General features: G+C 44.0%; 4 protein-coding genes across 4 annotated transcripts; 1 reads left to right on the top strand and 3 right to left on the bottom strand.

The window, feature by feature from the left end:
• Positions 1–1,204: 1,204 nt before the first annotated feature.
• Positions 1,205–11,835, bottom strand: CTSZ (cathepsin Z). The gene is made up of 6 exons (XM_073683046.1): positions 11,624–11,835; positions 8,823–8,986; positions 7,433–7,612; positions 6,127–6,277; positions 2,563–2,728; positions 1,205–1,739 (listed from the first exon to the last, which is right to left on the bottom strand). The coding sequence occupies exons 1-6, from the start codon at positions 11,758–11,760 to the stop codon at positions 1,626–1,628; spliced, it is 912 nt and encodes a 303-aa protein (XP_073539147.1). The 5' UTR covers positions 11,761–11,835; the 3' UTR covers positions 1,205–1,625.
• Positions 11,836–18,226: 6,391 nt separating this feature from the next.
• Positions 18,227–27,866, top strand: TUBB1 (tubulin beta 1 class VI). Its single transcript, XM_073683043.1, has 5 exons — positions 18,227–18,318; positions 18,732–18,902; positions 21,263–21,371; positions 21,458–21,568; positions 24,473–27,866. The coding sequence occupies exons 2-5, from the start codon at positions 18,846–18,848 to the stop codon at positions 25,567–25,569; spliced, it is 1,374 nt and encodes a 457-aa protein (XP_073539144.1). The 5' UTR covers positions 18,227–18,318; positions 18,732–18,845; the 3' UTR covers positions 25,570–27,866.
• A 1,714-nt stretch (positions 27,867–29,580) lies between these two features.
• ATP5F1E (ATP synthase F1 subunit epsilon) lies at positions 29,581–33,234 on the bottom strand. The gene is made up of 3 exons (XM_073681051.1): positions 33,072–33,234; positions 30,019–30,147; positions 29,581–29,715 (listed from the first exon to the last, which is right to left on the bottom strand). Exons 1-2 carry the CDS (start codon positions 33,101–33,103, stop codon positions 30,024–30,026), a joined length of 156 nt encoding a protein of 51 aa, XP_073537152.1. The 5' UTR covers positions 33,104–33,234; the 3' UTR covers positions 29,581–29,715; positions 30,019–30,023.
• A 14,358-nt stretch (positions 33,235–47,592) lies between these two features.
• PRELID3B (PRELI domain containing 3B) lies at positions 47,593–57,163 on the bottom strand. The gene is made up of 6 exons (XM_073683042.1): positions 57,013–57,163; positions 50,288–50,456; positions 49,963–50,052; positions 49,747–49,817; positions 49,504–49,606; positions 47,593–48,608 (listed from the first exon to the last, which is right to left on the bottom strand). Exons 1-6 carry the CDS (start codon positions 57,147–57,149, stop codon positions 48,489–48,491), a joined length of 690 nt encoding a protein of 229 aa, XP_073539143.1. The 5' UTR covers positions 57,150–57,163; the 3' UTR covers positions 47,593–48,488.
• Between the last annotated feature and the right edge of the window lie 3,927 nt (positions 57,164–61,090).

Below are 61,090 nucleotides of genomic sequence, written 5' to 3'. Positions count from 1 at the left end.
ATACTGCAAGAAACTAGATCCCATACACTCCATCAGGATAGAGAAAATAGATCCCGTACACTCCATCAGGATATGGAAAAATTATACCGCAAGAAACTAGATCCCATACACTCCATCAGGATAGAGAAAATAGATCCCGTACACTCCATCAGGATATGGAAAAATTATACCGCAAGAAACTAGATCCCATACACTCCATCAGGATAGAGAAAATAGATCCCGTACACTCCATCAGGATATGGAAAAATTATACCGCAAGAAACTAGATCCCATACACTCCATCAGGATGGACAAAATAGATCCCATACACTCCATCAGGATATGGAAAAATTATACCGCAAGAAACTAGATCCCATACACTCCATCAGGATATAGAAAATAGATCCCATACACTCCATCAGGATAGAGAAAATAGATCCCGTACACTCCGTCAGGATATGGAAAAATTATACCGCAAGAAACTAGATCCCATACACTCCATCAGGATATAGAAAAATGATACAGAGGGAAAATAGATCCCGTACACTCCATCAGGATATGGAAAAATTATACCGCAAGAAACTAGATCCCATATACTCCATCAGGATGGACAAAATAGATCCCATACACTCCATCAGGATATGAAAAATTATACCGCAAGAAACTAGATCCCATACACTCCATCAGGATATAGAAAATAGATCCCGTACACTCCATCAGGATAAAATAACTCTCTGCACCCTGACGTATGTCTTTCTTACACTTATTGCCCTGTGAAGAAGCGCAAGCGAAACATAACGCAGAGCCTATTGGTTTGATACCTCATATTTATTGGTATTTTGACTTGTCACTCTGTTTGTAGTGTGCTGGTTTTACTCTCTATACTTTGGCTAAAAGCACAATCATTTAATTTCTTCGTCATATGTACTGTGTCCCATACAACCCGACCGTCACCTCTTTGTTTTCCATGAAATTTTCCTCTTTTTGTGTGTTTATTGTGTGTAACGGCTGTAATCCAATGTGTTCTTATGGGCAACAATTGTCTCAATATATGAAGATGCTTCTACCTGTTGCATAACAGTCATGATGTCGCAAGCGACTCCCAGGGGCTTAGGAAATGAAGACCGTCCTGGTCTGACGGAGACCAGAGGCAAATCTTTGCTCAGCTGTACGCTAATGTGTTGCTGTGGGTGGCCGTTCTGTGAATATATAGACATTCTTCCACTTTTTGCATAATAACAGATTTTAATTGTGTTCCTGAATCATTACGGTGTCTTACACAGACCATGTTCTCGGTGTGTATGGTATAGACACACAAATCCGTGTCATATTCAGGGACTGGTGCTCCTGCATTATTGTCCTTGCTGGCCGGTGGTCAGTGTGTTGCACATGATGGAAATACAGCGATGTACAGGTAATAATCACAATCTATACAACAGATTTGATTGTTAGCAGAGTCATAGGTAATAAAAGAAGACGTCTTGTGGGCATCGTGCTCCAGTCACTGTCAAAGCAACGACCCCTTACTAGCGGTGCTGATCTGGTTGTGTGATGTACTGTGGTTCTCTGGGACTCTGCAGGGACTGTCACGGCGGTAAATGCAAATTGCAGCAGCTTCTGCTGTCTTGTGTCCATCTTAGTAGTCATCATGGTAGTATTACATCTCCGTAGGCACAGTCCTGCTCAATGGCAAGGTTGTAGTCCGCTCCCTGGCCTCCTTTGTATGTGCTGGTCACGATTCGCAGCCAGCCTTTCTCTCCCTGCGTACCGATCAATAAGTAGTTTTATCATTCATGTACAACACTTTGTGATTATTATTGCTAAAACCCCTATGAATTTATATGTGAACCATGATTATTTTATGTAAATTGGCCTTAAGGGGTGTTGTATAACTGTATATATATTTTTTCCCTTTGTGCACAGCGCTACTCTTGTCCACAGGCTGAGTTTGGTATTGCAGCTCGACCCCTTTACGTGACTGCAATATTATAGACTGCCCAGTGCCAGGAGTAGCCTTGTGCCAAGTACTAAAAATTGTATAATATGGGATTATAGAATAACTAAGGCTCATATGTTTTATACATAATGCCAGCCCATGTACTATGGAAATACATATTACTGTGGGGCGGAAGCAGGTCACAGCAGCAGATGTACCCTGGACGGATAGTGGTACGCGAGTCATGTTGTCAAGGATGTCACCCAGTGGGGTCTTTGAATTGGGACATTGGGAGCAGAAATAATCAAAGATCGGAGTGTGGGTCCTAATTTTAGAGGGGAACACCACAGACCTCTATCCACCAAACTCCTCGGCTCAGTCCAGACATTGGAGGAGATTTTCCACTACAAATTTGTTTACATGCAGATTTTACTCTAAAAATTGCAAAAGGTTAAAAATGTGTGACACTCTGATTTCTGCGCTGCGTTCTCCTATCCTGTGGATGTAGTTTTCCATATCCCCCACGTGTATTGTAAGAGAATTTCTGGTGCTAGAATTCACAGCAATTCTAGAACAGCCTCCTGGTGCAGGCAGAATCCTGGTGCCCCCGGCGGTATATTACATGCTGCACCAGATACAATACTCACCCATGGCTCGCCCCAGGAGTTACGAACCACCCAGTACTCCACTCCATTTTCATCTACGCCCCATCCAGCCACTGACACTATGTGGTTCACCATCGGGTTTGGCTGGTACTCTGCGTACAGCCCTCCAGTATAGGCATCAAGCTTTTCTGTAGCCATTATCCCACAGCTGAAAAAAAGACAGGGGTTAAATTTGTGTGTTTAATAACCACATGTACAAACCACTCGTTTACCAGCAACTAAAGAAACGCTCTAGGTAAAACGGTTATGTCTAGTGTAGCCGAGGGGCGGAGCATGACACTCGTGTCTAGTGTAGCCGAGGGGCGGAGCATGACACTCGTGTCTAGTGTAGCCGAGGGGCGGAGCATGACACTCGTGTCTAGTGTAGCCGAGGGGCGGAGCATGACACTCGTGTCTAGTGTAGCCGAGGGGCGGAGCATGACACTCGTGTCTAGTGTAGCCGAGGGGCGGAGCATGACACTCGTGTCTAGTGTAGCCGAGGGGCGGAGCATGACACTCGTGTCTAGTGCAGGCTAGAGGGGCGGAGCATGACACTCGTGTCTAGTGCAGGCTAGAGGGGCGGAGCATGACACTCGTGTCTAGTGTAGCCGAGGGGCGGAGCATGACACTCGTGTCTAGTGCAGGCTAGAGGGGCGGAGCATGACACTCGTGTCTAGTGCAGGCTAGAGGGGCGGAGCATGACACTCGTGTCTAGTGCAGGCTAGAGGGGCGGAGCATGACACTCGTGTCTAGTGCAGGCTAGAGGGGCGGAGCATGACACTCGTGTCTAGTGCAGGCTAGAGGGGCGGAGCATGACACTCGTGTCTAGTGCAGGCTAGAGGGGCGGAGCATGACACTCGTGTCTAGTGTAGCTAGAGGGGCGGAGCATGACAATCGTGTCTAGTGTAGCTAGAGGGGCGGAGCATGACAATCGTGTCTAGTGTAGCTAGAGGGGCGGAGCATGACACTCGTGTCTAGTGTAGCCGAGGGGCGGAGCATGACACTCGTGTCTAGTGTAGCCGAGGGGCGGAGCATGACACTCGTGTCTAGTGCAGGCTAGAGGGGCGGAGCATGACACTCGTGTCTAGTGCAGGCTAGAGGGGCGGAGCATGACACTCGTGTCTAGTGTAGCCGAGGGGCGGAGCATGACACTCGTGTCTAGTGCAGGCTAGAGGGGCGGAGCATGACACTCGTGTCTAGTGCAGGCTAGAGGGGCGGAGCATGACACTCGTGTCTAGTGCAGGCTAGAGGGGCGGAGCATGACACTCGTGTCTAGTGCAGGCTAGAGGGGCGGAGCATGACACTCGTGTCTAGTGTAGCTAGAGGGGCGGAGCATGACAATCGTGTCTAGTGTAGCTAGAGGGGCGGAGCATGACACTCGTGTCTAGTGTAGCCGAGGGGCGGAGCATGACACTCGTGTCTAGTGTAGCCGAGGGGCGGAGCATGACACTCGTGTCTAGTGTAGCCGAGGGGCGGAGCATGACACTCGTGTCTAGTGCTGGCTAGAGGGGCGGAGCATGATACTCGTGTCTAGTGCAGGCTAGAGGGGCGGAGCATGACACTTGAAGGGAACCTGTCAGCAGGATTTTGCTAAGTAAACTACAGGCATTGACAGATTGGGGCTGCTGCACTGATTAATATGATACCTGAGGTGAAGAAATCCATCTTGTGTAATCAGTGTTTGCAGTGATGAGTTAATGACATGCTCGTGCTCCAGGGCGGGACTGTAGGCAGGGTCTTATCCTGGTGCTCTAGGCCAGATCAGCAAATAAAGACCCGCCCACAGGCCCACCCTGAAGTACAAGTATATTCCTCATCATAGAGGTGCCTAGAGTACTATGGGAGTGGATTGTAGTGAATATTTATGGTCTTTAATAGCGGGCACACAGACCGCAGAGCGGCAGCAGGAGCCGCGCTGCGGGTACAGTGTGCGTGTTATTAAGGTGAGTGAATGGTCATTGCTCCCCACGCACACAGTCCCGGTGTGGGGAGCAGTGACCATTCCGGCAGACTATCTCACGAGGGGGGCCATACATACCAGGAAGAGGGATGAGGGGTGCCATACATACCAGGAAGAGGTATGAGGGATGCCATGCATACCGAGATGCGGATGAGGGCCATGTATAACAGGATAAGGGGGCCGTATATACCAGGATCGGGGATATTAACAGAATTGGGGGACATTACCCCTATAACAGTGTCAGCAGCAGACCCCCCTCACCATTAACAGGGCATCATGACAACATTTTTTGCTTAACTTTTTTTTTCTATTTTCCTCCTCTAAAACCTAGGTGCGTCTTATAGTCCAAAAAAAAACGGGGCGGAGCACGACGCTTATGTCTAGTGTAGTTGAGGGGTGGAGCACGACGCTTATGTCTAGTGTAGTTGAGGGGCTGAGCACGACGCTTATGTCTGTGTAGTTGAGGGGTGGAGCACGACGCTTATGTCTAGTGTAGTTGAGGGGCGGAGCACGACGCTTATGTCTAGTGTAGTTGAGGGGCGGAGCACGACGCTTATGTCTAGTGTAGTTGAGGCGCTGAGCACGACGCTTATGTCTAGTGTAGTTGAGGGGCGGAGCACGACGCTTATGTCTAGTGTAGTAGAGGGGCGGAGCACGACGCTTATGTCTAGTGTAGTTGAGGGGCGGAGCACGACGCTTATGTTTAGTGTAGTTGAGGGGCGGAGCACGACGCTTATATCTAGTGTAGTTGAGGGGCGGAGCACGACGCTTATGTCTAGTGTAGTTGAGGGGCGGAGCACGACGCTTATGTCTAGTGTAGTTGAGGGGCGGAGCACGACGTTTATGTCTAATGTAGTTGAGGGGCGGAGCACGACGCTTATGTCTAATGTAGTTGAGGGGCGGAGCACGACGCTTATATCTAGTGTAGTTGAGGGGCGGAGCACGACGCTTATGTCTGTGTAGTTGAGGGGCGGAGTACGACGCTTATGTCTAGTGTAGTTGAGGGGCGGAGCACGACGCTTATGTCTAGTGTAGTTGAGGGGCGGAGCACGACGCTTATGTCTAGTGCAGGATGGAGGAGATTGATCATGATTCAGGGATTTTTTCTTTGTTCCTGCTCACTGACATGACAGCAATGGGAATTGTACTCAATATTGTCTAATTTTTAGTGCAAACTTGGCCTAGACAGTTTTAAAGGAGTTATCCGGAGACGTCCGGCGCTGCATGGGAACCATTCTTGGTTAAGCACACCTCCTGAGCTGCCTGCAGGACCTGTGATATTGTGCCTATGTCCTGTTCATTACAATAAGACCTGTCCACAAACCTGCAGATCCTGCGCACATCTCAGCAAGTGTGCAGGTCATAACGTCATCGGTACCACGCACTTCAGATACAGAAGTAAGCAGCTCTGGACGTCTCCAGAAAACCTTTTTAAAAAGCACAATATTTATCATGGTGGTTCATGCTGTGTGATATAGCTGGTGCAGCTTTAGACTTGTCTAGTGTAAGCGCTCCTTCACATGTGATGACCTACGTCGTTACATGATCACCAATCAGGTACATGTTTGTCGATGTTGTGCACACCCACAAATTCTCTCCTACATTACCTGATGGGTCCATTCTTGTAGATCTCGGCCATCATCTTTTCCCTCCCGCTGACCGCGCCGTAGTCAGCGACTTTCCACAGAGTATAATTGGAGAGGTTGAAGCATTTGCCGAACGTGGTGCAGGTGCCGCACTGGTTAAACTTGTTGCACTCTGAGAGTAAGAAATGACATGGTATGAATGATTTCTGTCCCCCAGACGACTGTCACTGAGGGCTTCCTACACATTTTGTATTATTTTGCTTTCTGTATCATTTATATTCTCTATGTTTAGCAATAACCGAGCAGAGTGTTCATGAGAAGCTTTATGTTGTCAGTTGTCTTACAGCCAGAGACAGATCTGTAAATATGGAAGGATGTCTAATCTCTGGGTCACATAGAATTTGGTAGATCTTTTAAATCTAGTGTGGAAAAAATAGTGTACTGTCTATATGTAATAATCTTTTTAGGGGCACTGTGGTTGGGGGGTTTAGGGGCGCTTACTGGCACTGCAGTCACCACTATTTTCCGTATCTGCTATGCTGGCAATTTCAGGGACGTCCGGACTACTATTGGTATTGGGGCAGTTTACAATCATTGGCAACATCATAGGGGAATTAAAGAGGTTATCCAAGACTTTATCACTGATAGTCACTGATGTTTTATCATTGAGGTGTCTGACTTCTGGGAGCCGAGGGATCAGCACAATGAAGGTGCTACTTCTCCTAATTTACTTGTATGTTAATTGATAAGGAAGGTGTTGTAAGGTGGCCTCACGCCCCTTCCTCAAAAAAGAGAGAAGTGCATGCAACTGTAAATTAATTTGATGTAGGTAACTCTTGATAATTCTCCAGAACTAAGGCTCAATTTAGACGTCTGTGTACTTACCGCGATTGATAGACTGGCTTCGGGTCTATTGACTAGTGATGGGTAGTCCAGCTCTTTTTGGTCATCTGGATCACTTGGCTCCGCTCACCAAAAAGAGCCATTTATTTTGGATCCTAAATGGACCCCTATTAAATATGTATTCACCATAGGTGAACAAACATTTCAGATGAAATTAACACAGTCGAAACCCGGCTTCCGAAGTTAGTTGCTCTCACTGGGCTGCTTGCTTCCATCGTTCCCAGCAAGGAGCTGGCTCTTTGGCTCGGATGGACCCATCACTACTCCTGACACAAACGCAACAGCCATATATATGCCTCAAGCTGTCAAGTTTGGTTCAGGAGACCAGCGGAAAAGCCTCACATCGCGGTACATGCCCGGGCCGTGTTCCATGAATGTCTGAAGGTCACATGACATTGTCACCCTGCTGATGAGGTTCTCCTACCCTGGTCCTTCGCCTGGTAGTTGTTGCAGGTTTCGTCTGGGATTCCATGTTTGCTGGCATAGTCCCACACTCCTCCATGATCGCCACCCTCACAGGATCCTGATTCTCCGCAGTCTATCACATTCTGCACAGACAGGTAAGCTGATGGCCACGCTCCTTTCCTCTTAATATTAATTCGATCTGAAAGGGAGCCAATATAATTTTCAATTCTAGGGTGTTGAAAATCCTGTAATTTTTCCTTACAGTAAATAAATGTGCTCATATCCACCGTTTCGTGTGGTAGTGACTGTGTAATCTTGTACTTACAGGCTGTCTAATTACTTATCGGTCCTTAAAGAGATATTCCCATCTCCAAGATCCTATCCCAATATGTAGTAGGTATAATAATAATATTAGCAAATGCCTCCAATTAGAAATGTAGTATAGTTCTTCAGATTCGCTATGTCGCTTACCTCATGCTTTCCTGTAGCTTAGGAATCCATCGTTATGACCACTAACATCTAACTATGAATGGTCGTAACCATAGATACCTAAGCTACTGCAATGCCCTGCACATGAGGCAACATAACGAAACAGAAGAACTATACTACATTTCTAATTGGAGGTATTTGCTAATATTATTATTATTGCACCTACTACATAGTGGAATAGGATCTTGGAGATGGGAATACCCCTTTAAGGTGCCTTTCAGACGTCAGTGTTTTGAGTACGTGTGGTGACAGTTTCCACACGTACTGGAGACAGACACACGTAGACCCATTCAGATGAATGGGTCTGTGCACATGTCAGTGTGTGTCCATGGGAAAAACACGCTGACATGTCCATTTTTTTCTTGCAGCACGGGCCGCAAAACATCCCGCACAGGTGCACACAGACACTGATATCTCCGGTACTGTTTTTTCCAGCACTGGAAATATCCGGACGTCTGAAACGTGCCTTAATGATAACAGCACTGACTTCCTGGACGAGTTTAGGTTTATTTTCTCTGAGCGAACAAAGCTGAAGTGTGAAGCATGGGGGACAAAGCAGCAGTTTGGAGCGATAAACTCTTTGTAACAAAGGAATGGAACATACCTAAGACCACTGCCACATTGGTCCTAAGGTTTCCAGTGCAGAGCAGCTACAAGAAACTGGATTGATCCTTCTTTTTTTCTTCCTTTTGGGTCACACTCACACTTTCAGTATTTGGTCAGTATTTTACCTCAGTATTTGTAAGCCAAAACCAGGAGTGGGTGATAAATACAGAAGTGGTGACGTGTTTCTATTATACTTTTCCTCTGATTGTTCCACTCCTGGTTTCGGCTTACCAATACTGATGTAAAATACTGACCAAATACTGAATGTGTGAACGTGGCCTTAGGAGCACTGGTCACAGGTTACATGAACCCACCTGCCATAGCGCTGGTACTCCCATGTGCCCAGCACGATCCACAGTACTGTGGGATGTGCTGGTTTCGTGTGGAGCTGACATAGTTGGTGCCGTTCACGTTACGCCAGTCCCAGACCTTTGGTAGACTTTGCACTGAGATGTATTCATGTGGACGTGGGTAGGTCCTGTAGTAGAGGAAGACAGTTCTGATTAGTCCTAGACGTGATTATTTACCTGCTCTGCACTATGTTATATGTGGGATCACACTATAAGAATATATGACCATATAAAAGCGCAAAGCCACAGGAAACGTAAACAGATCTCAGAGGGAATCCGTATGATGTTCTGCAGCAGCTGAGGTGCCTATTATGAGCAGCTGTGGCAAAGAAAGCACAAAAATTACGTCAGTTAATCACTGGTGCAAGAACAAGGACCTGCTACAAAGCGATGTGTGACAGATGAGGAGGAGATGAGCAGCTCTATATGGTGCCGCCCGTATGTAAGAACATCTGCGTCTGACAGAATCATCCAATTATCACAATTATTCCCATAAAGGGTTGTCCTCTTGGCTAATCTTCAGGAGGCACATTTGATGAATTTGACTGGGTGGGTGGTCACACCCCAGCTCCTCCCTAGCTCTGCCTATCTTGGCAGAGATGATCCAAAGAGCCATTAAGGTGCCAAAAGTCGCATTTTTAACTAACTCCTTGACAATTTTTAATAAAAGGTCAATTCCAAAGCCCCTTGTTATTGTAGGCAATTTGCAATTTTAGCCATTTATGAAGAAGAGGGAATCTTCTTTAAAGGGAATGTGTAAATGTCCTCCATCTCTATCAGGAAGTAGCAACACAGATTTGCTGGGGGAATTTTTGGCATCCAAGTGGCTGGAGCGTCAAGTATATTTAAGAACCTTTGAGAAGAACAAGTGCCATTAAGACACTGCCCACTGACTACTCAAGGAGACGCCCTGATTTATTTCACAATCCCTCCCGTGATTTGTGGCTGGAGAACCTTCCATTAATTTATGTAGACGTCCGCACTTCTCATACAGCGAGGTCTACAGATCCCACCGGTTTCAATGGCGTCTGCTGACAACTAAAGCTTCTATGATTAATGAAAACCGATCCTTTGTTTCCCTGGGGGATAAGCAGCTACCATACACCTCTGTGCAGCTTATCTCCATACAGTAACAAAAAAACTTGTTTGGGCCATAGGGTGTAACTATTGGGAAGATGGCTGTTGGCCAGATAACTATTTAACCAGGAGTTATAGAAAAGTATGTCTACTTCCTTGCTAAAACAACGCCACACTTGTCAACAGGCTGTGTGTGGTATTGCAGCTTAGCTTCGATGTAACTGAACTGCAAGACTTTAAAAAATCAAATTCACTGATCGATTCTGTTTCTGGGAAAAGAAACAATTTTGTAAAAATTTTGGACAAACCCTTTATCTTCCCGTAGAAGAAGCAACGATTTCCTTAGTGTAAACATATAAAATAGTTTTTTTTTCTTTTGTGTTTTTTTGGGACATCAGCAATGTTTGTGCTGAACTTTACCTGGGTACTATGGATCCTTCTTCCTAGGGATCTGAAGGCCAGAGATCTCTACTGATCAGATGCACTATCAATGGCTATGGTGGGACCCCCTTCAAAGGGACCCTGTCACCAGTACTAGGCATGGACCTAAGGTCACAATAGGATTCACTACCAATCAGAGAGCTGGAAAAATCTCATCCCTGCCCACTGTGAACCCGTCTGTAACACGAAACTTGTCACATGACTCGCTGACCGCAACGATTAATTAGTGGGGGCCATTTATTGGACATTTTTGTGCCCCTTCCTACATCATATACGTGACCGGTGTTCTAGAATCACACCGGAGATGTAGATTCTTGGTATTTCATACCAGTAGAAGTGTCTGTATATTTGTTAGGTGCCCTTTAAATATCACTCATCTTTCCGTGGTGGGTTTTGGTTGCAGCCGCCGTTCACCTTTACAGCACGTAACGGGTCATTACATTCATTTACTAGAAAAGTGCACTCACATTGGTAACGCGGTGTCACCACAATTCCATTATACGCCTCTGCAGGACTGAGCATTAAAGGGCCACACATCCTAAAATCAGCATTATAAATGTCTCTGAGCTGGAGGGAAGACATAAAGGACTGATTGTAGGGCAGAGGATCGTTCTCACCTTCCTTATTTATCACACCGAACACTACACAGTCAGTGGCTGATAACAGAGAACAGATGGCATCTACTGCAGTGTTCCTCCAAATTATCAAAATTCTGTATTTCCTTTAGCCTAATGTGTTTCGCCCATCTAAGGCGAAAAGAATCTAAATCTAAAAAAAAATAGAAAAAAACTTTGTAAACTTTTTGGGCACATTTGTATGATAATAGAGGGCGGTAATTAATTTTGTTTCTGCCCAAGGTATAATGTAATAAAATGGTTTGCTGGGAGTTGTAGGTCTAGACCAGCTCTGATTTTATTTAGTGTAGAACTCCAATAGCAGGTAGGATAAGCTGAGACTTGTAGTTCTACCACACACATGTATCTAAGAGGTATTTTGCAGGAAAAACTGGGGCTTGTAGTGCTACCACAGCGGTATCTGAGAAATCTTGTACAGATAAGCTGGGACTTGTAGTTCTACCACAGCTGGAACTGAGAAGTTCTTTACAGGGTAATCTGGGACTTGTAGTTCTACCACAGCTGTAACTCAGACGTATTGTACAGATAAGCTGGGACTTGTAGTTCTACCACAGCTGTATCTGAGAAGTCTTTTCTCTTACCCTCATCTACTGACCTTGCTGCGGTACCTACCTCACTCCAAAGTTGCCTCTGGATCCTGGTCTATAGCAGTGCTGACCCTCCTGAAAGTAGAGCCCCCCATGAACCCAGGAGATGAGGGCAAAGAGCAGGATATGTCTGTACATGGTGAAGGACAGGCGATCTCTCATGTGATGGACAGGAAGAGACTGTATGAAAACACAGGAGACACTTCCCCTATTGCTGAATCACAAGCTATTTTTTTTCTGAAACCTTAAAGGGATAGGTCATTCTGTGTAACTGGGGGAGGGGACAGGGCGGTGACAGCAGAGATTTACCGGCACATTGCACAAAAAAGAATTCCTCTTTTCTGCACTGGTCACATCAGGCTGTGGGGGGCTGGATGGGGGGTCTGAAATGATAGTTTTCTCTCTTTCTGGAGAAGCGTAAATCTGCGTTTTATTTACGTCAGTCACATCATAACTGGAAATCCCCACAGTCGGTCATACAAGAGCGAGTCTGCCCTAGAAATGCAGAAGTTATATAACCGGCTGGTGGATGACAGCTTATAATAATGCAGAAAATGGCTGACCAGGACATGGTTCACACGTGGCTGCTGATAGGGGTGCGCTTCTTACCGTCCCATTAGGAACAAGTGATCCCCTGCATCAGTGATGTGTACGGGAGCTGAGGGGCCACATTGGTTATTATGGGGTCTGTTTTATAGATTGTATGGACTTTTTTTTTTCCAATCAGAACTTTTTCTTCCGTTCCAAAAAGAAAGATCCGAGACTGTCACCATAAGGGCTCGCACCATATTTTCAGTCCAAATACGATCTGACAAAACATCGGATCACACTTGGACCATTATTATTCTATGGGACCGTACACATGCCCGATTTTTTACTTGGACTGAGTTTGTCCGAGGAAAATCTCGCTGCATGTCCGATTTGCATCCAATATTCAGATTGTAATCAGCCGTGCATGTCTAGGAGTCCGTGGAAATCATCAGACTGCACTCGGATGACAGCTGAGTGCAGTCTGATTTCCACAGACTTAACAGGATGGAGAACTTTTTTTTCCCATGTTCTCCACGTCCGAGAAAATCGGATCATACTCTGATCATAGTGTGATTAGCCTGATCGGATCCATTTTGTGGATGAGAGAAAATATGCTTGTGTGACCCTAGCATTATAATCACTGGGGCCTAACTGCTTCCATTGCATCACTGATGTAGCGGAGAACTGATTCCACTTGTTCTTAAAACAGAACAGACAAACTGAATGTCCTAACAGACGTACATGTAGGGCTTTGTTCACACGCTCATCTCGGTAGTCGCATGGTGTGGCTGCACGTTCTTGAAATGTCTGAGAAAACCTGAGTTCTCAGGGTGCACTATCAATAAATTATGTTTCTATTTTTTTATTCTTCTGGGCTGAAATGAAGAGAAATGTTATTTTGAGTTGCAGGGATGCATGTGGCTGCAGGGTAGAAGAGTCTTTTCCTCATATATTGGCGCAAGCAGACACAGTAGGGAGAAGGGCATTTCAGTACTAACAGACTAAAAAGAGAGGATAGAAGAGGGAAGTGAATAGCGCCAGGACTCTTTAAATCGTTGCCTGATACAGTAGGAACAGCAGCTCTGGAGCACAAACATCTTTCCTATTGTGCAGACGTAAGAGAATTAGTGCCATTTTCACTTCAAAGGGGTTTTGATATGATGTCACCTTATTTGTCCAGGATTAGAAAAACATTGCACCTTCTAAAAATAGTGCCACCCCTATTGACAAGCTGCGTGTGGTATTGCAAATCAGCCCGGTTAACTTCAATAGAGCTAAACTGCCATTCCACACACAACCTGTAGACAGGTGTGGCGCTGTTACAAATAGAAAGCCAGCCTTAACATACCACCTTCTCTTTGTATGACTAGAGTGTGATCACTGTGTGCAGGTCAGGAGCCACCTAGTGGCTAGAACATAATGAAGTTATGAAACAGGGTTCTCACTTTCTCTATATTTTCTTTCTATTGCATATTCTGCCCTCCTTTACTTTCAGCACTCTCCGTCAGTTACTCCTATTGTCGGCACAAACTACTGCAGCGTTACATGGTCCCTGAGGCTATATATACAGGTGTTTCTCACTAAATTAGAATATCATCAAAAAGTTAATTTATTTCAGTTCTTCAATACAAAAAGTGAAACTCATATATTATATAGAGTCATTACAAACAGAGTGATCTATTTCAAGTGTTTATTTCTGTTAATGTTGATGATTATGGCTTACAGTCAATGAAAACACAAAAGTCATTATCTCAGTAAATTTGAATAATTAACAAAAAACACCTGCAAAGGCTTCCGAAGCATTTAAAAAGACCCCTTAGTCTGTTTCAGTAGGCTCCACAATCATGGGGAAGACTGCTGACTTGACAGATGTCCAGAAGGCAGTCATTGACACACTCCACAAGGTCCCAGAGTTCCAATTTTCATTTGGAAATCAAGGTCCCAGAGTCTGGAGGAAGAGTGGAGAGGCCACAATCCAAGCTGCTTGAGGTCTAGTGTGAAGTTTCCACAATCAGTGATGGTTTGGGGAGCCATGTCATCTGCTGGTGTAGGTCCACTGTGTTTTATCAAGACCAAAGTCAGCGCAGCCGTCTACCAGGAAATTTTAGAGCACTTCATGCTTCCCTCTGCCGACAAGATTTTTGGAGATGGAAATTTCATTCTCCAGCAGGACTTGGCACCTGTCCACACTGCCAAAAGTACCAATACCTGGTTTACAAACAACAGCATCACTGTGCTTGATTGGCCAGCAAACTCGCCTGACCTTAACCCCATAGAGAATCTATGGGGTATTGTCAAGAGGAAGATGAGAGACACCAGAGCCAACAATGCAGACGAGCTGAAGGCTGCTATCAAAGCAACCTGGGCTTCCATAACACCTCAGCAGTGCCACACGCTGATCGCCTCCATGCCACGCCGCATTGATGCAGTAATTGATGCAAAAGGAGCCCCGGCCAAGTATTCATTCATTCTGAAATGGAAACAATGGACGGATTGAAACAAAATTTTGCATGGCTTTAGGCCAGACCCTGAATTTCATGATACAGAAATTGTTTTGCTGTTTTCAAATCAATTCTAGGGGCTGCAATCTTCTAAACACCCCAAATTGGAAAGCGGTTAGAACAATTCCAAAGAAGGCGACTTTTCTCTGAAACTGTCGAATGGATTGGTTTGAAAATCTCATCAGTGATGGTCGATTGCCTATCATTTGTGATCCTGTCAAGTTCAACCGCCTACGATAAAAACTACCCCTCCGGTACACCCCTAAACTCAAACCCTCCCCAAAGACTTGAGAATGGGGCGATAATGATAACCTTGGTTTAATCAGTATGCTTTCAAAGGTGCCCAAAAATGTCTGGAAGCTGGTCAAGAAATCGGAATGTTTATCCCCATTTTCAGGGATTTTGCATGTGTACCCCTTAGAATTTACCCCCTAAAACCTCATGTTATGCAAAGAGGCAAACATTATGTTCATCTCACATCTACTGATCAGTCTAACCAATCTGCATCATCAGATGACCGTCAAAATCCACCAAGCGGTAAAAACGCCATTACCACCCCCCACACACACATAAAAGTGGGGGTTGGAGCATTTTGGACACAGTCAGCATGGATTGTGGGGTGTAATGCTGTAAGGCTTGCCCCACATTTTTGTGGCACTACTGGCACCCCAGCCCTCATTTGGGGGGGTGGGGGGACACACAAAAAGGACCCCAAATTTCAACCCCATGAAATGAATTTTCTTAATGGAGAGAAAATTTCAAAACTTGGGTCAAAAGGTGGTGTACGCCTCCTCTCCATCCTCCCAAAACCCCATTACTGTACAGAAGAAGAAACCACCCCTTTTCAACTCTATTTCACGTCTGCACTTGTGTTTCTGCTGAACTTGTGATTTTAACCATTGTTTCAGGTGTCTGTTGGGTTTTTGTTTTTCCCTACAGATATGCCTTACAGATACACCTTAAAAAGAGTTGTTAGCCCTTACACGGGGGTGGGGGTGGGTTGAAAACCCCTTAGAAGCAATACCTGTTTGTTTGGCCAATATGGCAAGACTAGCGTTCTGTCAGGCTGTCCTCGTGCATTCACATGAGCATTTGAATTTTAAAAAACAAACAACAAACAAAGGAAAAACATGGGGGGGGGGGGGGGGCTGAATGATCTGGCCTGTAAACTCCGAAGAGCGATAACAAAATGTTCAGTAAATAGTTTATTCACACTAAGGGGTTTTCAGCCCTCTCCCCTCCAGCACTGCACTAGGTATAACGTTCCATGGAGCCTATGAGGTTCTTCTTTTTTTACTTTTGCGGAGTTCAATGTGACGCACTCTGCTTTAGAAGTCTAAATAATCTGGAGTATGTGATCAGACCTGAAACTAACCCTTTAATTTTGCTTTTGGTTCTTAATACCAGATTAACCAAAAAATATAAAGGGTTTTCCATTTTCAGTGGACCCAAAATGCTCTAAAATAACAAACAGAGCAGATACTCTCCTTCCCCAGGTCCAGTGCCGCCTCCCCGATGCTGCTCAGGTCTTTTTGCCTCCACGCAACATCAATGTAGCCAATCACTGAGCTTGGCAGTTGTGCACAGGTAGACCCAAGCAGCATTGGACCCAGAGGAGAGGGGAAGAGCACAGGAGGCTGAATACCTACTCTACTTTAGTTATTTTAGAGCGTTTAGGATCCACTTTCCTGAAGGCGGAAAAACACTTTAAATATGGGAGCCATTTTTTTTCTTCCTCTACCAAGAGCAAATCATGTTGCTACCAAAAAATTACAGTTTGAAATATGGACCATACTTGTCACTGTATAATGACCTGACTGGGTGGCATTTTGTGGTCACTAATGGTGGTTTTTCATTTGCTTTTTTTTTCCTGTAGCCATGTGTTTAAATTCCCACATGACGGACAGCGAGCACGACCAGATTGATCAGGATACACAGACCTTCATGAGAGCGTGTTCTGGCGCTATACATCAACTCCGATCAGAAGGTGAAATCAGGTCTATAGATTGAAGATAATTTCTTAGTTGCCATTTAATCCCTTAGATGCTGAAGTTAGTGGTGACCGCTGCGGCTAAACTGTTAGACATAGGGAGGGTTTTTATCCCTTGGTGGCTTTTGACAGGTCATTTGATGATGCAAATTGGTTAGACTGATCAGTAGATGTGAGGAGATGAACATAATGTTTGCCTCTTTGCATAACATGACGTTTAGGGGGTAAATTCTAAGGGGTACACATGCAAATGCCCTGAAAATGGGGATAAACATTCAGATTTCTTGACCAGCTTCCAGACATTTTTGGGCGCCTTTGAAAGCTTACTGATTAAACCAAGGTTATCATTATCGCCCCATTTTCAATCCTTTGGGGAGGGTTTGCGTTTAGGGGTGCACCGGAGGGGTAGTTTTTATAATCGACCATCACTGACGAGATTTTCAAACCAATCCATTTGACAATTTCAGAGAAAAGTCGCCTTCTTTGGAATTGTTCTAGCCGCTTTCCAATTTGGGATGTTTAGAGGGTTGCAGCCCCTAGAATTGATTTGAAAACAGCAAAACAATTTCCATATCATGAAATTCAGGGTCTGGCCTACAGGCATGAAAAATTTCGTTTCAATCCGACCATTGTTTCCGTTTCAAAATAAATTTGGAAATCTCAATGCTAACATGGATGGCTGATAACACTGAGGAGCACCTTCTCCCCAATTACGAGTACAGAACTTCTCTTGAGCTGCACCTATCCTCTGGAATTCTCTACCTTCCCTAGTACTCAGCCCAAACTTTCATCTGTTTGATCCCTCAGCATTCCCATATTTATGTCTACCGTGATAGCAATGGCCGTGCCTGGAAGATTAATCATTAATGACTGGTCATAGTATACTTGCTGAGACAATGCTATGAATAGTACAAAAGTCATCTTCGTTTCTGCTGACAGAACATGATGGACAGGCTGAGCGGTACAAGCTGTGATGGGAACTCATCATAATACAGCCCTTAAAGGGGTTATCCCACGCCACTCGCTCACTACCTCCCTCCCTCATGGGAGGTGAATGGTGGCAATGACGTTACAGCCCCACACACCTGCTGAGACGTGTGGGCAGTCATCAGATACTGGGCAAGTGTCCAATTCATTACATACCTACTGATCATCTTGATAGGAGTGTGGGGTCATCAGCACCCGGTCTCCTCCTATGTGGGAGTGAGCGGCACATGATATCCCCTTTTAAATGTTTAAGATTAGAAAAATATGGCAGCTTTCCATTGGCCGTGCTGCTGAGCTTCAGCTTTATTGAAATGATGGCAGAGTTGCAATACCACATATGACCTGTATACAGTGGTGGCACTGTTTAAGGAACAAAGAAGTGATTGTGACATAAAACTACATTTAATAATGAAGGCGTTCTTGCTATAGTTCAGGCACTGACGCTGCTGCTAAAGACCCACGTCCAGATGTTTGGACGCCTAGTTCTTTCCAATAATCCACAGATTTGGACATTTTACCATTAGATACCATTCCTTGTGTGGCCACTGTACTCAGGCAGTATAGAGGGTGGCGGGTGGTGTCATATTCTCAGTAACTGGTGTGTGTGGAGGGAGATAACGCTGAGCTGATGACGTGGTTTGGCTTGTGGACATCTCTTCTCCTGGGGTGACTCCATTTCGAAAACTCTGCAAAGTAACCCTCTGCTCCTTGGTAAGACCCTTCTTACATATTCTGCTCCTCCGGTTCTTGGTAAGACTTGCTTCTGGGAAAAAGGCAGATGACTGCCATTATAGCGTTTATGGTGCTGGTCACCCATCTTTCCAAGACTCCTGAAAAGAAGATCTGCCCTACTCTAGTGATCAGACAGTGGAGGATGACTCTACATGTATGGATAGATTTACCATTCAGGACTCTGGGAAAGCTGAGCAGTGCCCAAGTGGGAGTCCTAATGGTGGCCAAACCAGCTGCTGCTTGTCCTGGAATTAAGAAGTATTTAACAATTATATCTATAATTTTTTTTTAATTGTTACAATTTTCTTCACCTTTTTATACTTAGTAGGTGATTCTTACGGTGAATAACATAACCCACCCATACCCGTTATATGCTCCCTCCACTTGTGCAGAGATAATAATGCTGCCGGTGACGTCAGCGCCAGTATATAATCTCCTATGAAGTTTTGCCGCGTCACAGTCTTTGAACCACAGAACCGACCAGAACGTTCCTCCCGGAGTCCAGGATGCGTGAAATCGTCCATCTGCAGATCGGTCAGTGCGGGAATCAAATAGGAGCAAAGGTGCGTGACGTCCTATGCACAACACAAGTGATGGGGATAGAAGGATGATATCATTATTACAGTGATAGATGTTTTACTGGGGACTGCTTTCTCATTTTGGATTATATGTAGAGGATACGGATGTAGCAGAAATAAACTTCTTATAGGACTATGTCAGCGAGTAAACGCTTTCAGTTAGGATAATCTTGTAGGTTTAAGAACAGTCCTATATAAAACCACAAGAACAGATCATGATGTCAAACTCTACTCTGCTACATTTGGATCTGGATCTCTACTAAGTTGGCTTTCGGCTCAGCCTATTCTGTAACTGCACAGGAAAGTTTAGTCCAGTGTATGGAGTCTAAGGCTATGTTCAGACATGTTAGGTTTTTTTTCCACAACAAATCTGCGCCAAAACTGATCTCTGGCAGGAAATCAGCTGCATCAAAAACGCGTTGTTTGATGCGTTTTTTCAACATTTTTTTCACTGTCCTTCTGTCTCTATTTATGCATGTACACAAAGTTCTGTGAAAAAAAAGAACCCCATTCTATTTTGCCATCAAAAACGCTGATGCAAATTTTGATGCGTTTTTGATTCGTTTTTTTCATTGCCCATTACTTCTTTAAGAATATTAGTCTTCACTAAGAAGAGAGATCCATTTATTCACAGCTGTATCGGAGCTTTTGCTCCCCCGACAGTATAGGGGGAAAACAGCACCTTTAGTCATTAAGGTCGGACATTGACTTATTGGGTAGAGATTCAGTTTTCTTCCTTCTGTAGGAGACCTAATCAGTATACTTTTTATTTTTAGTATTGGGGCCTATTGGTTTTCCATTGGAGAGTATATTTTTGAAAAATTCTCCCAATGAAGGTTGCCATGACTGCTGGGCCTGTTAGACGCCTGTATTTAAAATCAGACCAGTCTTGTCTTCAAATTGCACAAGTGATAGATTTTCGGTCTCCGTTACCTTCTGTATGTATCTGTTACTTCTCACAAGTTTAGAGGAAGGTTTAGGTTTCATTTAGCTGTGATTGTTGTATATCGGCACGACGGTCAACTGCACAAGGATGACAACAAACATGGAAAATGAAGTGTCTAGTGCAAAAGCCAAGACGTGGAGATGTCCAAGAGCTTCTCAGTATTCTGCATCTGTGTGAATAGTTCTCAATCTTCTCTTTGTGCATCAATTCCTCTTGCAAATTTTTCAGTTCACAGTTTGCAGTCATTGAATGGAAACCGAGTTGTGGTCACGCGATGATCACACCGGATCTGGGCTCTTTACACTACATCGTATGAGAGCTCTAATGTAATAAAACAAGGGACAGTAAGCAAAGATCTTGAAAATCAGGACCTGTGATATACAGAATAAGCTTTATTTGCTAAAATCGACACATGATCTTAATTGTAACTACAGACATGAGATTTATCTTAGCAGATCCTGACTATTTCATTGGGACCTGCTGACAATTTGTGTGTATTCAGACTAACTGGTCCCTCTGCTTTCTGGAGAAACAACAATATGTATATTATTATACATATATCAGGTTTTAATCTTGGGGATGAGTGGCACCACATTTTTGTGGCAAACACTTATTTTCAATGAAGTAAAGTGCTAATTTGGCCAAGGTCAAAATTTTTTTTATTTTTTTTTTTGGGATAAGAAAATGTCACCACCAACCCTAGTAAGGGGTCATCCTCAGAATACTACGAGGCAGTCGTGTAGCTGTAGTTGGTAGGTCCATGTTTCATAGGAATAGCAGCACTATATGTCGGAGGCGTGGAGAGACAGTGTACAATGTATGGGAGCTTGAAGATTTTCTGTACATCAGTAAAGTGCAAGCGAGGGAATGAGGGGGCCTGGCAGGGCTGGTAGCAGAGGGTGTGCCCCAGGCTTCAGCTGTGGGGGACTGATAAGGGGACATGGGCAGGTCTGCTGAATGGAGATGAAGATAGCAGTCTTCCACTACTGCAATGTTCTTCTTTCCTGAGCTGTCAGAAAACCGCAGCTTCTTCCTTCTGGATGGGGAGAAGTTAGAATGTGGTCTCCTTCTAAAAATACTGAGCTGCACAGAACCCAACTGTTCCAAGCATCCTTCTTAAAGGGGCTGCCCTGTAGTAGGAAGACAAGGTTTGGGCTATCATCCTAAAACAGTGTCACTCCCGCCCCATAGACAGAGGAGAAGGCTACAGATGAACCTTGCAGTCCACTTGCTTATTTGCACGGCATTGGCTCATATCAGCCATTACTTTATTAGGAGTTTTACAGTACGGATATAACTATCTACATTGTACAGAAGGGTTTCTGGATGTTCATGAAGTGTGGTGTGCTCGCTATTACACCGAGCCGAGAGCCTTGGTGACCTCTGTGTTTCTCTGTAGTTCTGGGAAGTGATTAGTGATGAACACGGTGTCGATAATGGAGGCAGTTACAAAGGCGACTCCGACCTGCAGCTGGAGAGGATCAATGTCTACTTCAACGAGGCGCATTGTAAGTATCTCTTCATGAATTACTCAGCTTCTCTCTCATTGCCAGGGATTATTTCAAATATTGTGTTCTCTGCCCTCCTTCCGCAGCCCATAAGTACGTTCCTAGAGCCGTGCTTGTGGATCTGGAGCCTGGCACCATGGACAGTCTACGCTCCAGCACTATTGGACCTCTGTTCCGTCCTGACAGTTTCATCCACGGTAATGAAAATATACACACAACATCTTTTTGTAGGTTTCATACTTTTAAGGTTGAAAGAAGACGCAAGTTCATAGAGTTAAACCTACACCCTAAGGTCACAGCCCCACTATCAGTATTTTGTCAGTATTCGGTTAGTATTTTTTCTCAGGAGTGGGAGCCAAAACCAGGAGTGGGTGATAAATGCAGAATTGGTGACTTGTTCCTATTATACCTTTTGGCTGTGTGCCCACTATGTGTTTTTCAAGTGTTTTGGCCGGGAATTTCCACAGTGAAAATGCTTTAAAAAAACGCTTGGTAATACGTGCCCCATGGTCCCCAATGGTAATCCGCATGTGCTGTGCACATGCTGCGGAAATTTCCACTGCGGATTATCATTGCGGAAAAGCAATGTCCTTAATTTTGTGGACACGCAGCGTAATTGCCGCCATTGACTTGCATTGAATCGCTTAATATCCGTATGACTACACGTGCATATGCGGATATTAAGCGATTCAATGTGCGGATGGTACCCCGGTCTGGAGAAGAGACCATACCTGGGTACCATAGTACCTGTTAAAAAAAAGAATTTAAAATAAAAAATATACATTATACTCACCTTCCGATGTCCCCCGGTCTCCTCTATGGTGCGTCCTGGCTCCCCGGTTGCTCGTGATGGTGTAAAAGGACCTTCCATGACGTCATTTAGTCGCTGACGCGGTCGCGTGACCTGTCACATGACTAAATGACATCATGGAAGGTCCTTTTACACCACCACGAGCCACCAGGGAGACCGAGGGAGGTGAGTATAATGTTTTTTTATTTTTTACCATTTTATTATTTTTTTTAATTATTAACTTGGTCACACTATATAAATTCATGCCGGTTGCATGGATTTATATAGTGTGACCAAGTTGTCAAGCACTTTCCAAGTGATGCTAAAATCACTCGGAAAAGCTCTTGACAACCCGCATGAGCAAAACGCGTGACAAACGCTTGTCCCTGGCTGAGAAAACGCATGTACAATCCGCATGCGTTTTTTCTGCCAGGGAGATGCAGAAATGCTCAGGAAAAATCCGGAGCATTTCTGCATCATGGGCACATAGCCTTTCTGTGATTGTTCCTCACCTGCTTTTGGCTCCCACTTCTGAGAAAAAAAATACTGACCAAATACTGATAGTGGAACTGTGGCCTAACATGTCGATCCAGAAGGCAAAAAACCCAGTGAGGCAGATGCGAATTGCCCTATATTACCCATATCCCTATTGCCCTATATTACCCATATCCTTCCCGATTCCACATATGGCGATCAGACTAGTTTCTCTGGATCAACATCCCATCAAAGAATATAGTACCCATAACCTATAATATTATATTTATCAAGAAGGATATCCCAGTCCTACTTGAATATGTGAATAGTGGAAATAGATAAGAATATAAGACTATAGACCGGATTCATTTACCTAGGATCCACAGGTGCAGGTCCAAGCTGAATGTTGTGTCATCTTATTGATTTCTTGCAAACGTCGTAGAATTAGTTACAGGATTTATTATTGTTTTAGTGAGAAAAACAAACCTCTAAGTTAATACAGACCCAAGACCAGGCAAAAAAATAGGCAAATATATACTCACTGCTCCCGACACTTCTTCACTTCCAAGTACCACCACAAGGCCCCGACAGTAGTCCTGCCCCTGATGTCAGACTCACGATCCAAAGATGCATTTGAGAAGATACTGTCCTCCTGCAATGCATCTATGATGGCAGGTCTGCAGAGAGTGGACATCTGGCATCCCTGTCCTGGATACAGATCACAGTCCGCCAGGTTAGGACTGCTGCTGTAGACGTTTATACAATGTGATTTGTAGACTTTTTTTAGCCAGGAGTGCACACCTTACAGCCTGTAACACCATTCTGTGGACACGGCCTGCTTGTCTGTGTCACGATAGACAAGGCTGCATCTGGCCAGCTCAGAAGACGACTAGGATGCTCTCTTAGAAATCACTGTGTCATGCATCGCCCACGGTATAACACAATGCAGATTTCCAAAGTCCTCCATTACATAGATCTCCCAACCTGATACATTTACACGATACCCACAGGATCTGCATCGATTGGGGTCTGCTAGACCAATGCGATGCACTCTAGAGAGATGACATAAAAATGTGACATTATCTCCTCTCTCTCCATTGTCATTATTGGGAGTGTGTGTCCATAAGGCCGGTTACACAGACCAAGCTTTCACTGTGCGATAACAGACCACGAAGTCCAGACTAGTTGCGGGCCTCCTGACCTGAATCCAGCTTCCTCGTAAGTAGATAGGAGGTTGAGAAGTTTGTGTTCGGACACTATGGTCTAGACCAGTGTTTCCCAAACTCCAGTCCTCACAACCCCCCAACAGATCATGTTTTCAGGATTACCTTAGTATTGAACAGGTGAGAAACCTGTGGCAATTGTTGATGACTTGATACTTCCATCACCTGTGCAATACTAGGGAAATCCTGAAAAGATGAGTTGGGGGCTGTTAGGACTGGAGTTTGGGAATGATTGGTCTAGAGTAGGCAATTTTTCTTAAACTCCAGTCCTCTCGGCCCTCAACAGATGATGTTTTCAGGATTTCTTGAGTATTGCACAGTTCTGATGTCTTTAATAATAATTCCATCACCTGTGCAATACTGAGGAAATCCTGAAAACCTGAATTGTTGGGGGCCGAGTTGAAGTTTGGGAAACACTGGTCTAGACAATGGTAATGGTGGTCCTGGAGCTCTTATTCTATAGATTGTTACAAAATCTGTAAGGAGGGATTCCACTCATATTGCTTAGGAAATGTGTCTTTCAAGCAGACTCTGTAAGGTCAGTGGACTTCTGTAGTTTTGGACATCATCATGGACTGGAATAAGTTGACAAACATCTTTGTTTTATGTAACAGGTAACTCTGGAGCTGGCAACAACTGGGCAAAAGGCCACTATACCGAGGGAGCCGAGCTGATTGAATCTGTGATGGATATAGCGAGAAAAGAGAGCGAAGGCTGTGATTGTCTTCAAGGATTTCAGCTGGTGCACTCTCTCGGAGGAGGAACCGGATCTGGAATGGGCACGCTTCTTATTAACAAGGTTCGTGAAGAATACCCAGACAGGATTATGAACACCTTCAGCATTATGCCCTCCCCCAAGGTGTCAGACACAGTGGTGGAGCCTTACAATGCCATCTTGTCCATCCACCAACTGATTGAGAACACAGATGAGACCTTCTGCATTGACAACGAAGCCTTGTACGATATCTGCTTCCGCACACTGAAGATGTCCAACCCAACATATGGTGACCTTAACCATCTGGTTTCCATGACAATGAGTGGAGTGACTACTTCTCTGCGATTCCCTGGTCAGCTTAATGCTGATCTCAGAAAGTTAGCAGTCAACATGGTGCCTTTCCCTCGTCTTCATTTCTTCATGACTGGTTTTGCTCCTCTAACATCCCGCAGAAGCCAACAATATAAAGCTCTGACAGTGCCTGAGCTAACCCAACAGATGTTTGACTCCAGGACCATGATGACAGCCTGTGACCCACACCATGGCCGCTACCTAACAGTGGCTGGAATCTTCCGTGGTCTAATGTCCACCAAAGAAGTGGATGAACAGATGCTGGCTGTGCAATCCAAGAACAGTGCCTACTTCGTGGAGTGGATTCCCAACAACGTCAAGGTTGCAGTGTGCGACATCCCACCCCGTGGTCTCAAGTTGGCTTCAACCTTTATTGGCAACAACACAGCCATCCAGGAAATCTTCAGACGGATTGCTGAACAGTTCTCAGCCATGTACCGAAGGAAAGCCTTCCTCCACTGGTACACGGGAGAGGGCATGGATGAGATGGAGTTTACCGAGGCTGAGTGTAACACCCATGACTTGATTGCAGAATACCAGCAGTACCAGGAGGCCACAGCTGAGATGGAGGACTATTTTGAAGAAGAGGTTGAAGAAACAGAAGTAGTGCAAATAAAAAAGACTATAGAAAAGGTTTACATGTAGAAGACCTTTAAGATTTGGCGATGAGCTCTCAGTACCACTTGTACTGCAATAACTTGGGTCTCATTCAGATGGCCATAATGCAGCTCCAAGTCCAGGCCTAACCACAGGACTATTGAATGATTAAAGGTATTACAGATCCCCAATGATGTTTTTAGTATAGAACATATAATCTGCTAACATTTGATTGAGGCCTACATCTAAAGCCTCATTCTGACAGCCATTTTTTTTTTTTTTTTTTTTTTCTTCGTATGTGAAAAAGACCAATTTTTCATCTGTGTGCAGGAACAGGGTTTTGTTGTTTTTTTTGGATATAACAAAAATTGATATGTGAACAGTCCCATAGACTATAATCTGTGAAAATCATGGATGTTTGAATGACACCTGGAGGCTTTGTGGAAATTGGACTTTACAAGTTCTGGAACATAATATATTGCTCACTCTGTACATTATTTTCTGTATATAAAGATCTAGGACAGACATTTTGTAGGCAAAATGTGATTATTCTGATTTTCAGAGGTGCTTTAAGAAATGTTTTGCTATTGTCAAATATTACATGTGTAACAAGCCCAGGCTTTCTAAAGCTCCATTCATCTCCTTATAGGAAATCTATCACCAGGTTTTTGCTATGTAAGCTGAGAGCAGCATGATGTAGGGACAAAGACCTTGATTCCAGCGATGTGTCACTTACTGGGCTGCTTTCCGTAATTTTGATACAATCCGTTTTTGCTGTTGTAGAGCTATCAGTTCTCTAAATGCTGAGCTCTGTATAACCCCGCCCACACCACTGATTGGCAGCTTTCTGTGTATACTGTGCATAGGCAGAAAAATGACAATTAGTGGAGACTGGGGTGCTACACAGAGCAGGAGGACTACATGGCACAAGACCACTTGTTCTCTAGTGATAATCTCTTGGTGATAAAACACTGATTTTATTGAACCAACAACAAGCAGACCAGTAAGTGACACAGTGCTGGAAACAGGGTCTCTGCGCCTACATTGCTCTCCGGTAACATAGCAAATATCTGCTGCCAGATAAGTGTGTCTGGCTTTGATAAGGAGGAGGAGAGGGGGGAATAAGTGGGGTGCACATGGTGCTATTTCTTCTGTCAAAGCTGCAAAAAGTGCCACTGCTGTTATAAATGATCCCCTTATACTAGTGATACTTCTATTGTGCATATGTTAGGAGGCCAACATTTCTTTCCATCTCCAACCCGAAAGCAACATTTTGACGCTCATGTGTAGCTTGGTAAGGCCTCCACAATGTACTGTGTTATTTACTGCTGATTTTCAGACTTATTCTCTTAAAAAGCAGCCTGAGGTCGCTTTCACACGTCCTGATATTTTCGGTACTGAAAAAACTAGTACCAGAGTTGTCCGTGTGTACTTGTGTGGCAACAGTGTTCCACATCAGAATCACACATGCTGGCACCTGGGAATCAGCAGTAAAGTTAGCACTGTTCCAAAGCACCAGGTGCTGAAGGCAAGTCTCATCATTGTCCCCTGCTTGCGCAGAGATCAGCGTCAGCAAGGGACAATGTTGAGAGTTGTATTCTGCCCCAGCTGTCTCCAACAAGTGTAAAATTTAAGAATAAAATACACATTATACTCATCTGTCCGAAGTTGAAAAATCCATAATGTCCCAGGCCAAAATCTATCTGACAGTCATTTCTTCATCAGCTTGATCAGTGGCTTGAGGCGACTGCATACGCTGAGGAGAATTACTCATTGCAGCAAGTGGGCCCCTGAACTGTCACTCACTGAGCTCAGCGAGTCATTTTCCCCTGCACCCCAGCATGTGCAGTCGCCTCACATTTAACGCTGATAAAGAAATGTCAGTCAAATGGATTACGGAATGGGACACGGAGTTATTTTAACTTTGGACAGAAGAACGTGTTTATTTTATTCTTAGTTTTACACTTGTTGGAGACAGAGGGGGCAGAATACAACTCTCAACATTGTCCCCTGCTGGTGCTGATTGCAGCACAAGCAGGGTACAATGATGAGAGCTGCCTCCAGCACCCGGCTCTTGGGAACAGCGCTAACTGTACCACTGATTCCCAGGCACCGATATGTGTGATACTGATGACACACACGTCATATGTGTGTCAGTGTGCAGGGCGTTTTGTGGCCCGTGCAACAACTGACACACGGTCCATGGAAACAGATTGACATGTGCACAGTGTGTAAGTGTCTCCGGTACGTGTGAGAACTGTCACCACACTTACTGGAGACACTGACGTGTGAATAAGGCCTAAATGTAAGTTTCCTTTATGGCTTTGCTTGTATTAGTCTTCTTGGTGCACAATAAAGAAACAAAATCATGTCATGAGTAAAGTTTCCTTACATTCCTATACAAAAGGTCCCATGGTGTAGATGAAAATTGCAAAGACGGGAGCAGCTCTTGTTCTCCTGAACGTGGCTAGCAGGTAAGGTAAGACGTGTACAGCCTGTGTCTCGCACAATTGGGCAACCATCTGATGCCTCGGACTTGGTTAGACGTGTAACCAGATTACATACTGATTATGACTTTCCTCTATGATCTAGTTTCCATACATCACATGATACACAGCACTTTCCTCTGCTGTGTCATTACAAGAAGTATAGACACGTGGGTTTATCATAAGACAGAATCACCCGCATCCTCTCTGCTATACTTCCCTTTTTTGGATTACAGATGAGACAACTGTACATCAGGTGGTAAAAAAAAAAATAAAATAAAAAAAATAGTCCATGCGCGTCATAGCCAGAGTCTTCTGCTAAAAGCTAGAACAGACCCATCGATAGGCCTCGATACAGTGGACTTTCATCACTGCTAGGGAGAGTGACAGATATAATGCAGGGAAGGAAGCACAGTCCCTGGTGATAACACAAGTGAAGAAAGAAGACAGAAACCATCTTCACACATATCAATGCAAGTGTCACATCCTCTTCGTTTACTGTGTACAGATGTCACTCCACGTGTGCAGTGTGATAGTCATACCAGAAGGGGGAGCCGGAGTACAGATTGGTCGTTATCAGTAGGATGGCCCATTTTCTGATTAGTTTGCATTCGCTGTCAGTTTTTATCAGCAGGGTGGAAGCTATTTTTCCCCCCATATGTTAAAATAAATGGAAGGAGGCCAAGAAGGGGGTTCTCAGTGTCTCTTAGCAACAAGTCTATGAAAATTGGATGGCATCTATATAGTGTCCAGCATTCAACCTGAAAAGCCCACCACAGTGGTACAGGTCTACAATATTTTCATACATACCCATCAGTACATATGGTCCATAGGCACAGACCGGAATAAGTGTGTGCCGTCCATGGAAAACAGACAGCATATAGATGACTACCATGGACATTTGAATAAGGCCGGACAGATTTCCCTTTGGTAAAAGAGGTATTTCACCCTCCCCTAAACTTAAATTAGGTGGATTTGCGGATAATCTGCGCTGCTGGTATCACACATAATAGATTCAAATCCAGACAAAGTATTTAGCGTTTTTTCTTTCTTCAGTCAACACACAGACTTCTTCATCAAGACAAGAAAACCCTTGTCCTTAAGAAGTCTGAAACGCGTTGACTGAAGAAAAAACGCAAAATACTTTGTCTGGATTTGAATCTATTATGTGTGATACCAGCAGCGCAGATTATCCGCAAATCCTCCTCATCTGTGTTTTCCCGGTCTGATGACCCGTTGGACCTGCAGCAGCTGGATTTATAAGTCATGGAAATGTTGTGTATACACAACTAAATCAGGTTAGCATAACCTTGTTTAAACATTATCTCCCTCGGATAAAACCTTATTGCGTTGTCTTTTTCCTCATAGTCCACCCCCCCAGGCTTTGCAGAGGCGACATTGTGCAAGTCATGTTGATCCCCCATAGTATCATAGGGGAGCAGCTTTATAGTGCAAGAATCACAGTAACCCACATCTCAGCAATATGCAAGGATTGAGGAGGGCACTATTGGTTTGAGAGGTCAAACTTTACAATAAAGCTCTGTTCACTGAAGAAGTGGAAAGACAGGAGACATTTACAAATAATACATCCTAATTTATTCACTTATTTAGTCAGTGTACTTCAGGACAGGAACAGCGACATGTTCAGACGGGAGGCGGCTTCGTGGGAATCATCTTGTTCCAAGATGGAAATTCTGGTGGAGAGAATCTGAAAGACAAGTAGTCACAGTCACTGCGGAGTAGAGAAGAACGTTTCCATGATACTGACTCAGTAACTGTGGATGAGGGCGATTGTGTGCAGCAAACCTACATGTTGATTATGTCTGTGGAGAGGACAGGTGCATCACAGGTTATTTTCCGCTTTCCACGTATCTGTGGACATGCAGCTCTGCACACCACTATCACTGCCATCTATATGCCCTATATTTACTGGGGATACCTTTCCCGCAGGGCACTGCCCCCTGTTAGGACAGCCATCGTCCCATCAGTAAGGACATGTACAAGCACTCACCTCTTTTACTCTTTCTTCGGTTTGATGAGCCTCACGTTGGCGACTGATACCTTGTCAGCCTCCGCTCTGAGTTGTGGTTTCAGAGCCGCTCTCACCGCCCTGGCGCAGATCTGAGAGTAGCGGATGTAGCTGTGAAAAGATGGAGACACTAAGTCCAGACCCAAGTCATGTGAGTGTACCTAAACTGCAAGTTATGATCAGACTGAAACGTCCCCTGCAATAATCCTTTCCCTTGAGGTGGCAGCTAGGAATGAACGAACAGATGTCAATAGACCCCCAACCTCCCATGACAGGAAAAAGTCTCAGAGGTCCTGTGGATACACCATGAATGTTCAGGGATAAAGCTAGGAATATGCATGATAATAAGAATCGCAGGATGTCCTGGCATCAGGCGTTTGCTTGCCCTGCAGTGCCCCCACTGGAGAATTGTAGTATTACACATGTCACATGAAAAAACAATAGACATTATTGAAGAAAGACCATCAGATCTGAGCATTCATTCTCCGGCACCAACACAAAATGATGGCAGGGCTTGGGTTGCTACTGGCAATGGTGTCTGCACCATTTATAAGAAATCCAATACATCTCAGCATTACATGGAGACATTCAGGGTGGACAATAGGTTGAATATCACCCCTGTGATCAATAAAGAATACATTGCAAACCTATTCCCATAAAAGCAATTTATTATTATTATTATTTTTTTTTTTTTTAAATAGTAGGCAGTGGAGGTATCATGTATCCAGGATGCAACCCCATGTACAGGTTATATAGGTAGGGCAGCAGCACTGTAAAGGGCTGAGGGTGGGGGGTGGATATGTTCAGCATCACACCACTACATAGCATGGCTCCGGCTATGTTTCCATGTGTCCTGTGAAGCCTTATGGAGCACAAGCCACAAGGTTCTTCTACTGTAAAGTGGTGATCACAGTGTAGTACTGTATAGTGCAGAACAAAACCTCAGCATACTTAATGGGAATCTGTCAGCAGTTTTTTTTTTTTTTTTCACCTAATCTGAGAGCAGCATAAAGTAGGGGCAGAGACCCTGATTCCAGCGATGTGTCACTTATTGTTTTGCTTAGTGTAGTTTTAATAAAAATCACTGTTTAAAATCAGCAGAAGATCATTAGAGGGCTAGCAATCCTGCGGCCATGTAGTCCTCCATATTCATGAGCTCTGTATAACCCGACCCACTCTACTGATTGGCAGCTTTCTGTGTACACTCTGAATAGGCAGAAAGCTGCCAATCAGTGGTGTGGGCGGGGTTATACAGAGCTCAGCATTCAGAGAACTGTTAGATCTGCAGCAAAATAAAAAAAGACAGATTGTCAAAATTATAGAAAGAAGCCAAGAAACTAACATCACTGGAATCCGGTTCCCTGCCCCCACATCATGCTGCTCTCAGACAAGGTAGCAAAAACCTGGTGACAGATTCCCTTCAAAGGGAGTCTTTAATATTGATGTAAGGGATGACCATCTATACTTAGATACAGGGTTAGTGTGATTATTATAGGGGCAGTTACTGGTACAGTCTCTTAGAAAATACTTTTAATATGCATGCAAATTAGGGTGCTTCAGCGCACCATTAGCATGCACCCCCACTTCTTATTAACAGCACTCACTTCCTAGAGCAAACATTGAACTTTGTGTAGTAGATTCATCACTTCTTTACAATTCATAAAAAAAAAAAAATAATATTTCATTCTACATCATTTTATCACAAACAGATAAAAAAAAAAAGCGGGACGGGAGAAAAAGCCAACGTGTTTCGAACTTTAGATGTTCTTACTCGTGGTATAAATATTTGTCTATGACTGATCATTTTGTTTGGAATTAAATACATAAATCATGAATATTAAAAGAAGCGATGGATTGCATGACGAATTCCCACACTTTCTTAAAAAGAGAGATCCGAAGCCAAATCTGAATTTCACCCGAAATGTCCTTTTCATAATTATCTAATCAATTTTATAGTATTCTTCAATTACATTTCTTACCATTCCCTCTGTACTCTATCTTCCTACTTTTTTTGTTTATTTATTTTTTTAAAACGTCTATTCCTATGACGTTTCATTTGCTAATACCCAGTGCATGCTAGGATACTCAAATGGGATGTCATCAAGAGGCCAGGGCGGCGTCCACAGAAGCAGCTACTTTCTCCACCCTGATACGAAGCCTTACCGATGTGTCCGTTACAGGGACTGAGCTAGGCCCTGAGCTAACGATTAAGCACCAGATGTCAATTCCGAAGCATGCTCACTATGCGATATTACTGAATGCACAGTGACAGTGCGCTCGAATATAAAGTGATAAGCTGGCAAGCGTGCAAAAGGAGGAAATGGAGCAAGCAGGTAGTACAGAGACCAGCCCGGTCCTCGAAACGGGGTATCATCACTGTCTGAATTTAGTCTGCGTGTGTGCAAACGCACAATGTCACTACCAGAGCTGCACAGTGTCAGTGCACATACAGAGGCTGCTCACCACACTAACACTCCCAAAAGTGTAGTGAGCGGCATCTGAAGTGAGAACACATCCACACACACTGTGCACGCTCCGGCATCAATAATATGGGCACCACATATGTGGGCAGAGATCAGGCAGTGCCCATTCTGGGAAGAGCAGCAGTCAACCACCAGCTGGGGATGGAGCTCAACATGCAAAATGAGGGGTCATAACAGTGAGCCAAACTCTTGGCCGCACCAATGGTGTGCCCAAACTCAGGCCCTACCCTGGTAACAAGTGCAGTGCTACGATGGGTTTTATAGGGGCTAAGCCCCCCATAATCCCGGCATAGGTCGTGGAATGTTGATTAGGGGGTGACAGACTTCTTATAGAAGCTCAGCACTAGTAAGAACCCCTTGCACTGCTTGTATGGAGCCCCTAATCACGTGCTCTGCAGGAAGGGGTGCGGGGGACACAGCACGGCCATACTGGGAGCACAGAGGCTTCAGGCACAGGTTCACCCCCTTCTAATGATAGGCCGCACACAGAAGCTAGGCCTACACCATTCCTCCTATGTGAGCACGGCAGCACCTCTCAGCCCACGCCCTTACCTGAGTCCTGCCTGCCTCCAGTACGCCACCATGATGCCAGCCGCACAACACCCGTCCACTGACCGAAACAGCTCAGACAGAAGGTCAGAGGGAGAATGCGACAGGAAAAGGATAGTCGCGCTGTCAATCACCAATCATAAGAGAGGACAAAGACCAGTCAACCAATCAGGACATAATTCCTAGTTAGCCAATCGTGAGCAGGAGCCGGCTAATACTAACCAATCAGAAGAAGCAATATTAGGAGGCAGGTGCATCTTCCGGGCTGCTGCTTCTTTTTTTTTTTATCAAAGCTTTATTGACATCTGGTTTAATACTGACAAGTGGAAATAGAATCTGTCCGTCATTTTGTAATACAATATGCCCCTCAGTGAAAGCAGCAGGCAGAAGGCCCCAGTCTAGTGAAGAGTGCATGCGCTGTGTAATGGAGCATTGTAACTCACAATACACTTTCATTCTTCATCCACTTCAGTAATGAAACAGCAGGCAGATTTAATAATAAGTGTGCACCGGATTTTTTGGTTATAATACCTATATGTATGACATTTGGGAGGTGCACCATATTTATGATGTTTCTGCGGCATTATTGGAGACCGTTGGGGCTTTAGTCCCAAGCATTACAACCCATTTACAAACATTTTCTACTTCAAAGAGAAGCCATCACGTACGTGTAGCCCGCTGTGGGGACGTGTGGTGAGAGAGGGAGAAGCTGAGCAGAATGATATCTGGGTTTGTAGGGAAAAGATTCAGCATATTTTCTATTTTAGTAATTTAAATCCCAGGTGTTTGTATTCAGGAGTCCAGTGGGCGGTCCTACTAGTGATTGACAGCTGTCTCTGCATGCAGTCATATAAGGAAGACTGTCAATCACTGAATAGGACCGCCCACTGGACTCTATAGAAATACCTGGGTATTCATGATTAAAACACAAAGTTTACTGAAACTTTCCCCACAAAAATGTGCATCCATCTGATCAGCTTCTCCTGCTCTATAACATCCAGCCTGCAGATCACATACCAGTTTCAACATGACATTTACCCTTTAAGCCCATTCACACTGGCCAATTTTGGCGCAGTAACACGCAAAAAGGCGACTACATACTATACAACTGGAACAGCACTCCTTGACTGGCCTATTCACACAGGTCGACCAAAATGGTAGGGGGAAGAACGATCATTAATACAAACATTTGGTTCTCCATTCAGCATTACAATTTTTTTACGGCATTAACTAACTTCCGCGAATAAAAAGCACAGGATATTGCGCTATTTCTTCTATCATGGAATAAACAGAGGAGTAGCACCGAATGCAGTGGTAAGGTCTATTTAGGTCTGCTGATTTTGGTGCTCATTTACTGAAAAATTGTACCGATGTCATCAGTGGTTTGGATCAGTGTATGGTCCTTGTGTCCGTTTTTACTATCAGTGTTTTTCAAGGATGGATAAAGAAATAAATAAATAGATTACAAAGCTTCTCCTATACTTTACAGTGTTAAATACGGAGAGCACACGGATGTCATCCGTGTGCTGTACGTGTTTTTCATGCTGCCATAGACCTGTATTAGCGCTTGTCGTCCATGCTGCTGGAAAAAATACAGACATGTCTCCATGTGTTTTGTACGTACGCACGGTCCGTGAAAAACACAAACATCTGAATAGCACTATTATAATGGATATGTGTTGTATCCGTGAAAAAAATGGATACATGTATGTGCAACACAGACATGTTAATGAGGCCTTACACAATCATTGTGTCCTTATACAGCATCAGGTTATTATCAGCACATCACCTGTTTACACCGGAGAGTATACTATCCATATGGGGTCTTTCATACGTCCGTTTTCATAAGTACTGGAGACACTAACACAAGCAGACCCATTCAAGTGAATGGGTCTGTGCACGTCAGTGTTTCCGTGGGCAAAACACGCTGACATGTCCGTTTTTTACCCACAACACGGGCCGCACAGAGTCCTGCATACGTGCACACTGATGACATATGGATGACATCCATGTGTCATCAATGTGACACGTACCGGTGCCTGGGAATCTGTGGTAGAGTTCATGCTGTTCCCAAGCACTGGGTGCTGCAGGCATCTGTCATCATTGTCCCCTGTCTGCGCTGCGATCAGCGTGAGCAGGGGACAATGTTGACAGTTGTATTCTGCCCCCACAGTGTCCAAAACCTGTAAAAATAAAATAAAAAAATCCTTATACTCACCTGTCGTAAGTGTCCTACGCTCATCCATCTGGCCGCATACGCTGAGGAGCAGAAAATGAATCGCTGCAGTGAGCAGGCCCCGGAACTGCGCTGAGCTCACTGAGTGACAGAACACCACTTGGTGAGCTCAGCGCAGGTCAGGAGCCCGCTCGCTGGAGCGTGTCATTCTCCTCTGCTCCTCAGCGTGTGCGGTCAGATGGATTACAGCGTGGGATACTTAGGACAGGTGAGTATAAGGATTTTTTTTATTCTTATTTTTACAAGTTTTGGACACAGCAGGAGCAGACTACTACTCTCATCATTGTCCCCTGCTGGCGCTGATCGCAGCGCAAGTGTGGGACAATGATGAGGGCAGCATTCAGCACCTGGCGCTTGGGAACAGCACTAACTGTACCGCTGATTCCCAGGCGCCGGTACGTATGATACTGATGCGGCACACGGTTGCCACACGTATCATACACAGGTACACATGGACATCTCCGGTACTGTTTTTTCCAGTACCGGAAATATCCAGACGTGTGAAAGAGGCCTAACCTAGAGTTTTATAACCGAGAGTATTATGCTGGCATAAACAATCCAATCAAGAATGCTCATTTGCTGATTTTTCGCTTCATCTAAAACCACCTTTATTTTTCCCACCAAAATTACAAACATCAAGGCAGAACAAGGTGAACTCTATTATCAATGGGGTCCGTTGTTTGCCACAGGGGTACTTATTGAAAAAATCTTCCAGTGTCTCATAACTGACACCATAATATACATGAGCAAGAGTTCTCCTTTGTGATGAAGCTGAAAGCAGATTGCGAGAAGAACTAGAATTTCACACAGATGTGAGCTGTACCAGAGTGGATAAAGGTTATGTTCACTTGTGGCATTTTAGCAGCCAAAACCTTCCCTCTTAGCTGTACAAATACTGCAATTTTTTGGTGCAGATTACATGTGTGATTTGTCTATAGTACATCTATAAAAATATATATATATATTTAACAAGGATGCAAAAATTCAGCAAAACCTGTTTGTTGCTTTCTTGTCATGTTTTTGTACTTTCTTATTGTTTCCTATGGCTGTAAAAAATGCTGCATAAACACTTAGGCCATTTTCCCACAATGAGTTTTGGTGCGTTTTTAATGCTGTGTATTTCCATTGTGTCAAAAAGTTCCAGAAAATTGGATGGGGTTTATAGAAATCTCATTCACACTGTGCTTTTTTTTTTTCTCAGCATAAACTGACCTGCGGTGCGTGTTTTAAATCCGCAACATGTCACTTAGTCTTGCAGATACGCAGAGTTTTCGGTGCAGATTTTCCCCATAGACTTCCATTAGATGTGGAAAATCCACAGATAAGAAACGCAAGTGTTTTTTCAGTGGGAACACATAAAAAAAACGCATGTAATCCGCACATCACTATATCAATAAAGTTTTGTCAAAGCCAAATACCTGGAAGTATCAAAAACAAAGCAGTTTTATTTAACATACAGTTATATGAAAAAGTTTGGACACCCCTATTAATCTTAAGCTTAATGTTTTCTTTAAATTGGTGTTTTTGCAACAGCTATTTCAGTTTGATATATGTAATAACTGTTGGACACAGTAATGTTTCTGCATTGAAATGAGGTTTATTGTACTAACAGAAAATGTGCAATCTGCATTCAAACAAAATTTGACAGTGCATAAGTATGGGCACCCTTATCATTTTCTTGTTTTAAATACTCCTACCTACTTTTTACTGACTTACTAAAGCACTTTTTTAGGTTTTGTAACCTCATTGAGCTTTGAACTTCATAGCCAGCTGTATGCAATCATGAGAAAAGCTACTTAAAGTGGCCACTTGCAAGTTGTTTTCCTGTTTGAATCTCCTCTGAAGAGTGGCATCATGGGCTCCTCAAAACAACTGTCAAATGATCTGAAAACAAAGATTATTCAACATAGTTGTTCAGGGGAAGGATACAAAAAGCTGTCTCAGAGATTTAACCTGTCAGTTTCCACTGTGAGGAACATAGTAAGGAAATGGAAGAACACAGGGACAGTTCTTGTTAAGGCCAGAAGTGGCAGGCCAAGAAAAACATCAGAAAGGCAGAGAAGAAGAATGGTGAGATCAGTCAAGGACAATCCTCAGACCACCTCCAGAGAGCTGCAGCATCAACTTGCTGCAGATGGTGTCACTGTGCATCGGTCAACTATACAACGCACTTTGCACAAGGAGAAGCTGTATGGGAGAGTCATGCGAAAGAAGCCGTTTCTGCAAGCACGCCACAAACAGAGTCAGCTGAGGTATGCAAAAGCACATTTGGAGAAGCCAATTTCTTTTTGGAAGAAGGTCCTGTGGACTGATGAAACCAAGATTGAGTTGTTTGGTCATACAAAAAGGCGTTATGCATGGCGGCAAAAAAACACAGCATTCCAAGAAAAACACTTCCTACCCACAGTAAAATTTGGTGGAGGTTCCATCATGCTTTGGGGCTGTGTGGCCAATGCCGGCACGGGGAATCTTGTTAAAGTTGAGGGACTCATGGATTCCACTCAGTATCAGCAGATTCTTGACAATAATGTTCAAGAATCAGTGATAAAGTTGAAGTTACGCAGGGGATGGATCTTTCAGCAAGACAATGATCCAAAACACCGCTCCAAATCTACTCAGGCATTCATGCAGAGGAACAATTACAATGTTCTGGAATGGCCATCCCAGTCCCCAGACCTGAATATCATTGAACATCTGTGGGATCATTTGAAGAGGGCTGTCCATGCTCGGCGACCATCAAACTTAACTGAACTGGAATTGTTTTGTAAAGAGGAATGGTCAAAAATACCTTCATCCAGGATCTCATTAAAAGCTACAGGAAGCGACTAGAGGCTGTTATTTTTGCAAAAAGAGGATCTACTAAATATTAATGTCACTTTTCTGGTGAGGTGCCCATACTTATGCACCTGTCAAATTTTGTTTGAATGCAGATTGCACATTTTCTGTTAGTACAATAAACCTCATTTCAAGGCAGAAACATTACTGTGTCCAACAGTTATTACATAGATCAAACTGAAATAGCTGTTGCAAAAACACCAATTTTAAGAAAACATTAAGCTTAAGATTAATAGGGGTGCCCAAACTTTTTCATATAACTGTATGACACCAAAAAGATACAAAAAAACACAACGATAAAAACGCATAGAAAAAAAACGTAATATACACATTTTTGCTATTTGGGATAAGCAATATCACTGGTCAATTATACCTACAAATGGTCACCATTTTCCTCTTGGAAATATTTTACTACATTTATCTTCTATTTTCCTAGCAAGTCCCGTGTTACATGTAATAAAATCTAATGAATGATACCTTCTTGTATTTTACTGATTATGTGAAGACCAAATAGATGTCCGTCATAATCATAGTTGGCAACAGTCCCAGACACGGTCGGATTTCCCATAAAGCCAACCTAGGCCATGGCCTAGGGCGCAGCAGTCAGGGGCACGTATATAAAGAAGAAATAACCAAATATTTACAGATTTTTCAGTATTATTTTGAAAAGGCCATATGGGGTCTAAGAGGTAACGTGTCTCCTTGTGGAGAGTAAGCTAAGCCTGGAATGTTAGTGAGGAGACTTGTAAGGCATGGAAATTAAATATGCAAATTGTCTTTTCAGAGGAAGAGGACTAGAACTCTAGCGCCACCTATAGGAAGCAGCAATCCTAAAAGTCAATACAGACTCTTTAAGGAGCCTGATCACATGACTTAGGTTAAAAGCCAAATCAGAATCTCAATTTGCAGACACGGTGTTTCGGGGTACTGCCCCTCATCAGTGCAAAGTATGAGATCTGATTTGGCTAGGTGAGAGGCTCTGGACTGGGACCTAATGGGTAATGTTTCTCTTTGCAGAGAGTGACAATTCAAACATAGAAAATGCTGTTTTTTATTAATTTACATCCATATACATTAACCCCTTTAAAGCCCAAGACGTACTAATACCCGTCTGTGCCCTGGGCTTTAAGAGCCTGACCCGTATTAGTACGTCTTGGCGATCGTCCGTGCACACAGGCTGTGCGGGTGCGATCGCCGGCGGGTGTCAGCTGATTGTCACAGCTGACACCCGGTTCTATGTGCAGGGAGCGGTCCCGGACCGCTCCCGGCACATTAACCCCGCAATGCTGCGATTGAAGTCGATCGCAGCATTGCGGTGGCTAAGGGGAGGTGATCGGTATACTCACCTCCTCTTCCGGCCTCCAGCGCTGTCTGCCGTGGCTTCCCGGATGTTGCCATGACAACCCGATGTCGTCATGACAACATCCGGGTCACCAGACAGCAGGAAGATTTTTTGGTCATGCGCAGTACATGACCAAACTATCTTCTCACTGTGCAGCACTGACAGCCTGCATGGCACAGGGATGGTGCTCCATTCCTATGCTATGCAGGTGATCAGAATAAAAAAAAGTGAAAGTCTTATAGTGGGACAAAGTCTAAAAGTAAAAAAACTGTCAGAAAGTGAAAAAAAAAAAAAAAATTGTAAAAATATTAAAAAAAAAAAAAATCCACCAAAAATAAAAATATAATGTACCCATCAATAAATATTATTATGAAAGAACAAAAAAAAAAACAAAACATAAAAGTACACATATTTGGTATCGCCGCGTCCGGAACGACCTGACCTATAAAATTGTCCAACTAGTTAACCCCTTCAGTGAACACTGTAAAAAAATAAAATAAAAAATGAAGCAAAAAACAATGCTTTATCATCATACCGCCAAACAAAAAATGGAATAACACGCAATCAAAAAGACGAATATAAATAAAAATGTTACCGCCGAAAACGTCATCTCGTCCCGCAAAAAACAAGCTGCAATACAGCTCAATCAGCCGAAAAATAAAAGTTATAGCTCTCAGAATAAAGCGATGCAAAAAAATATTTTTTTCTATAACATAGCTTTCATTGTGTAAAAGCGCCAAAACATAGAAAAACAATATAAATGTGGTACCACTGTAAACGTACTGACCTGAAGAATAAAGCTACCTTATCAATTTTACCACACACGGAGCAGAATAAAAAAATAAAAAAATGAAAATTCCTGAATTGTTGGTTTTTGTTTATTCTGCCTCCCAAAAACTGGAATAGAAAGCGATCAAAAAATGTCACGTGCCTGAAAATGGCACCAATAAAAACGTCAACTCGTCCCGCAAAAAACAAGCTGTCGCATAACTCTGTCTGCCAAAATATGGAAAAATTATAGCTCTCAAAATATGGCGACGCAAAAACTAGATTTTACAAAATGTGTGTCTTTTAGTGTGTGACAGCTGTCAATCATAAAAACCCGATATGATTCTGGTATCGCTGTAATCACACCGACCCGAAGAATAAAGTCGTCTAATCACTTATACCGCACTAGGAACGGCGTAAAAAATAAATGCTAGGGCTGGGGTTGGTGTTAGGGTTGTTTTTTTTTTCAGAAGTAAAAAAAAAAAAAAAGTTGACGATATGGCAACTAGTGTTGAGCGCAAGTGCTCGCTACTTGAGTTTGCATCAGGTGCTTGGGTATGCATTGAGTATCGAGGGTACTTGAGTGACATGCTCGAGTCTCCGCCCCATATGCTTCGCGGGCAAAAAAACCTCGCGGGGATTGCCTGCCATGTACGAGCGATCCCCGCGTGTTTTTTTTGGGGGTGTCTAATAACCGTGAAACATGCGGGCGTGGACTCGAGCACCCGCGATACATGGTGCATACCTGAGTACCCGATGCAAACTCAAGCAGTGAGCACTTGTGCTCAAGACTAATGACAACTTATTCAATATGATGACCTAATGTTATTAAATTCTGTCGTACCTCTGGGTTCAAAATGTTCACTATACTCCTTGATAAAATCCTTGAGGGGTGTAGTTTCCAAAATGGGGTCACTTGTGGGGGGTTTCCACTATTTAGGCACATCAGGGGCTCTCCAAAAGCGACATGGCGTCCGCTCTTGATTTCAGCCGATTTTGCGTTCAAAAAGTCACACAGTGCTCCTTCCCTTCTGAACTCTGCCGTGCGCCCAAACACTATTTTCCCCACATATATTGGCGTGCTCAGGAGAAATTGCACAAAAGTTTTTGGGGTCCATTTTCTCCTCTTACCCTTGTGAAAATAAAAAAAATGGGGCTAAAACATCATTTTTGTGGAAAAAGTTAGATTTTTTTATTTTCACGGCTCCATGTTATAAACTTCTGTAAAGGACTTGGGGGTTCAAGGTGCTCACCACACATCTAGAGAAGTTCCCTGAGGGGTCTAGTTTAAAAAATGGTGTCACTTGTGGGGGGTTTCCACTGTTTAGGCACATCCACTAATTATTCAAGCAAATTTTTCAATCAAAAAGTCAAATGGCGCTCCTTCCTTTCTGAACCCTGCCGTGCGCCCAAACAGTGGTTTTCCCCCACATATGGGGTATCTGCTTACTCAGGAGAAATTGCACAACAAACTGCATCGTGCAATTTCTCCTGTTACCCTTATGAAAATGCAAAACTGGGGGCTGAAAAACATTTTTGTGGGAAAAATGTGAACATTTTATTTTTACAGCTCAATGTTATAAACTTCTGTGAAGCACCTGGGGGTTCAAGGTGCTCACCACACATGTAGATAAGTTCCTTGAGGGGGTCTAGTTTCCAAAATGGTGTCACTTGTGGGGGGTTTCCACTGTTTAGGCACATCAGGGTCTCCCCAAATGCAACATGGCGTCCGCTAATTATTCAAGCAAATTTTACATTCAAAAAGTCAAATGGCGCTCCTTCCCTTCCGAACCCTGCCATGAGCCCAAACAGAGGTTTTTCCCCACATATGGGGTATCTGCGTGCCCAGGGGAAATTGCACAACAGATTTTGGGGTCCATTTTTTCCGGTTACCCCTGCGAAAACAAAAAAAAACTTGGGTCTAAAGTAACATTTTTGTGAAAAAAGTTAAATGTTAATTTCTTTCTTCCACATTCCAAAAATTCCTATGAAGCACCTGAAGGGTTAATAAAGTTCTTGAATGTGGTTTTGAGCACCTTGAGGGATGCAGTTTTTAGAATGGTGTCACTTTTGGGTATTTTCTGTCATAAAGACCTCTCAAAGTGACTTCAAATGTGATGTGGTCCCTAAAAAAATGGTTTTGTAAATTTTGTTGGAAAAATGAGAAATCGCTGGTCAACTTTTAACCCTTATAGCTCCCTAATAAAAAAAAAAATTTGGTTCCAAAATTGTGCTGATGTAAAGTAGACATGTGGGAAATGTTATTTATTAACTATTTTGTGTGACATCTCTCTGTGATTTAAGGGGATAATTAAAATTTTCAAAATTTTTGCCAAATTTTTGTTTTTTTCACAAATAAATGCAAGTGATATAGAAGAAATTTTACCACAATCATGAAGTACAATATGAAGTACAATAGGTCACGAAAAAACAATCTCAGAATCAGGGGGATCCGTTGAAGCGTTCCAGAGTAATTACCTCATAAAGTGACAGTGGTCAGAATTGTAAAAATTGGCCTGGTCATTAACGTGCAAACCACCTTGGGTTGTAAAGGGGTTAAATAAAGTGAGCGGTAATTTACATTGCCTATCTCTGCAGCTTGCGCCGTCTTGCTCAGTCACTGGCAAAAATCATTTGCCATTTCTCTCTCTCACACTCAGCGTCAACCCCGTATTAAAGGAAAATTCCAGATTTGACGTTACAATAGTGGTTCATTGCGCTCATATCGCTTGACTTCTACTATTCAGGGTCTGGCTGGAAAATGGGGGCAAACACAAAGCGCTGGCTGAGGAGTGGTGGCCAATCCTCAGCCCAAGGTCTCAGAGATCCTTCGGTTTGTGTAGTGCGCATGCGAGAAGAAGCCATTTCATAAAACCCAACTGGAATCGTCTTCTTAGCAACCAAACCTTCTTATGTTTATGATCACATGCCCCCTTGCAGTAACACCCCAGTGTGCAGTCACACATAGTGTAAGGCCAAGGGCCCCAGTATTTGGTCAGTATTTTTTCTCAGGAGTGGGAGCCAAAACCAGGAGTGGGTGATAAATGCAGAATTGGTGACTTGTTTCCATTATACCTTTTCTCTGATTGTTCCTCGCCTGGTTTTGGCTCCCACTCCTGAGAAAAAATACTGATCAAATACTGATAGTGGGGCCGTGGCCTAAGATTGTGATACAGAAATTACAGTGATCTGGTTCCCTCTCTACACGATTAACTTCCCCATCTGAAATCTCACATAACTGATTGCAACATTGGGACTTAAAATCCGTTAGCACTTTGCAAGTGGCTACAAGGAAAAGGACTACAAACACTTTATCCAAATATTGACATTTTATTAAGAACTTTTGACTAATTCCGCGGTTCAAAGATCTTAGAAGAATCAAGGATTATTTAAGATCTACGATGCAGCAAAATAAGCAGAATGCCCTCGCACTTCTTGGCATTAAAGCAGATTTAACAAGATCTGTCGATTTTAATGAAACAAAGCCTTTTCCTGGATTGAAGGAAGAAATTCTAGTAGGTATTTAAGACAACTTGAAGAAATTTGACGGAACCTTTTTTTTTGTAGGTGTTAATGTTATGCAATTTCATACATGGTGTAATTTTGAAATAAAAATATAATGTGGTTCAAAGAGTCTAATGATTGTATTAGGTGCTTATAGGTTTCAAAAATAAACTACATATTAAATTGAAAAATTATAAAATCAACATTTTTGAAGGTGCAGAATTATGTGTTTTGGCCTAGGGGGTAGAAATGTGTAAATCCCTGGACCCAGAAAAAGAAGACTCCCTGGGGCCAATGACCACCTCTCCAGGCCTCTGTAGTCACAGGCTCCAGATCTCAGCTTGAGGATGTTGTATGCGGGACCAGGACTCGAAGCTGCAAGAACGAGGAGAGGCAAAGTATCTGAACTTTGTTCTGGTCGGTCAATAAAATTAAAACTGTGAAAGCAAGAGCGGACGTGCTGAACAATGACCATATTTCACTGTTTGATGGTCTAACAATGAAACTACATTGTCACAAATGAGTGTATACCTTAACATTTAGGGGTTACCTGCAAATCTATGTATTTATTTGTCCCTTAAGGTGGGCATGGCTGAATTACTGCAAAGTGTGAATACAGTCTTGAGCACTGGATGTGGTTATCACTTTTAGATTACAATAGCACTCAGTTGACATATGGATCCATGCCATAGGGTGGCACACAACAGGAGACTGGTCAAACTTCTACAGATTTATTAAATGGAACCTGTTAGCTGGATTCAGGTTTCCTGACTCAGACACTGGCTGTGTTATTACAGCCATGTGTGCTTTACTCACACACACACAAGAGAGATCGGTCAGTTATTGGGAGCGAGGCAGGGGGAAACCTCAAGCTAGTCATTTAAGATGAATAGACCCCAGATGGCTTTTACAGTAAGTTTTCTCTGAAAGGCTGCAAAAATGGAGCTGGTGTCTGCTCCGTGCTGCCCATTGTTTGTGCAGTTTGAATCAGCTGACAGGGCTTGTACTTAATAAGGGGTCAGACCTAGGGTCTGTTTTTCAGGGTTCGTTACTTAGGGAGTCTAGTCTTCGGTCTGCATTTACCAAGAGGACCAAGCTGCTTATTCACTTAGGGGGCCTGTTTTTAGGAATCGATAGTCATTTTAGATTTAATTAAAAGGGGTAGTCTCCGCATCGGGAGGAGGGATCAGTGGTCTCATGGTTACAGCCATCTGCTAGGTGTCACACTGGTGGGTATGGAACCACTGCGCCACAGACTGGGCGTACCCTGGAGGGGCGTAACTAAGTGGCTACCTGGTCTTCACTTGAGCCTCTGATGGTAAAGCATAGGCCAGGCTGCAGAATTCACCAGGAACCAATCCAGGGCAGTCCCCGGTACTGCAGCAGCTAACCTCAACAGTCAGAAATCCAGGTATAGACTCAGAGCGTCAGGTGGGACAAGAGCAGAAAGGATACTTGTACTGGTTCAGACAGGACGGGTACAGGATCACAGGTACTGGTTTAGATCGGATGGGGAACTGACAGACTAGAAAGTTTGAAGACAAACTAGAAACTAAAGTTGCTCATGCACCTCCCTACCAGGGAGGGTGCCTTAAACGCCTCCCAGCTATAGACTGAGGATATTTCCGTAGTGCACGCCACCCCTTTAAGGAGCAGGCAGTGTGCAACCTAAGAGCATTGCTAGGAAACCTGGGCAGGTGCTGGAAGCTGCAGCGGGAGACAGAGGGGGATGCTGCCGAGCAGCCATGGCTGTGAGCATGTCGGCGTCCCTGCTGGAAGGAGGGAGAGGAACTATGCAGGGATGCCAGCGTTACACTGGGTCACATGCACAAGCAGCAGTTAACTGTAAATGTGACGCCACCAAGCCACTCACCTCCCAGAAGTGAATGGAGCTAGATTACCCTTTAACGGGAAGAATCAAATGCCCAGGGATGTTGTAGGGATTCCCGTAACAGACTGTAGGGCATGGAGCACCAGTGTAAATATTTTCTGACGTCTACTCCTATGACAGTCCCAGTTAGTAGGAATGCTGGTCCAATATGGGGGCATTTTGGCTAGTCTAGGCCCATCAGCTTGTTAAATCACGATCTATTTAGTGTCCTTCAACACCTACTCATCATTTTGAGCCCAATAATAGACAGACACATTTCTGCTCCGTTTCCAGCTTTTACTGGCATTTGCTCATCGACATGACATACATAACATGAACAACAAGGTTAATATAAAAATAAACTCAGGAGTGCTCGTCGTACAAAACATTTTTCTGTTTAACCCTTATTGTCTGTACAGGTAAGGCCATGTTACATTACTCTCACACAAGCAAACACAATATTGCGTAAATTTTCTTAAACCAGTGATCCCGAACCTGACTGAACAGCTGTTGTGAAACTACAACTCCCAGTATCCGGATAGCCTGCAGCTGTCAGGAGATACTGGGAGTTGTAGTCTTCACAACAGCTTTGAGGCTACTGGCTCAACAACACTATTTGGCCTAAGGCTTCTGCTGACAAAGTCCTTCAAATAACCTTAAACTAGACATATTGGGCCTTATTTATCAAAACTGCCTCAAAAAAGTGAAATAACCTCACTGCCTATAGCAACCAATCAGCGCGCTGCTTAATGCCCTACGAAAATAAAAGCTGTGCGCTGATTGGTTGCTACAGCCAGCAAAGCTGCATGTTCTCAGTCTGTTTTGACACACCAGGCAGCCATTTTGTCTCAATCACAGATTTAAATCCCAATCACAGGAGGTAGACACAAAATGGCTGCCAGGCAGGCCACAAGCTAAAATATATAATATTACACTAGATATTTTTTTTGTACGCCAATTTGGGGGAACTGCCGCTACTATACTAATACTAATGACTGAGCCTGATAATGGTTGTTAGAACTTAAGGCTAAAAATGCAATTTTGGGCAATTCCTCCGAATCTGCCAGCATTGGCTGGACCCATATATGTTTTTTCTTTTTTTGCACTTTTTTTTTTTTTAGTTGTCTGGAACCGCAGATTAGTCATTATTAATAAGCAAAACATTATTGCTGGCGTTTCACTAATGAGCGACTGTCATATTATGGAGCTGTGTAACAAAATGGAGGTTGTAGTAATTTAGAGGGGTATTCACTGCCAAAATGGTCAAATTTGGAGTTGAGCAAAAAAATTTGCAGTACCCTGGTCCCATCATGAGTGTCACACGCCACAATGATGGCATAGGGGGTGACAGCAGGTAGTAGGAGGTTCGCAGGACCCTGGTCCCATCTTGACTGCCTCACACCACCTACACTCAACCATCACTTTAGGTCAAAGCCCCACTATCAGTATTCGGTCAGTATTTTTTCTCAGGAGTGGGAGCCAAAACCAGGAGTGGGTGATAAATGCAGAATTGGTGACTTGTTTCTATTATACCTTTCCTCTCATTGTTCCTCACCTGGTTTTGGCTCCCACTCCTGAGAAAAAATACTGACCGACTACTGATAGTGGGGAATACTGATAGTGGGGCCGTGGCCTTATTCACAAAAACTGCTTCTTGCAACTGTAAGGCTATGGGGCTCTGGAGTTGGTAGGGATTTCATCAGTTGTACCTCCAAACTAGATGTTTTTGACTGGAATACCCCTTTAAACACAGATTCTATACAAGGAAAACATGACGGTCATTGGACATTGCGATTTCAACGAGGGGGAAAAAATCCAATTTAGTAATTATGAAACCATTAATAAAAAGATTCAACAATGTGTTTGAGACCGGTTTCTTTAAATATTAACCCTTCCATTACAATTACCACCGTTTCCCTTGTGCAATACAGTAGACCATTAACCAAGTAGTACGTTCATAAGCTTTTCCTTTAGAAAAAAAAAAAAAATGTTCACAATCCCGAACTTTTACGTAACCTGTCAAATAAAATTCAAGTAAAATATTTGCTTTCATAGATTAGCACAAAGTTCCCACATTCTCATATCAGCTTTCGTATTCGGTGCAAATCCGCGCAATGACAGGCTGAGGTAAATGCAGGCATTAGCTTCAATGCACGTAAGCACTGGTCACCTGGAAAACATGGCCACCAGTCAGTGATACATAGACCTGGAGGTCAGATATTGGAGGAGGGAAAGTCATAATATACTAGTGACAATTACTGGTTGCTCTGGGCAGTGCCACCAGAATTATTTGCACTGCTCCTTACAAATATGGCTGCTGTAAAAAGCACAAGCAGCCAAAACTGAGCAATAATTAGTTTCTACAAGTAAATGGACTCCCAGATAAAGCAGAGCTAAGATTGTCATTTACCTAGAAACTGCTACAAAGGGTTGTGACATGACAAACCCAGCATTGGTCACTGGTTCTAGCATGAAAGCCGTACGTGTATCTATGATGGCAGGAACATTCTAAGAGCGGTATTATAGAGCAGACGACCTCTGCCACCTATGTGGGCGCTATAGATATGGATGTGCGAGATGCTGGTGTAACATGACCCTTGGTCCGACAGCGGCCATGAAGCTGGTACGATAACGTCACAACTGTGCCGACACTAGAAACTGGGTTTATTGGGAAGAGGTTATGTCATCCCACAGCCTGGTCCCCGGCTTTACTTGTTCCCACGTTGCTGACACTTCTCTCAAAGCTTCAATTTGAAAAAAATCCTACTTAATAAAGATACATTCTTAAATAAGAATAAATAGATTATGTGCACGGAGAGACGCTGCAGCCTTTCCAGTATAACACCTAGTGACGATGACGATGGATCATTCCTCTACAGAGGTTGCAGCAGCCATGGTCGTCCTGAGACCTCCTCTGGTCGTTGCTTTCAGATCTTCCAGTTCGGTGTTCAGTTTTCCGATAACCCACTCCATGGCATCCCGGCCCTGCAGGTGGAAGAATAAAGGAGACATGACATGGCTGCATTATCCAGACTCTAGATTTTCTACAGCAGCTCAGACTGTCAAAAATGGGCCCCTGGTGGTCCTAAAATACAAAAGAGCCCCATCCGCTCTAATTACTGCCGATGGCCTCCACTGGCGGTGCGGGTGTCAAATGACCACCCCCTGCCACTGATGGCTTCAGTCGAGACCGCAGTAGTCACCTTACAGCAGAAAACCAGGAGACTGTCGTGGACCACCACTATCAATGCAGAAGACCATCAGAGGTCCAGTAGGCAAGGATGTAATTATTTAAATTTGGCACCAACATGGCACCATTTTTAAACTAACTAATTGCAGTAGATGACCCCTTTAAGCTTTAATAGGGAATACCATTAATCTGAATGGAAGCTTTTTAAAACCACATTTTTCATTGCCAATAAAGCTAATGGAAAATCAATTTGGCTACAGATGTTTGACCGTCTGCTGTCTGGGATTCAATTCCAATGCGGGTTGAAATTTTACAATAAGGCTGGAGCTAGCTATATGGCAAATTTGGCCTCATCACAGATCGCGTGGCCAGATATCGCCGTATGCCGCTAGCACATCACAGCATATTGCAGGTGAGCAGATTCACATTGCAACCACCTAGGTAGCAAAAAGAAGCAAGGGTCACTAAAAAAATAAAAAAAGTTATTTTTGAACCTTGCTAGTCACGCGTGGGTGCAAAGTGACCTCATTCATCATAATGCAGCATGCAGCAGCGCACAGAGATCTCTGGTTGTGCACCCAATGTTGCTGTTGTAGCCCTATATTTACTAGGATACAGGCAGTTGTGTGGCACTCTATCCAGAGATGTACTGCAATGCCGTGACCAGACGCAGGTCGTTACACCGCTCACCTTGTTGGCATTGCTGGATATGGTGTTTGCCATCATTCCCTCCAAATAGCTGCTCAGACTGACTCCTTTCACAGTTATGATGGCTTCCTGGGTCAGGACAGTTCTGGAAACAGAAGAGAGGATCATACAGACATGTTATCCAATGGTTCATGAGCGATTAGAGAACTACAACTCCCAGCATGCGGGTAGGACTTTCTTCAATAACGTTTTACAATCAGTGTACCCCCCCCCATATGCACTTACTTTTTGTCATCCTGAGGATGTGGCTTGTAGACTAGTCTTTCATCCACAGATATCATGTGTGTGAAGGTGATCTGTATGAAGGGAAGAAGACACCAGTCAAACTCTATGACCCCGCCAGGCTGTTCAGCACACAAGCCAATAAAACCTAGGATTTGTGAACCTTGGACTCCACCTGTCCTGAAGACTACTGTGTACAAGGACGTCTCTATCACTTACATTCGCAGACTTCAGTTCCATTGTTTTGGACACTGGATCCACCACCGAATGCTCCTGAATATAGGTCTTTGTTCTTGATGCCCCAATAATCTGCAAAGAACCCAAAAAATAAGTGTATTTAAAGCTGACACTTCAGTGCTCAAACGGTTAAGAGCTCGAGTCTCAGTATAGTCTGAGCCTACAATGGAAGGTCTCTGCTGACATTGCCGTTCCTTTGAGCCTGGAAAAGGTCATGGACGGCAGAATGGGACACAGCGTTCCCCGCGTTCAAGGCTCCAGGAGTGGAGCGGACCCCTCAGTGGATGAAGACGGTCAGATCACTTACGGATTTGACTAGGCTCGGCATGCCCCACTCTGTGCTGAGGAGCCGGTGGCTGTGCAGCTTCCCACCGCCATCCACGTGTCTGTTCAGTACGTCCACGCCAACCACGTTTGGATTCATGGGATTGGGGTATTTCTGCATAGCGGCCGTTGTAACAGTCTCCCATGGGTGGCTGTAATACAAAACAGAAAAATGTTACTAATTCTGCATTGCTCTGCGCTCTGGAGAAGAGGAGCTGTAGTCTGTATATACTTACAGGGAACCTGTCACCAGGAAAGAATGCTAATCTGCAGACATAGGGTTAATCTGCAGGTTAATAGCGTTATTAACCTGCCCAGCGCCTGCACTTAGCTGAACAATGCCGGGAGAAAATTAACTTTATTTCCCCCAGCAGAGTTCAGCTTTCAGTCACGGGGCAGCGTGGGTTTGACACTGAGTCTGCATTGGGGCCGGCTGTCAGTCAGTGCCATGGCGCAGTTACAGCCATTGCCCTGTATACTCAGAGCAGTGAGTGAACCCGCGCCACCACCATGACTGAAACGGAATGTTGCCGGGGGAAATAAAGTTCATTTTCTCACTGCGGCGTTCGGACGCTATGAACCTGCAGATTAACCCCATATCTGCAGGTTAATAGTCTTTTTTGGTGACAGGTTCCCTTTAATACTATCAGGACCATGCTCATCAACATAACAGATAGGACTCCCCATTAGTCAGCGTAGAATTGCTGCAATGGGCATCCATTGCTTTGGAAGGCTTAGAGACCATGCATCCTCACCCACTGACTTTAGTGGGTTGCATGCTAACAATCAACTGGAGTTCCAGCGAACATGCAGCCATCTAAGTTGCAATACTGAAGGCTTACAGGGCTATCATTGTCTTAATTCTGTATGGCATATATATATATATATATATATATATATATATATATATATATATATATATATATATATATATATATATATATAATCGTCTTATCCCGTCCGATGCTCACTAATACGGTTCGCTGATTGGTCACAGCCGCGACCAATCAGCGATATTGGCGCCAAATTTAAACACGCTCTCCGGTCCTCACTAACATGGTTCGCTGATTGGTCGCGGACAATCAGCGATATTGGTCGCGGCCAGCCGGTGTTAGCCGGTCATCTCCCGGCTGCTCGCAGCATAAGTACCCCGACCGGCGGCACCGCTGGCCTCCATGCTAGGGCCGCTGATCTCCCGACGGCAAGTGTGAAGGGAGGACCGGGGAGCGGCGCCGCCGGTCATCTCCCGGCTGCTCGCAGCGGAAGTACCTGCACAGACAGCGCCGCTCGCCGGTCCTCACTAATACGGTTCACTGATTGGTAGCGGCCAATCAGTGATATTGGCGCCAAATTTAAACACCGCTCTGCTGATTGCGCCCGGTCGGCCGCATACATATTCTAGAATACCCGATGCGTTAGAATCGGGCCACCATCTAGTTCCATATATACATGTGATTGATGAGGGTCCAGGCTCTCCAGGACGGGCTGATGACGCGGCTGCTGTGCATGCACGGTTTTCTCTAATAACTGAGGGGAGATATGCAATTATCCGAGCACAATGCATGTCATGACCTCCCATTGTATGGTAATTACTGAATGTACAGGTCTGTCTGCTGCTCTGAGTGATGTGGAGCTGCCCAGCCTTTGTACTACAATCTGAATGTTCAGTTCTCTGCGGGCTACATAAAACTCCACCGACAGGGATGCACATCTCCAAATTATGCTGCAGTGTGGCAATGGAGAATACGCCTCCCTTAGGCCTGGCTGACATGTCTCACATTAATGGCCTCCTGACCTGAACTCACACTCAAGTATGCCTAGGAGACCGGCGGCCAGGTCGGGCATTGCAGCCCACACTCTGACCTGAACACTGAACGTGTGAAATCCGACTTAGGTGATTTTTCATGTATGTGAAAAAATGGTCAGAGTATCATCAGTGTTTGGTCAGTTTTTAACATCAATGATTTTCATGTATGGATTAGTAAATTTCATAGCTTCTATACATTAGGTTAGCCATGGGCAGTACATGGACTGTACCCTGATGCCATTATGTGCCCTCTGTGATGATCACGGATCCATAGACGTATATGGGTAATTACTAGACATGTCTTTATTTTTTGTTAACACACACTCTGCATAACACCACGTGAATAGCACCATAGACATTAATGGGTAACGTGACCCAGGGATGTGTGAATGAGGCCTTAGTGGTCACAAAGGCTGTGCCTGCAATCATGTCCTGCGGAGCAGCGAGCCTACAGCTCATCAGATGGGAGCAGTGATCTGCACTCTGTGGTTGTTACAAAACTACAACTCCCAGCAAGTGCGGACAACCTTCAAGGCAATTGCTGCATTAGACTACAAAGAGAAGACACGTCCTGTATAATACGGGAAGTGCACAGTAATAAGTAATATCCGATAAGTGGAGTCCTTTCACTCTGAAATAAGGATGGGGGCGTTAGAGCTCTCTGTTATCAGCCACTAGAGCTGCTGCAGTCTTCTACAAAGGATTATAGGATGAGCTTGTGTTGAAAAATCTCTCCCCCAATAATCACAATTTTTAATAACTATATAACTCTGTCCCCATGGCTGATAAAAGAGGACAGTATACAACAGTCACACAGAGAGGCCATGTATGCTCTAATGGAAAAAGCGTGATTGGGAGGAAGCGGCCCCACGTCACTGCGACCCCCTCCCCCTTTAACATTCAAGCACTAATGAGAAAGGCATGCTGGTCCCATCAGCCCTACCACCATGGCCGCTCTATCTGCACACCCACCGACCACACGGTTAACCTTTTCACCGCCAAATATAGGATAACTCAGCTGTAGGAAATGTGAGGACTTCGGCAGGTAAAAATATCAGGGCAGTTACACGGGTGACGCTGCTGACCTCACGCATGAGGCTAATCCTACTGACACCTTCCCGACCTCACTGGACACAAAGTAGAGCTAAATTTATGCTACTGTGCAGGCAGGATGCAGTCTAGTGCTCCCTGTTATCAGCCAATAGAAGCTGGGACGATAGGGATAGTTTCCTCCAATACGTATTGATTTGTGTGGTCCACAAATGAATCCTGCCTCCATAACCACCATTTTACCTCCACATACATACAGTGGGTGAAATAAGTATTTAACAAGTCACCAATTTTGTAAGTAAATATATTTGTAAAGATGCTATTGTCATAAAATCCTCACCAGATGTCAGTAACAACCCATCCAATCCACACAGGGAAAGAAATCAAAACATAGATAAATTATGTGTAATAATGAGAAATGACACAGGGAAAAAGTATTGAACACGCTTACTGAAATGTATTAAACATTTTGTACAAAAGCCTTTGTAGATGATGACAGCTTCAAGACACCTCCTGTATGGAGAAACTAGTCGCATGCATTGCTCAGGTGTGATACTGGCCCATTCTTCCACACAAACTTCACATCCTGAAGGTCTCATGGGCTCCTTCTATGAACTGAGCTTTAGTTCCTACCATAAATGTTTTATTAGATTCAGGTCAGGTCATTAGCTCGACCATTCTAGCAGCTTTCCTTCTATGACACCAGTTGAGATTTTCCCTGGCTTTGTGTTTGGGATCATTGTCTTGTTTCATCTTCATCATCCTGGTACATGGCTGCAAATTGTTATCAAGAATGTCTCTACATTTGTCAGTTATGAAGTTTGCTGGTGCCATATGCTGAAAAACAGCCGCACACCATGATGTTCCCTCCTCCAAACTTCACTGTTATGGTATTTTTTGGGGTGACATGCAGTACCTTTTACCCTCCAAACATGGTGTGTATTATGGTATTTAGAGTGTTCAATTTTGGTCTCATCTGACCCGAATATATTCTCCCAGTATTTCACAGGCTTGTCTAAATGTTGCGGAGTACACTTTAAAAGCACTTGAACATGCTTTTTGTTCAGCAATGGAGTATTGCATGGTGAGTGTGCATATAGGCCATGGAGGTTGAGTGAATTACATATAGTTTTCTTTGAAAGAATTGTACCTGCTGATTCCAGGTCTTTCTGTAGCTTTCCACAGATGGTCCTTGGCTCTTGGACACCTGTTCAGATAATTCTTTTCACTTCTCTGTCTGAAATTTTGTGGGGAGCACCTAGTCGTGGCCGTTTTATGGCAAAATTGTGGCCCCAACAGTGCTCACTGGAACCTTCAGTAGTTTAGAAATCATTCTGTAACCAATGCCATCACGGTGTTTAGCAGCAATAAGGTTATGAAGGTCTTGAGACAGCTCACTGAATTTGCTCATCATGAGATGTTTCTTGTCTGACACCTTTTTATAGGCCATCAGTTGAACCAGCTGATATTTATCACTAAGTGACAGCATTGCTTTCTTATTACTGATAGATTTCAGTTGGTGTCGTGACTTTCCATGACTTTTTGCACCTTTCTTTCTTCAGGTGTTCAATACTTTTTCCCGGTGTCATTTCTCATTATTACATATAACTTAATTTATGGACATCTATGGTTTGATTTCTTTGCCTTTGTGGATTGGATGGGTTGTTAGACATCTGGTGAGAATTTCATGTCAGTAGCACCTTTACAAATATATTTACCAGGGCTGTGGAGTCGGTAAGCCAAACCTCCAACTCAGACTCCCTCATACATGGCTCATGTTTAAGTGGTAAATTTACTGTAGCACAGATTCATCTCAGCTAAAACTCTAGACCCTTAGATCAGGAATAGGACAGACATTTATAGGACATTTCATAACTTTTCCAAATTCTTATGAAACAATATTCCCCACAAACTGCATTGAACTACTGTACCCAATTTATTATATATTTTAGGAGTAGGAGTCTGTCCATTTTATACCGACTCCGATTCCACCAAAATGGGCTCCGACTCCGCGACTCCACAGCCCTGATATTTACTTGGAGAATTGGTGACATGTTCAATACTTAATTCACCCTGTATATAACAGGGCTCTAATCTCAACTGGGCAATGAATGGCCGGCCCTAGAGACGAAGTCTTTTTTATATGAAATTATCTGACAATCTATTATCTCATTTATTACAGGACAGCGGCTATTAATGCAGCGTCCACGTGCTGCCATGGACTAACCAGTTAGGTAGAAGTCCAGGAAGACAATGACACGGTGTGGTTATTAACACAGCGAAGACATTAGTCATTGTGAAAACTCTCAACCTGTCTCTGACATGTAATTAAGAGATGAAGAGTGACGGATGCTTCCGAGCAATGAACTGCAAGTCCCAGTGTGCTATGGAGGTAAAAATATATATATATATATATATATATATATATATATATATATATAAATAATTACAGGATTATTCTACCTGTCCGCTCACCTAATGTGTCTCTGTGAGCAAATACTTACACTTGAAACAATTCTAGAGATGTTCCTCAGTAAGCGCTCCTGGAAATACAATGGGGCGGGGGCGCTATATGGCGGCACCACTACTGCAGCTCTAATATAACACTACAGACAGTCCGGGCACTGTGGCACATGCGTGTAGGGTGAGGTCACAGCTCATGGTGCCTTGGTCTGATAAGTCTGTAGAGATTGTGGACATGCTGGGGGTTGTAGTTTGACAGGCATCAGACACTAGAAGAAGTCTAGAGCTAAGGTATCGAGCAGTTACGATATTGGCCCATATACAGCAGTGGGCAATAGAATACATCAGTCGTTCCACTAGATGTGAAATGGGGCGTCAGGGAGCAAACATGACCATCACTCCATCCACACAGGGGACACGATCTCTCTTTGTGATCATTGGGTGCCCAGTAATTACTTTTGTTAACAGTTGTGATTCTAGAAAATCCCTTTAAATATGAAGTTTCCTGCAAATAGATCTCAATAACACAGTAACATTCCTTTAATTCAGCCTACAATAAGCAAGAAGAGCTGGTAATTCCGGACTTTAGTGGTAAAGAACGACCTCTTGGCCTCCACTAATCTGGACGATCTGATGACCCAGTAATGACCGGTGTATAAGGAATGCGGCTCTGACCGGTTACATGTGATACCAACACTAACGGGGACAGAAGCTGCGACTATCTAGGTGCATTCCACATACTGCGCTGCGGAAACCACAGCAGTGCTGCGAGCGAGCACATACTGACCAATGGGCATCAGTATAAAAAATACAAAAACACCCCTATGAACAATGGAGTGACTGGTTGCTATGGACTACCATGACACTACACATTGCGTCACTCCATAGTGTTCAAGGATCGAACAGAAGTGACATGATCATATACAGCATGAGGTCATACACTGCTAATGACATCATAAGTTCTGCACAATGATGCAGAAGCATAGATGACATCATCACTGAGCAGTAGTATGCAGACTGATATGAGAATGTCAGAGTTACTAGAGAGGGTTAATGACTGGCACATGATTACTGTAATTACTGCAACCAAATCGATGACTATTAAAACCTGCAATTTCCATTGGCGGCTAATGCTCATTCTGCTTCACGGGAGCGTACAATCACCATAGAACTACAAATCCCAGCATATATTTCACTGCAGCCCCCCCATCATATACGAAAACTGTCCAAAGCATTCTGGGACTTGTAGTCCGGTACACAGCGGATTACATGCCTTGGTCTGGAAGGTTCTATCAGGAGCCCGGGCCGGCACAGACGGCTATCAGGCCCCCACCACTACCACTACCACTACCACTACCACTACCACTACCACGGCCCCCAGCACTTACTCGAACACGTGTTCTGAGGTCCAGATCTTCATGTTACCGGTGCTCCGATCTCTCCGCCCGCCAGATACCAAGTGACACTGGCGTTCGAGCAGTGCGCAGTCCAGGCAAAGGCGGCGACCAATCGGAAACCGCGACATTGCCCTTACGTCACGGATGTGCGTCATTTAGCCCCGCCCCGGAGCCGGCGTTGTTAAAGGAACAGGCGGTGACCTTCACGTGCCGGCCGGGTGTCACCTCGCTCTGCTCTTGTCCTCGTCAATGAGGACGGAGCGGAGAAAGAGCCGTATAGAGAGGGGAAGAGAAGCGGGCAGAGAATCCCAGAACTTAGTTCATTGGTGTCCCTGAGGGACTTGCCCTGCCATCTCCTGTACAATATATGCAATAGTGTGATCATTTTTGTATGTAACCCCTCATGTACAGCACCATGGAATCAATGCTACTATATAAATAATAATAATAGTGTACTGTGTCAGATTACCCCTATATGACAATGCCCTCCGCAGCCAGTGATCATGGTGGGGGTGAGGAGGAGGATGGGTGGCTGGGAGAGGGATGGGACACCTTCCCCCATCTCCAACCATTGTTACCGGTATGTAACGCTAAGATGCTGTGGTAGGAGCAGAATAACATCGGCTCTGTACAGGGCAGACATGGTGGACATTACCAGTGGAAATCTGGGCCCCCAGGAGCCTTGGGCTCCAGAACTTGCCCAGAATTCTGGCACCAGCCCAGACACTGACTACCCCCAAAAATGGTGCTGTCCAGAACGCTCCTAGTAATAATGGCACAGCCATAAATGGCGGCAAGCAGAATGCCCCATGGGTAATGCCAACTTGTGCCCCCTATTAGTGCCCATAGAATTACTTCTTCATGTTACCAAACAGTATGCCCCCAGAAGTAATGCAGAATGCCCATATGGACAGTGCCAGGTGGAGAACCACCAAGTCTATTGCCAGCCATAGCGCCTTCACGCACCCTGCAGTACATGTACGTCATAGAGTGCATGTGTACGGGCTCAGGAGCTGTGCTCCCTCCATACAGGGCTGATGCCGGCTGTAGTACACGACCGACATCTGTCTGACACAGGAGCCATCTTTGCTAACTGTGAACACTACTGTGTCACTATTAAGAATTCTGTAGTCAATCTCTGAAAGCTGCATTTAAATTGGGCAATGGCAAGCGCTACCATAGAAGCCCGGGTCGCCGCCACCAATGATGTCCTTCATTGAAACTCAGCTATAGGCTAAACTCCAAAGAAGACTATGATTTGTACTATATACTGTGGTATCGCAGTATATACTGTATATCACAGGTTAGACTCCCCTGAGGGGACTAAAAATTTTTTTTAAAGTTTAAAATCAGCCCTCTTTTAAAGTAAAAAAAATAAACATATTTGGTACCAACATTTACATAAAAGTCCGGTCTATCAAAATATAAATTTTTTTAAATATACATTCAAAGCTGAAAATAAAAAAATCAAAACTCCAGATTTGTATTTTTCAGTCACCACAGTTTCCACCCCAAAAATGCAATAAAAAGTGATGAATATGTCATATGTACCCCGAAATGATATGAATAAAAATGTCAGCTCTGCAGAGAAAAAATACAAGCCCTCACTCAGCTCCAATGATGGAAAAAGTAATCTAAAAAAAACTATACAAGTTTATTATCATGGTTAATCATACCGACCTGGAGAATCAGGCCGCTTGCCGTTCCCTCCTAATCCCAGCCAGCTTCAGTGCAGTGCTTACAAGCCAGAGAGCAGCGGTGGTCAGTTTCCTAGGTAACGAGCTGTAAAGAAAGGTGTTAACTTAAGAACCGCTGCACATTTTAATAAGCAGTGAATTGCAGAAGTACAGGACTGTCCGACAATATCCATGTATGAAGATGGGAGTAACTCCTTATTGCCCCCTTTAATACCATTAACAAAATTATGGGCTACATGCCGTCTTTGCCGTCATCACTGCAGAGGTGGGCGGTACGTTCTGAGGCGAGCCCAGCTAAGGGTGCACTGCTGCCCATCTTGTTTAAAAGGGAGGTGGTAATGGTATTCACAAACTGATTTGGAGGAGGCTGTACTTGTTCTCTCTGAAGCCATACTGGACTACCTCCACAGTTCCATAGAGAATGAATGGAGATGTGACGTGCATGCTGGGCAACCAAGTTATTTCATTACAAATCCCTGTTCTCACAATTGTGGGGTCCCAGTGGTCTGACCCCCACCAATGGCTCAGATCCCCATGATCCAGAGAACGGAGTTTCCTAGTGAAATGGTGTGGTGGTCGTGCGCACACACCACGTAGGTGATAATAAAACACTGTGCACACTGTAGGATGTGCTAGCCCCTGGTCACACTTTCTGTCAGGGGTCAGGTTGTGTTCGCCCACTGTTAGTACAACTGTTCACAATGTCACCTGATCAGGTACACCAGTCCGTACTGGGAATGGTCGGAAACCACTCGGACTGGATACACAAAAACAATGTCCTTGCTGTGATGAACGCTGTCTGGCCCCAAGATACACCACACGCCCCACAGGACACTGCTGACACATTAGTAACGGGAGCACACAAAGAGAAGAGGACCCCTGTGCAGAAAAAGTGTACGGGTCGTCCAATAGTGTGTCTGAGGCAAAAGCAATTTTCTGCTTTAGAGGTGGAAATGGGCCCCTGTAGTTACATCAATAGTACAAGTGCATCTGACTAAATTAGAATATCACCAAAAATGTAATTTATTTCAGTTCTTCAATACAAAAAGTGAAACTCAGATATTATATAGAGTCATTACAAACAGAGTGATCTATTTCAAGTGTTTATTTCTGTTAATGTTGATGATTATGGCTTACAGCCAATGAAAACACAAAAGTCATTATCTCAGTAAATTAGAATACTTTATAACAACAGCTTGAAAAATGTTTTTAAAATCCGAAATGTTGGCCTACTGAAATGTATGTTCAGTAAATGCACTCAGTACTTGGTCGGGGCTCCTTTTGCATCAATTACTGCATCAATGCGGCGTGGCATGGAGGTGATCAGCCTGTGGCACTGCTGAGGTGTTATGGAAGCCCAGGTTGCTTTGATAGCAGCCTTCAGCTCATCTGCATTGTTGGGTCTGGTGTCTCTCATCTTCCTCTTGACAATACCCCATAGATTCTCTATGGAGTTAAGGTCAGGCGAGTTTGCTGGGCAATCAAGCACAGTGATACTGTTGTTTGTAAGCCAGGTATTGGTACTTTTGGCAGTGTGGACAGGTGCCAAGTCCTGCTGGAGAATGAAATTTCCATCTCCAAAAAGCTTGTCGGCAGAGGGAAGCATGAAGTGCTCTAAAATTTCCTGGTAGACGGCTGCGCTGACTTTGGTCTTGATAAAACACAGTGGACCTACACCAGCAGATGACATGGCTCCCCAAACCATCACTGATTGTGGAAACTTCACACTAGACCTCAAGCAGCTTGGATTGTGGCCTCTCCACTCTTCCTCCAGACTCTGGGACCTTGATTTCCAAATGAAAATTGGAACTCTGGGACCTTGTGGAATGTGTCAATGACTGCCTTCTGGACATCTGTCAAGTCAGCAGTCTTCCCAATGATTGTGTAACCTACTGAAACAGACTAAACATATTGTATAATGCACTCTCAATAGTCCTCCATATAGTCCAATGCACTCCCCATAGTATAATGCATCCCATAGTCCTCCATACAGTATAATGCATTCCCCATAGTCCTCCATACAGTATAATGCACTCCCCATAGTCCTTGATAGAGTATAATGCTGCCCCAATATAGTACATACAGTATAATACAAGGCCTATAGTCCTTGATAGAGTATAATGCAGCCCCCATATAGTACATACAGTATAATGCACTCCCCATAGTTCTCCATACAGTATAATGCACCCCCATAGTCCTCCATACAGTATAATGCACCACATAGTCTTCCATATAGTATAATGCACCCCCATAAGTCCCCCATACAGTATAATGCACTCCCCATAGTCCTTCATATAGTATAATGCACAGCCCATAGTCCTCCATATAGTATAGTACACTTCCCATAGTCCTCCATATAGTATAATACACTC

Source organism: Phyllobates terribilis, unplaced genomic scaffold, assembly GCF_046119375.1.
Source record: "Phyllobates terribilis strain yellow unplaced genomic scaffold, ASM4611937v1 Scaffold_5__5_contigs__length_657084704, whole genome shotgun sequence".
Taxonomy (NCBI): Eukaryota; Metazoa; Chordata; class Amphibia; order Anura; family Dendrobatidae; genus Phyllobates; species Phyllobates terribilis.
The sequence above is the reverse complement of the archived record's forward strand: the minus strand, read 5'-3'. Positions and strand labels throughout refer to the sequence as shown.

Excerpts from the sequence above, each read along its gene's own strand:
- CTSZ (XM_073683046.1), bottom strand. The coding sequence starts at position 11,760 with ATGAGAGATCGCCTGTCCTTCACCATGTACAGACATATCCTGCTCTTT. Across the intron at positions 7,613-8,822 it reads GAGTACCAGCGCTATGGCAG|ATCGAATTAATATTAAGAGG; the intron begins GTGGGTTCATGT and ends GCTCCCTTTCAG. Across the intron at positions 2,729-6,126 it reads TACAAGAATGGACCCATCAG|CTGTGGGATAATGGCTACAG; the intron begins GTAATGTAGGAG and ends TCTTTTTTTCAG.
- TUBB1 (XM_073683043.1), top strand. The coding sequence starts at position 18,846 with ATGCGTGAAATCGTCCATCTGCAGATCGGTCAGTGCGGGAATCAAATA. Across the intron at positions 21,372-21,457 it reads CTACTTCAACGAGGCGCATT|CCCATAAGTACGTTCCTAGA; the intron begins GTAAGTATCTCT and ends CTCCTTCCGCAG. Across the intron at positions 21,569-24,472 it reads TCCTGACAGTTTCATCCACG|GTAACTCTGGAGCTGGCAAC; the intron begins GTAATGAAAATA and ends TTTATGTAACAG.
- ATP5F1E (XM_073681051.1), bottom strand. The coding sequence starts at position 33,103 with ATGGTGGCGTACTGGAGGCAGGCAGGACTCAG. Across the intron at positions 30,148-33,071 it reads TGGAGGCAGGCAGGACTCAG|CTACATCCGCTACTCTCAGA; the intron begins GTAAGGGCGTGG and ends ATCTTTTCACAG.
- PRELID3B (XM_073683042.1), bottom strand. The coding sequence starts at position 57,149 with ATGTCGCGGTTTCCGATTGGTCGCCGCCTTTGCCTGGACTGCGCACTG. Across the intron at positions 50,053-50,287 it reads TGCCGAGCCTAGTCAAATCC|ATTATTGGGGCATCAAGAAC; the intron begins GTAAGTGATCTG and ends GGTTCTTTGCAG. Across the intron at positions 48,609-49,503 it reads TATCCAGCAATGCCAACAAG|GGCCGGGATGCCATGGAGTG; the intron begins GTGAGCGGTGTA and ends TTCCACCTGCAG.